This window comes from Ranitomeya imitator, chromosome 8 (genome assembly GCF_032444005.1).
Source record: "Ranitomeya imitator isolate aRanImi1 chromosome 8, aRanImi1.pri, whole genome shotgun sequence".
Lineage (NCBI taxonomy): Eukaryota > Metazoa > Chordata > Amphibia > Anura > Dendrobatidae > Ranitomeya > Ranitomeya imitator.
Genome location: NC_091289.1, coordinates 19,329,921 through 19,402,009, shown reverse-complemented (window position 1 = coordinate 19,402,009; position 72,089 = coordinate 19,329,921).

The following is a 72,089-nucleotide window of genomic DNA, read 5'->3' as shown; positions in this document are numbered from 1 at the left end:
GGGTACCAAATGGACCATCTTAGAGCAGCGATCACAAACCACCCAAATGACCGACATCTTTTGAGAAACAGGGAGATCAGAAATAAAATCCATGGAAATATGCATCCAGGGCCTCTTCGGACCGGCAAGGGCAAAAGCAACCCACTGGCACGAGAACAGCAGGGCTTAGCCCGAGCACAAATCCCACAGGACTGCACAAAAGAACGCACATCCCGTGACAAAGAAGGCCACCAAAAAGATCTAGCCACCAAATCTCTGGTACCAAAGATTCCAGGATGACCAGCCAATACTGAACAATGAATCTCCAAGATAACTCTACCAGTCCATCTATCAGGGACAAACAGTTTCTCCGTAGGACAACGGTCAGGTCTATCAGCCTGAAACTTTTGCAGCACACGCCGCAAATCAGGGGAAATGGCAGACAAAATTACCCCTTCTTTAAGAATACCCGCCGGCTCCGGAACACCCGGAGAGTCAGGCACAAAACTCCTTGACAGGGCATCAGCCTTCACATTCTTAGATCCCGGAAGGTATGAAACCACAAAATCAAAACGGGAGAAAAAGAGCGACCATCGAGCCTGTCTAGGATTCAACCGTTTGGCAGACTCGAGATAAGTCAAATTCTTGTGATCCGTCAAGACCACCACGCGATGTTTAGCTCCTTCAAGCCAATGACGCCACTCCTCGAATGCCCACTTCATGGCCAACAACTCCCGATTGCCCACATCATAATTGCGCTCAGCAGGCGAGAATTTTCTAGAAAAGAAGGCACAGGGTTTCATCACCGAGCCATCAGAACTTTTTTGCGACAAAACAGCCCCTGCTCCAATTTCAGAAGCATCAACCTCCACCTGAAAAGGGAGCGAAACATCTGGCTGGCACAACACAGGGGCAGAAGCAAAACGACGCTTCAACTCCTGAAAAGCCGCTACAGCCGCAGAAGATTAATTGACCACATCAGCACCTTTCTTGGTCAAATCAGTCAACGGTTTAGCAATACTGGAAAAGTTAGCGATGAAGCGACGATAAAAATTAGCAAAGCCCAGGAACTTCTGCAAGCTCTTCACAGATGTCGGCTGAGTCCAATCGTAAATGGCCTGAACTTTAACAGGGTCCATCTCGATAGTAGAAGGGGAAAAAATGAAACCCAAAAATGAAACCTTCTGAACTCCAAAGAGACACTTTGACCCCTTCACAAACAAGGAATTCGCACAAAGGACCTGGAACACCATTCTGACCTGCTTCACATGAGACTCCCAATCATCCGAAAAGACCAAAATGTCATCCAAATATACAATCATAAATCTATCCAGGTACTCTCGGAAGATGTCATGCATAAAGGACTGAAACACAGATGGAGCATTAGAAAGCCCGAATGGCATAACCAGGTACTCAAAATGGCCCTCGGGCATATTAAATGCTGTTTTCCATTCATCACCCTGTTTAATTCGCACAAGATTATACGCCCCTCGAAGATCTATCTTGGTGAACCAACTAGCCCCCTTAATCCGAGCAAATAAATCAGACAGCAGCGGCAAACTATACTGAAATTTGACTGTGATCTTATTAAGAAGGCGGTAATCAATACAAGGTCTCAAAGAACCATCCTTCTTGGCCACAAAAAAGAACCCTGCTCCCAATGGTGACGACGACGGACGAATATGACCCTTCTCCAAGGATTCCTTTATATAACTCCGCATAGCGGCGTGCTCTGGCACAGATAAGTTAAACAGACGGCCCTTAGGAAACTTACTACCAGGAATCAAATTAATAGCACAGTCGCAATCCCTATGAGGAGGTAGGGCACCGGATTTGGGCTCTTCAAATACATCCCGGTAATCTGATAAAAACTCAGGGACTTCAGAAGGAGTGGAAGGCGAAATTGACAGCAATGGAACATCACCATGTACCCCCTGACAACCCCAGCTTGACACAGACATAGATTTCCAATCCAATACTGGATTATGGACCTGTAGCCATGGCAACCCCAAAACGACCACATCATGCAGATTATGCAACACCAAAAAGCGAATATCCTCCTGATGTGCAGTAGCCATGCACATGGTCAATTGAGTCCAGTACTGAGGCTTATTCTTGGCCAAAGGCGTAGCATCAATTCCTCTCAATGGAATAGGATACTGCAAGGGCTCCAAGAAAAAAACACAGCGCCTGGCAAACTCCAAGTCCATCAAATTCAGGGCAGCGCCTGAATCCACAAATGCCATTACAGAATAGGACGACAGAGAGCAAATCAGAGTAACGGACAAAAGAAATTTAGACTGTACCGTACCAATGGTGGCAGACCTAGCGAACCGCTTAGTGCGCTTAGGACAATCGGAGATAGCATGAATGGATTCACCACAGTAAAAACACAGCCCATTCCGACGTCTGTGTTCTTGCCGTTCAGCTCTGGTCAAAGTCCTATCACACTGCATAGGCTCAGGCCTATGCTCAGAGAATACCGCCAGATGGTGCACAGCTTTGCGCTCACGCAAGCGCCGATCGATCTGAATGGCCAAGGACATAGACTCATTCAGACCAGCAGGCATGGGAAATCCCACTATGACATCCTTAAGGGCTTCAGAAAGACCCTTTCTGAAAATTGCCGCCAGGGCACATTCATTCCACTGAGTAAGCACAGACCACTTTCTAAACTTCTGACAGTACACCTCCGCTTCATCTTGATCCTAACACAAAGCCAGCAAGATTTTCTCTGCCTGATCCACTGAATTTGGTTCATCATAAAGCAATCCAAGCGCCAGAAAAAAACGCATCAACATCACGCAATGCCGGATCTCCTGGCGCAAGGGAAAATGCCCAGTCTTGAGGTTCACCACGCAACAAAGAAATTATGATTTTTACCTGTTGAACGGGGTCACCAGTGGAGCGGGGTTTCAAAGCTAGAAACAGTTTACAATTATTTTTGAAATTCAAGAATCTAGATCTATCCCCAGAAAATAAATCAGGAATAGGAATTCTAGGCTCTAACATAGGATTCTGAACCACAAAATCTTGAATGTTTTGTACCCTTGCAGTGAGATGATCCACACAAGAGGATAGACCCTGAATGTCCATCTCTACACCTGTGTCCTGAACCACCCAAAGGTCTAGGGGAAAAGAAAGACAAAACACAGTGCAAAGAAAAAAAAATGGTCTCAGAAGTCCTCTTATCCCTCTATTGAGATGCATTAATACTTTGGGCCAGCTGTACTGTTATGACCTGGTGGTTAGGAGTACCCGGCCTGATAGTTAAACTCATACAGGACGAGCTCTGGGATGTGGGAGCTCTGCTGACCGCAAGCCCTAATCCTATCACACACACTAAAAATAGCCGTGGAGCGCTCCTGACGCTCCCTAGGCGCCTCGTCACAGCCTCAGAGCTAGCTAGCCCTAGAGATAGAAAATAAAGCCTACCTTGCCTCAGAGAAATTCCCCAAAGGAATAGGCAGCCCCCCACATATAATGACTGTGAGAAAAGATGAAAGTCACAAACGCAGAAATGAAATAGGTTTTAGCAAAGAGAGGCCAGACTTACTAAATAGACAGAGGATAGGAAAGGTATCTTTGCGGTCAGCACAAAAACCTACAAAAGACCACGCAGAGTGTGCAAAAAAGACCTCCGCACCGACTCACGGTGTGGGGGGGGGGGGCCACTCTGCATCCCAGAGCTTCCAGCTAGCAAGACAAAATCAGGATAACCAGCTGGACAAAGAAACAATGAGCAAAAATAACAATAAGGAACTTAGCTTCTGCAGAAGACAGGTCACCAGGCAGATCCAAGAGCGAACTGAACCAATGCTAAAACATTGACAGCTGGCATGGAGTAACGATCTGAGTGGAGTTAAATAGAGAAGCCAACCAAAGGATAAACCACGTCACCTGTGTAAGGAACCTCAGAAGCAGCAGCTTCACTCATAGCCACCAGAGGGAGCCCATAGACAGAACTCGCCAAAGTACCATTCACGACCACAGGAGGGAGTTCGACAACAGAATTCACAACAGACCCCTGTGCAAGAACAATATATTGGCCTTTTGCAGCCAAAGTGCTCCAAAAATTACACCTGCTTTGGTGGTATAACTGGCCCCCTTACCTCTTGGGCACCTGTGCGTCCGCACAGGTTGCACCAATGATATGTCTGCCCCGAGTGGGAGTATCTCTTTAACTTCATTGCTGTTCAATTATTTTTGAAAAGTTATGTCCAATTTTAGGTTTAGGTCTCTGTGCTATATTTTTATTTCCACTATGTGTCAAAGCTTTTCAAGTCTCCAACAAGTCAACTTCCATCTTAGGTTCCAGACTAGGAATGTCTTTCAATATTAGCGTGACACCATCTTCTCCTCTTCGCTTACCTCAAAATGAAGTACCAAATAAATGGAGAATCGGGAGAATTGGCTATCCGTGAATGTCCTGAAGAATAGTGACAATGGGATGGCTGAAAAAAAGAACATAGCGACAGTGGTATTGGTAAAAGTGGGGGTGGTTGGTTGGGCACTCATCCTGTACTCTTCTTTCCTCTTTATGGTCCTTGCTTTCGCGCTACAATGTTTTCTCTATTTTTTTTTCACATACAGCAGGAAGGAAAGAGGGCAGTCAAAATATATTTTTCCAGCTGTTCATAATCCCCTTTCTCAAGTGAGCAGTTGACCAACCACCCAAGTTTAGAAACAATGGACCTTCACCCTATCACCTATAGGTCCTCCTTTTTCTATCATTTTTCCTTTTCTACTCTTATACCTACTTGGCTTCTAGTTTGGTTCTGGGGGACTGTATTTGCAAAAAATGGAAAGAAATCCAGCGAGTCTGTCTTTCATAAAATGATAAATCTTTATTGAAATCCATAAAAGTCGCAACAGTGTGCATGGGGTTACAAAAATAAGCAGGGACTGTAAATGTGCTTCCTAGATGTTCAAGTCCATTTATGGAGCACTGAAAAAATTTTAATTTTTTGTCTTTGTGGAGATCTCCAAGTTGGCAAGGATAGATTTACAGGCCAGGCAATGCTCTCCTGGGTAGTTAAATATGCAAATGGAAAAAGCTATAAGCTCGAAGACAGGAACCTTATAATAGGTGATATGGCAATGATCGTTAATGACTCAGTCATTATCGACTTTTAGGATTGCAACCTCTAATAGGTGGCACTAGAGTTCTTTTCCTCTTCCTTTCTGAAGTGGCTATTTTCATATGAAAAAAATATAGTCTAATGGAATCGGTAACCAAAAGTGGTATAGAGCGTAATCAGGTGGAAAATGTAATACTAAAGTGATGCAGAAATGCCTACTTAGAGACAATGGTCTTCCATATTGTTTTGCAATGTTATGATAAATTGATTCGGTTACTCCATTATATTCTGGAATTATCATGTGGGACTAACTAGGACTGTGTGCATGATTCCATGAAATGTTAAATAAACCTTGGGACTGAATAGAAAGCGTAGTTCTATGCTAAAGCCTTCAAAATACACATTAGCACCAGGTCACTTTCTTTGTGTCCTCCAACTGACATTGTGAAGAGACAATGGTCTTGTCAATAAAGGCGCCTGCACTGTTTAGAAGGATGTTGTTCTACCATTCAATGGAATAAAAATATATATTGTTGAGAGTATATTCAGCATTCAGCTGTATCTAGGAAGAAAGGCCCTTGAAATATTGTATGTGTTTGTTGCAAATGCAAACTATATTAAAAGGTCTTTCTATTGACAAAACCTTGGGATAAAGTTTGAACAATGTCTGCATTTATGGGTATCTTTCACTGTTGGTATTATGTCTGATAGAATTGTTTGTTTTAGGTTTTAGGTTTCATTTCTATAAAAAAAAAAAAGAATGAGCTCATTCCTGTATCATAACGTTGGGCGATTGTAGAGTGGCTGAGATAGCATTTGTCGAAGAGGGAGTTGACTCACACCATCCAAGATTATAGACAACTCCATTCCATACGACCTTCATGGGATGAATTGATATCGGGGGATTCTCTTCATTAAATCCTTCCTTTTACTAGCCATAGTGGAGACCCCTCAAAATGAAGAGCAGTTCTCCCACTGGAAGTATGGTTTGTACCTACTTGATATACATGAGCCATTGATTTGGGTGCCATTGAAAGGTGGACATACACATAACGTAATTACTGGTTCTCTTGTCTACAGTATAAACATACAAGCTTGGCTAGGGGATAAATCTTCTGCCAGAAAACTAGACTAACAGCATAACTCCTTTAAGAGCAATAAATATGGAATATTGAAATCCAACATGTCTGATCCTTCTCTCCTCCAACCTCTGATATTAGTGCCAAGTTGCCACACTCCTGTACACATGAGGTCCCATCAGAATCAGTGGGTTAAATTAATTTTTTAATTGTGCACCTTTGTGCTTTCCACATCCTAGTTTACCCTACAGCAGCTACTTACTTTCCATTTCTGTAGTGCACCGCTCCGCTGCTTCCCAGCTTCCTGCTTGCCATGGAACGGTGCGCTCCTGTTTATTAACCTGTTCAGACTAGCAGCACCAAATCCCCGCTGATCCAAACTGTGCACTCTGAATGCTGGAAGCAGAGGCAGCGTTGCCCAAACGGCATTGTAGGAACGCATGGGCAATGAAGTTGGCCAGATCGAGTCACCCAACCAGCTTCAGAGCAGCGCTTACAAGTACTATAGCAAAGAGCTTGCAAGTGCTGCTCTCCTTACTTACGAAAACGGACACTGGCAATGAGCAGTAAGAGACAGAATTAAAAATTCTTCAATTTTTTTAAACTGTGAGGATTTTTTACAAGCACTTAGCAATTTTGCCCACTTGAACGGATGAGACATTTTCCTGGCAAATTGAAAACTGACCTGCATATAAAAGGGGGAGGGACAGGGAAAAAAATGGACAGTACAGGGTCAGGACTTAAACATTCACATTATACTAACAGAAAAGTTGGTTAGAAGAGATGAACAAATCAGTTTGCAACAAATTTTCTGAAAAATTCCAATTTGCCGTAAATCAAATTTTTTTTTTAGGGGGGATTCGATTTGCGTGAAACCAGCAAAATGATGGTGATGGATTTGAGGACGAGGATGAGGTTACAAAATAAATCTCAACTCCTCACCAAATTCTCTTCTTGGATCTAACTTTCAGCACTGACTAGACCGCGAGGTGGTCCCACCACATGAGATCTAGTCATATCCAGACCAAAGACCAATCTGAAGACTAATTCGGAGACCGAAGATGACCAATCCGGGTGTGGATCTGCATCGGCAGGATAGGCAAGAGGAAGGATTCGGAAAGGTGAGCATAATCTTTTTTTTTGTATTATTCTTTCGCCCCTTCCTAGCCATCAATTCATTATGCTTTGGGGTCTGGAGAATATGATTAAAGTTTTTTGGGGCAGAATTGATTTTTACAAAATTTTATGCGCATCACATCAAAACTTGAGTGATTCTGCCCCAAACTAATTTAGGGAAATTCACTCATCTTTATTACTAATTTTGGAATTGGGGTTCCCTCCTGGGTCTGGTTAATACCCCTAAACATCTGTTGTTGACTGCTCTATGTAGCTGATTTCTTGAGTGTAATCCAACAATTAAACGTTTGTCTTCAGTCGTTCTGTGGAATTGGCCAATGCAGATTAAGAAGTAGACTTAAAATAGCACCCAGAGGAGAACACGATTTGCTGTGAGAAGCTGAAAGAAGCTATTTTAGCTGTAGATTTTGTGAGAATTGTTTATTCAGTTTGAGTTTGTTATTTTTTTTTATACAACTGCTGTTTATATAACGGGCACAAAAACGGCATCAGGACAAGTTCAGAAACTTCTGCTGGAGAAAAAACAAACAAAGATTACACAAGTCACAAGTGAATGGACTGGAATTGAAAAAAAAAATGACAAATTTACAAGGGGCCCAGAACACTTGACACAGTAATTTTGAATTAACGGAGTTCTTTGAGGGTATAACATGTGTACAGTATGTTCAGAAAGGTTTTTTTTTTCGAAGCAATGTTGGCAAAGGAGAGGAGCTTGGGTCTTGTAATTTTTGTGCTTATTTGAGCAGTTTTCAAAGGGGTTCCCCAGTTTATCTTTCTTCAAACAAATGTGTTGGGGACTTGATTTTATTTTACTTACTAATGTCCAAGTATTTCAGGTCCTCCTCCTCCTCCTTCCTGTCACATCTCCACCTGGACCTGCCCCGATGATGTGTGCTTCTGTCACTTTTTTTTTTTTAACAGCCTTTGGCTCGATCACAAGCCATGGCGACCTGATGTATGAACACTCTATCACTAGGTACCACTATATTCATTTTCTGGATGGTGCTTCTAAGGCTTCTTTTACACTTGCCGTGTTTTTTGCGGCCCGTTTTTGCGGGCCATATTGCCGCAATTTTCACGGTCTGCCGCAATAACGGACCGCAAAAATCTTGCAGATTGCCATTTTTTTTGGTTTCCAGTACTATGGAAAAAGTATTGGGAAAAAAACAGCTTTTCGCAAAAACGGTATTCACGGTGCACCGAAAAAACAAGCTTCCGTTGTTTTTGCGGCCCCATTGATTTGCAATGGGGGCCGCGTCCGTAAGCCGTGAAAAATTTTGAGCAGGTTCGATATCTTTTCACGGCTGTAAATACGGCCCTCACGGCCACAAGGCATACGGCGCACCGTGGAATTATTGCGGCCCGTTTTTGCGGCCCCAAAACCACGGCAAGTGTAAAAGAAGCCTAATTGAGGAGATGTAAAGACCAGAAGCTTTGGGTGGCGCAGGCTTTCTATGATAGGACCGGTAATGTCACCCAGTCTGGCAGTATAGGTATGTGTGCTGTCCAGTGGGAGTAATAAGCTCACTGCTCTGGCCAATGAGACAGCATCACACCCTACTTCAACTCCTAGTATGGCTCTAGTAGGTGCCAGTTATAGATCATACTTGCTCTGGTTGAATCCATTTTTTCAGATCTTGTTCTGCCTGTTCTATTCCTGATGATTCTCTTCCTGTCTATGAGTAGTAAATTCCTTACTGTGACCAATAGGACAGCACCACACCCTACTTTAACTCATAGCATAGCACTAGTAGGTGCCAGTTATAGTTTATACACCACACCTTGCTTTAACTTCCAGCATAACACTAGTATGGGGCAGTTATAGTTTATACTTACTCTCGTTGAACTCATTTTTTCGCCTGTTTTATTCCTGACAATTATTTTCCTATTTATGACCTCCTGGTATGGATTTTTTTTTAACTAATCTCTGCAGCCCGCTCTACCATAGCTGTTGTTTGGACCCAACCCAGGGGTTCCTGTGTAAGTCAGTATGGATAGGATACCGTGTGGATACCGTGACAGAGAGGAGTAGGAAGATTGCGGTGTCTGGTTACATGAACTCCTGCACTGATTAGAACTGCTTCACCTTCCTATTAACAGTCTCCAGATCTCCTGGAGCTCTCCATCCTGAATAGTCTCAGTTGTTCTGTGCTGGCCACTCCTCTTGGGTATAAATGCTCCCCTCAGGCACTTGGGAGTTACCAGTGATAGTTTTCCTCTTCCTTGTTTGGAGTTAAAAGTGAAAGTTCAGTGCTTGGAGTTGGCGGTTGGAGAGTTCTTCAGGAGATATCCGCGTGGCGTTAGTTTGTGTGTTTGTTTACCCTTACCCTCTCCAGTTTGGTTTCTCCCTCCAATTCCTCCCCTGATTCTCACTATGTTGTTTTGTGAATGTATTTATATGATAATAGTTTTCTGTTATCCCTGTCTGTTTACCCCTGTCTGTCTGGGTAGTCTTTTCCAATACACTTCGGTCCAACACCTCCCTGGGTGGGGGAGGGAACAGAAAGGGTTAATATAGGGTCATAGAAAGTTATTATACCCCAGCATCTCCAAAATCCAGGATAACATGGGGGACAGGGATTGTCTAGAGTACCCCTAGCTCAAGAGATTGGATAGGTGCCCATTGTCCCATGCCACTTTATGACACTATCACTGGCCGTACCATTCTGGATCCAGTATGGATTATGTGGCTGCTCTGGCAGAACAACTACAACAACTCTGCTTGGAGATTGTCAGATTTGTGCTCAGTTGCTCTGCAGCACACACTGACTCCAGGCTTAGGGTCCGTGGCTCCAATGCAACCCCCGGTGCAGCCCAAGATTGCTTTTTCATCAAACCACTGGACACATATGACTAGGAAAGGGATAGACTTTTTCTAAATGGTCCAGTATGGGCAATGAGGCATTTGCTACCTTAAAGAGATGTTTTGCTTCATCGCCAATTCTTACCACAGCCTGATGTTACTCAGCTGTTCATTGTAGAGGTTGACGCATCAGAGGTGTGGGTTGGAGCTGTATTGTTGCAGGGTCTATCTCTAAGTAAATTGCATCCGTTTGCATACTTCTCCAAGAAATTGTCATCCGTTGAGAGGAACTATGACATTGGTAATAGGGAACTCTTAGCAATAAAATGGGCCTTTGAGGAGTGGCATTATTTTCTGGAGGGGGCTGTTCATCTAGTCATGGTAATCACTGATCATAAAAATCTTTTGTATTTGGAGTCTACTAAGCATCTGGCACCTAGACAGGCAAGATGGTCATTGTTTTTTTACCAGATTTAACTTTTTTGTGACTTATAGTTTGAGTGTTTATCCCTATCCTTTCTCTTTTGGTTTCTCCCTCATATTCCTCCCCTTTTTCCCACTCTGTTGTTTTGTGAGTGTATTTGTATGATAGTATTTTTTTTATTGTTCTCTGTTTAGCCAGGAACATAGTAAGGTGCGAGACTCCAGCATCTCTACCATCAGGGGTAATCCGGGGAATAGGAATAGTCTATGGTGCCCATTGCTCAAGGGATTGGGTAGGTGCCCATTGTCCCTTTCCACTTTCTGACAAAATCAAAGGATAAACACCAGTGAACCCTCGAAGATCTGGAAAAAGAAATGCTAGGGTTAAGCAGGTCTGTGGAAAACCTATCAGGAGCTGTTTTTTATTTTAAGAGGGACCACTTGGTACTTTCACACTACCCATGAAAATAAAATGTATCTAAGCTGGTTTGGGTGCCCATTCATTAGTGGTCCCATAGTAGCTTCATAATCTGCCTAAATGGTATGCATACCAATAGAATGAGCATGCCAAGAAATACATAGGGTACTATGAACAGTGTGGTGCCCCTGTGGGTCCAGTCGCCGCAGAGGTACTGCACCTCAGCCAGAGGTATGGTACTCTGCTCTCAGGTAAGAAGGGGGAATTACCCAGGACCCACACACTAGCACCCAACACTAGACCTCTATAGGCCTGGAGGGAACTAGGTAGAGGGTGTGGGTGGAGGAAGTAGAGAGGGGAGGAGTGAGTGACAAGAGGAGTAGACAGTGAGAGGCAGAAGGAGTTGGAGCTGGGGACTCGAGGAGCGAGTCCCAGCACCAGAGGAGAGAGAGAGCAAGGAAGATAGAGAGAAGTTCCAGAGTGTGAGAGAGGAAGAAGGGGTCCTAGGGGCATGGGTAGTGAGGAATCCACCCATGGACCCGAATCCACGCTAGCTCTAGTTGGGTGGAGGGACCAGGTCGCAGTAGGGACCGGCCCTAGACTAGTGGAGAAACTGAGGACTCAGCTAACAAACCGGAGGCTGAAGTAACTGCATGTGCTACAGCCAATTCCATGCAAAATCGCTGAAAAGGCAGCCATGTAGGGTCAAGGGGACCAAGAGGATGTCGTCCGACAGGATCTGAGGCTGCTGGCTCAGGACACTGTGTGTGAAGGCTCAGGGCAGAAGAGGTGGGAGCCAGCGCTGAGAGACGGCCAGGGAAGGAACATAAGGAGGGGGTTCTGGTAAAGTGCACCCCAAACTACCTGAGAGCTGACTGGACCACTGACCGAGAGGACACAGCACCCCGGCTGAGGAATGTCATCTGGAAACAATGAGTAAAGTATGAAAACTGCACCCTGCTGTGTCCTTAGAGTTATTTACTGTGCCATCCACCCTGCGCTACAACCATCACCAACACTGTTAACACTATAATTGCCCTGGGGCCCAGCTCTAGCCATGGAGAGCTGTAGCAACACTGCTGGATCACCATCGGCCCCAGTGGTCCCCTAAAAAAGCGTCGGCCACTCATTGCCGAACACCACGGGTGGCGTCACAAACTAACTCCCTATAGACTTTATTTTCCCTTCATTGAATTACTTTTATTGGATGCCCAGGGCCACAGACTGGGTCACTGCTGCCGTGACCACCCCCTTAAGAACCGTCGGACCCGGCCCGAGTACCCCACTGCCCTATCGGGCACTCGATTTTGGCATCACGAACAGGATTTTGCAGCCCCGTACCACCGGGGACTGTGTGCCAGAGACTTTGTTGAATTGTGATATCACTGCCATTATGGCATAAGACCGCGTGTGGGAGAAGAGAGGCATGTTGTCATGGGCGGAACCTGGAAGAAAGGCGTGAAAACCACGCTCGCCCATTGAAGATACTTCTATGCACTGAGAACATGTCAGTCAGCCACGGAGATCCGCCTCCTAGTCTGGGATGGCGGGAAGTGAAAGAAAAAGATGGACCGCTCACGAAGGAGAGAGTGGGAACAGCACATGGGTGCAACCAAGAACCCGACAAGAAAGATGGAGAGTGGTGGTTACCCGGAGCGTGGGGTGGAAGCGGAGGACTCCCCCAGCCGACAGGATGAGAACTCTGACCAGCTGCCAGCCATGGACCCGAAGTCCCTGGGGCCGAGGTGGAGGTGCTGAGCCGCCAGCTCTTGAAATCGCACATCACCTCGGTGTTAAAATGGAAAGCGGCCCAGTTGGAAAAAGTGTGCGAGCAGTGACTGGCCTGGCAACCAACATCCCCGTCCCCAGCGGAAGGAGACAAGGAATCTGGCATAGGAGATACAGCGGATGCAGGTACAAATACTGCCCCTGTAGGCGAAGAAACCCTGGAAGGCCTATTAGACCCCCACCAGCTCTCCAACCCAGCTGGGAATGCAAAAACCTGGCCTGGGACCGGTCCTCAGAAACCGGGGATAGACTGGTGGTTCCATTACAGCCTGAGCCCATGCCACGGAAGGTGCACAGCGAGAGGGTGGCGTTCCACTGGGAACACCCGGGAACTGATTTAATGGGATTCCCTGGGGAGGCCCAAATGGAGGGGAACCATGTGGAGGTCATCAGCTGGGAAGAATATCGCCAGCAGCAGGTGCTCAAGTGGGAGCAGGAGCAGAAAGAGCTCGACGCCTGACGGAGGGCCATGGAGGAGCAGAACATGAAAGCCAAGGCCCAGGCTTGCAAGACAAGACACGCTGACTGGGGTCCGCTAAGGCAGGGCACGGTGGTTGCCTTCAGACTGGAGCTCATCAAGGAGCCCAGGATTCTCTCTGAAATTTTTGTCACCCGGCAGAAGGCAGAGTCACACCTTCTAGAGGGACATCCAGATCGCGACCTCTACAAGGGAGACCAAGTGACTTACACCCGGCATATGGGTGAAAAAGGGTGGTACGCCCTGAATATAAGAAAATGCTAGTGGAGGCCCATGGCTGCCACTTCCAGATGCTGTACCAATCCCTGCAGCTCTGGTAAGACCAGCAGTATGCACACAAGCCACCCAGACTCCGATGGTAGGACTTGACCAGTTTGTGTTACCAGGAGTGGCACAGCAACAAGAACTTTACCGGCCAGGAGGTTATGGGTTCTTACCCTGGAAACAGAAGCAAAAGTAAGCAAACAGCAGTATGTGACTGTAAATAGTTGAAAGGTTAAATTAACTTTGTTAGGTTTTGCTAAAGACAATGTGGTCATGGACAGTGTGTGACCAGAACTTCCTTGTACATAGTTAGCACATCTTAATGTGCTCCCTATTGGATTTACAGTTAAAGTTGTGAGTCTTCTATTTGCACTAGACTGACCAAAGAAGAAAAACTGTGTGGCATGGCCGAAAAGTGGTCCAACGGGTTGACCAGCTATGCCATGTAGCCTCGCCCAGGGCCAACGTTGGGGGTTTGAGATGGGTCCCTCATATTGCACGAAGGACATGAGAAGAACACCCCAGTTGGGGATCGCACTGAAACCTGTTGAGCTTGATAGGACAAGTTTTTATTAATAATAATAATTAATAATAATATTTATTTATATAGCACCAACATATTCCGCAGCACTTTACAATTAAGCGGGGACATGTACAGACAATAAATTCAGTACAAGTTACGACAATTTAAACAGTGACATTAGGGGTGAGGTCCCTGCTCGCAAGCTTACAATCTACAAGGAAATGGGGGGACACAATAGGTGAAAAGTGCCTGTTATTTCAGGTCTGGCAATTATAATAAATAGGGATTTTCATATAAAGCTGCATGATCCGGTCATCAGCCCGTGTGTTTAAATGCAATAGTCAAGTATCAAGTACAGTTATCGTGTGCATGGAGTGTGTGGAGACAGATGAATAGTAGGGTGCAGATTCACATGCAGATAATATTTGGAAGGAGGGAACAGGACAAAGTTAGTTTACTGAGTAGTTGATGTGGAAGGCTTGTTTGAAGAGATGGGTTTTTAACCCCTTCCCGACCTTTGACGCCACGTAGGCGTCATGAAAGTTGGTGCCAATCCGACCCATGACGCCTATGCGGCGTCATGGAAAGATCGCGTCCCTGCAGACCGGGTGAAAGGGTTAACTCCCATTTCACCCGATCTGCAGGGACAGGGGGAGTGGTAGTTTAGCCCAGGGGGGGTGGCTTCACCCCCTCGTGGCTACGATCGCTCTGATTGGCTGTTGAAAGTGAAACTGCCAATCAGAGCGATTTGTAATATTTCACCCATTATAACGGGTGAAATATTACAATCCAGCCATGGCCGATGCTGAAATATCATCGGCCATGGCTGGAAATACTAGTGTGCCCCCACCCCACCCCTCCGATCGCCCCCCCACCCCCCTGATCTGGCCGGTACACTGCTCCGGCTCCCCTCCATCCAGTGCTCCGCTCCCCCCCGTGCTCGTGTCCGCTCCCCCCGTGCTCCAATCACCCCCCGTGCTCCAATCACCCCCCCTGCACTCCGATCCACCCCCCGTGCTCCGTTCCACCCCCCCGTGCTCCATTCCAGCCCCCCCGTGCTCCGTTCCACGCCCCCCGCGCTCCGTTCCACCCCTCCCGCGCTCCGATTCCCCCCCCCGTGCTCCGATCCCCCCCCCATGGTCCCCCCCCACCCTATCATACTTACCGATCCAGCCGTGGTCCCGTCCGTCTTCTCCCGGGCGCCGCCATCTTCCAAAATGGCGGGCGCATGCGCAGTGCGCCCGCCGAATCTGCCGGCCGGCAGATTCGTTCCAAAGTGCATTTTGATCACTGAGATATAATCTATCTCAGTGATCAAAATAAAAAAAATAATAAATGACCCCCCCCCCCCTTTGTCACCCCCATAGGTAGGGACAATAAAAAAATAAAGAAATTTTTTTTTTTCCACTAATGTTAGAATAGGGTTAGGGTTAGGGGTAGGGTTAGGGTTAGGGGTAGGGTTAGGGGTAGGGTTAGGGGTAGGGTTAGGGCTAGGGTTAGGGTTAGGGGTAGGGTTAGGGTTAGGGCTAGGGTTAGGGCTAGGGTTAGGGCTAGGGTTAGGGTTAGGAATGTGCACACGTATTCTGGTCCTCTGCGGATTTTTCCGCTGCGGATTTGATAAATCCGCAGTGCTAAACCGCTGCGGATTTATGGCGGATTTACCGCGTTTTTTTCTGCGCATTTCACTGCGGTTTTACAATTGCGATTTTCTATTGGAGCAGTTGTAAAACCGCTGCGGAATCCGCACAAAGAAGTGACATGCTGCGGAATGTAAACCGCTGCGTTTCCGTGCAGTTTTTCCGCAGCATGTGTACAGCGATTTTTGTTTCCCATAGGTTTACATTGAACTGTACACTCATGGGAAACTGCTGCGGATCCGCAGCGTTTTCCGCAGCGTGTGCACATACCTTTAGAATTAGGCTATGTGCACACGGTGCTGATTTGGCTGCGGATTCGCAGCAGTGTTCCATCAGGTTTACAGTACCATGTAAACATATGAAAAACCAAATCCGCTGTGCCCATGGTGCGGAAAATACCGCGCGGGAACGCTGCGTTGTATTTTCCGCAGCATGTCAATTCTTTGTGCGGATTCCGCAGCGTTTTACACCTGTTCCTCAATAGGAATCCGCAGGTGAAATCCGCACAAAAAACACTGGAAATCCGCGGAAAATCCGCAGGTAAAACACAGTGCCTTTTACCCGCAGATTTTTCAAAAATGGTGCGGAAATATCTCACACGAATCCGCAACGTGGGCACATAGCCTTAGGGTTAGGGTTGGAATTAGGGTTGTGGTTAGGGTTAGGGGTGTGTTGGGGTTAGTGTTGTGGTTAGGGGTGTGTTGGGGTTAGGGTTGTGATTAGGATTATGGCTACAGTTGGGATTAGGGTTAGGGGTGTGTTGGGGTTAGTGTTGGAGTTAGAATTGAGGGGTTACCACTGTTTAGGCACATCAGGGGTCTCCAAACGCAACATGGCGCCACCATTGATTCCAGCCAATCTCGTATTCAAAAAGTCAAATGGTGCTCCCTCACTTCCGAGCCCTGACGTGTGCCCAAACAGTGGTTTACCCCCACATATGGGGTACCAGCATACTCAGGACAAACTGCGCAACAATTACTGGGGTCCAATTTCTCCTGTTACCCTTGTGAATCTAAAAAAATGCTTGCTAAAACATAATTTTTGAGGAAAGAAAAATGATTTTTTATTTTCACGGCTCTGCGTTGTAAACGTCTGTGAAGCACTTGGGGGTTCAAAGTGCTCACCACATATCTAGATAAGTTCCTTGGGGGGTCTAGTTTCTAAAATGGGGTCACTTGTGGGGGGTTTCTACTGTTTAGGCACACCAGGGGCTCTGCAAACGCAACGTGACACCCGCAGACCATTCCATCAAAGTCTGCATTTCAAAAGTCACTACTTCCCTTCTGAGCCCCGACGTGTGCCCAAACAGTGGTTTACCCCCACATATGGGGTATCAGCGTACTCAGGAGAAACTGGACAACAACTTTTGGGGTCCAATTTCTCCTGTAACCCTTGGGAAAATAAAAAATTCTGGGCTAAATAATTATTTTTGAGGAAAGAAAACGTATTTATTATTTTCACGGCTCTGCATTATAAACTTCTATGAAGCACTTGGGGGTTCAAAGTGCTCACCACACATCTAGATAAGTTCCTTTCAGGGTCTAGTTTCCAAAATGGGGTCACTTGTGGGGGGTTTCTACTGTTTAGGCACATCAGGGGCTCTGCAAACGCAACGTGACGCCCGCAGAGCATTCCATCAAAGTCTGCATTTCAAAACGTCACTACTTCAATTCCAAGCCCCGGCATGTGCCCAAACAGTAGTTTACCCCCACATATGGGGTATCACCGTACTCAGGAGAAACTGGACAACAAATATTGGGGTCAAATTTCTCCTGTTACCCTTGGGAAAATTAAAAAATTCTGGGCTAAATAATTATTTTTGAGGAAAGAAAACGTATTTATTATTTTCACGGCTCTGCATTATAAACTTCTATGAAGCACTTGGGGGTTCAAAGTGCTCACCACACATCTAGATAAGTTCCTTTGGGGGTCTAGTTTCCAAAATGGGGTCACTTGTGGGGGGTTTCTACTGTTAAGCCACATCAGGGGCTCTGCAAACGCAACGTGACGCCCACAGAGCATTCCATCAAAGTCTGCATTTCAAAACGTCACTACTTCACTTCCGAGCCCCGGCATGTGCCCAAACAGTGATTTACCCCCACATATGGGGTATCAGCGTACTCAGGAGAAACTGGACAACAACTTTTGGGGTCAAATTTCTCCTGTTACCCTTGGGAAAATAAAAAATTGCAGGCTAAAAGATCATTTTTGAGAAAATAATTTTTTTTTTTATTTTCATGGCTCTGCGTTATAAACTTCTGTGAAGCACTTGGGGGTTCAAAGTCCTCACCACACATCTAGATTAGTTCCTTTGGGGGTCTAGTTTCTAAAATGGTGTCATTTCTGGGGGATCTCCAATGTTTAGGCACACAGGGGCTCTCCAAACGTGACATGGTGTCCGCTAATGATTGGAGCTAATTTTCCATTTAAAAAGCCAAATGGCGTGCCATCCCTTCCGAGCCCTGCCGTGCGCCCAAACAGTGGTTTACCCCCACATATGGGGTATCAGCGTACTCAGGACAAACTGGACAACAATATTTGGGGTCCAATTTCTCCTATTATCCTTGGCAAAATAGGAAATTCCAGGCTAAAAAATCATTTTTGAGGAAAGAAAAATTATTTTTTATTTTCATGGCTCTGCGTTATAAACTTCTGTGAAGCACCTGGGGGTTTAAAGTGCTCAATATGCATCTAGATAAGTTCCTTGGGGGGTCTAGTTTCCAAAATGGGGTCACTTGTGCGGGAGCTCCAATGTTTAGGCACACAGGGGCTCTCCAAACGCGACATGGTGTCCGCTAACAATTGGAGCTAATTTTCCATTCAAAAAGTCAAATGGCGCGCCTTCTCTTCCGAGCCCTGCCGAGTGCCCAAACAGTGGTTTACCCCCACATATGAGGTATCGGCGTACTCGGGAGAAATTGCCCAACAAATTTTATGATCCATTTTATCCTACTGCCCATGTGAAAATGAAAAAATTGAGGCGAAAAGAATTTTTTTGTGAAAAAAAATTACTTTTTCATTTTTACAGATCAATTTGTGAAGCACCTGAGGGTTTAAAGTGCTCACTAGGCATCTAAATTAGTTCCTTGGGGGGTCTAGTTTCCAAAATGTGGTCACTTGTGGGGGAGCGCCAATGTTTAGGCACACAGGAGCTATCCAAACGCGACATGGTGTCCGCTAACGATGGAAATAATTTTTCATTCAAAAAGTCAAATGGCGCTCCTTCCCTTCCGAGCCTTACCATGTGCCCAAACAGTGGTTTACCTCCACATGTGAGGTATTGGTGTACTCAGGAGAAATTGCCCAACACATTTTAGGATCCATTTTATCCTGTTGCCCATGTGAAAATGAAAAAATTGAGGCTAAAAGAATTTTTTTGTGAAAAAAAAGTACTTTTTCATTTTTACGGATCAATTTGTGAAGCACCTGGGGGTTCAAAGTGCTCACTATGCATCTAGATAAGTTCCTTGGGGCGTCTAGTTTCCAAAATGGGGTCACTTGTGGGGGAGCTCCAATTTTTAGGCACACGGGGGCTCTCCAAACGTGACATGGTGTCCGCTAAAGAGTGGAGCCAATTTTTGATTCAAAAAGTCAAATGGCGCTCCTTCCCTTCCAAGCCCTGCCGTGCGCCAAAACAGTGGTTTACCCCCACATATGAGGTATCAGCGTACTCAGGACAAATTGGACAACAACTTTCCTGGTTCAGTTTCTCCTTTTACCATTGGGAAAATAAAAAAATTGTTGCTAAAAGATAATTTTTGTGACTAAAAAGTTAAATGTTCATTTTTTCCTTCCATGTTGCTTCTGCTGCTGTGAAGCACCTGAAGGGTTAATAAACTTCTTGAATGTGGTTTTGAGTACCTTGAGGGGTGCAGTTTTTAGAATGGTGTCACTTTTGGGTATTTTCAGCCATATAGACCCCTCAAACTGACTTCAAATGTGAGGTGGTCCCTAAAATAAATGGTTTTGTAAATTTCGTTGTAAAAATGACAAATCGCTGGTCGAATTTTAACCCTTATAACTTCCTAACAAAAAAAAATTTTGTTTCCAAAATTGTGCTGATGTAAAGTAAACATGTGGGAAATGTTATTTATTAACTATTTTGTGTCACATATCTCTCTGGTTTAACAGAATAAAAATTCAAAATGTGAAAATTGCGAAATTTTCAAAATTTTCGCCAAATTTCCGTGTTTATCACAAATAAATGCAGAATTTATTGACCTAAATTTACCACTAACATGAAGCCCAATATGTCACGAAAAAACAATCTCAGAACCGCTAGGATCCGTTGAAGCGTTCCTGAGTTATTACCTCATAAAGGGACACTGGTCAGAATTGCAAAAAACGGCAAGGTCTTTAAGGTCAAAATAGGCTGGGTCTTGAAGGGGTTAAAGCACGCTTGAATAGGTCGGGGCTAGGTATCAGTCTGATCAGTCTTTATTTATAGTAAAGCTATATGTTATAATTCTAGATAGATGTTATTTATAGAAATGCTACATTTTATGTAGTATTTATATGCAACGTTCAAGAAAAAGTACCTCCTATAAAGGGAAGAAGTATTACTGGTTTAACAGTTGTACTTGTAGGAATGCATTTCAGAAAAGTGCTGTGTTTAACGGGGGAATGTGGCACCCCTGCGGGTCCAGTCGCCACAGAGGTACTACACCTCAGCCAGAGGTGTGGTACTATGCTCTCGGGTAAGTAGGGGGCACTACCCAGGACCCACACACTAGAACCCAACACTAGACCTCTATAGGTCTGGAGGGAACTAGGGAGAGGGTGTGAGGGGAGGAGTGAGTGACAATTGGAGTGGACAGTGAGAGGCAGAAGGAGTTGGAGCTGGGGACTCGAGGAGTGAGGAGCTTGTCCCAGCATCAGAGGACAGAGAGAGAAAACAAGGAGGATAGAGAGACGTTTCAGAGAGTGAGAGAGGAAAAAGGGGCCCTAGGGGCATGGGTAGTTGAGGAATCCACCTGTGGAGCCTGAATCCATTCCGACCGTAGTTGAGTGGAGGGACCAGGTCACAGTAGGGGACCGGCCCTAGACTAGTGGAGAAACTGACGACTCAGCTAGCAAACCGGAGGCTGAAGTAACTCCATGTGCTACAGCCAATTCCACGCATAATCGGCAGCCATAGAGGGTCAAGGAGACCAAGAGGACGTCGCCCGACAGGATCTGAGGCTGATGGCTCAGGACACTATGTGTGAAGGCGCAGGGCAGGAAAGGTGGGAGCCAGCGCTGAGACCGCCAGAGAAGGAACATAAGGAGGGGGTTCTGGTAAAGTGCACCCTAAACTACCTGAGAGCTGGCTGGACCACTGACCCAGAGGACACAGCACCCCGGCTGGGGAATGTCATCTAGAAACAGTGAGTATAGTGTGAAAACTGCACCCTGCTGTGTCCTCAGAGTTATTTACTGCACCATCCACCTTGCGCTACAACCATCACCAACAGCGTTAACACTATAATTGCCCTGGGGCCCAGCTCTAGACATGGAGAGCCGTAACAACTCTGCTGCATCACCATCAGCCCCAGCGGTCCCCTTAAGCAGTGTCGGCCACTCATTGCGAACACCATGGGTGGCATCACAAACTCCCTATAGACTTTATTTTCCCCTCATTTCATTACTTTTATTGGAAGCCCAGGGCCACAGACCGGGTCACTGCTTCCGTGACCACCCCCTTAAGAACTGTCTGACCCGGCCCGAGTACCCCACGGCCCTAGCGGGCGCTCCTACAGCATTCCAGAATTTATTTTTTGCACTTGATTGTGAATATGCAACTCACCAAAAACCAGTTGGACGTGTGAACTTGGCACTGATTTAGTAAGGCTTCCTACAGTACGTTTATATGTAACAGCGACTTGCAAAAAAAATAGACAAATCCTGAATTTTTTTCCATGCATCCCCCATACAGTAGGAATCTAATGTTGTGCAAACATACAACCATTTTGCCTTACATCAATATTGATATAAGCAGCGCAGAGACCCATGTACATATGGAGAGAAGCGGGCGATAGTATTAGAAAAATACAAACATGCACGACCCAATACGAGATGTCTATAAAGCTGTCCCTTATTTAGAGAAGGAAGGAAATATCTAATGCCTAGAAGCCCGGGCCACAATGACGACCCTTTAAGGGGGTGTTTATTTTGCTTCATATGCTCAGATGGACTGATGCTTTAAGTAAGATATCCAGGGATTTTCTATGTGAAATTATTTCCATGCTTCTTATAAAAGTAAACATAGCCGGGACGAGAAAAAAAAAGGAAAAAAAAAGCCACAACATTGCTGCACAAACAACCTTGGAACTTTACCTAAATTAGAGCCGAGGAACTTGGGAATGTTTATACTGCCGTCTTCAAGCCTCCTTGTGTTTATTTAAAAGCTGAACATAGCTGGTTGAGGCTCCAGTGGAAAAATGGAAATATCCATAGATTGAATGTTAACGCATCCGCAATTTACATATGAATTTTAACGACTGGTAAATCTGCAGAACCGAGCCCATAGAAGAGTTTTGTTATTTGACTTTCAAAACTTGTAAAAGTTATTTTCGCCTATGGGATGAGATGCAGAGAGTTCTCTGATTTCAGGAGGGAAGACAAGCTGTAGATTAGCATGGAAAAGTAATAAAAGAAGCATAAAGTTTAAAAACGAGATAGGTCCTTATGTAAATGGGACCTTATCCTGTACTGGTTCACCTCTATCTAGGAAGACATCCTAGCCAAGTGTTTCAGTGTAGCTGAAACTTGTCGCGCCATTCAAGGATATGTTGTTTCTGAAGAGCAGCTAGTCGGTAGGTGTAATTAAAGGGGTTTTTTTTGTCATGAACCTAAAAACTAACAGGCAGGTAGTTGCTAACAAAGGCTAACAGAGGTCTCCAGTATCTCTGCTACCGGTCTGCCTGCGGCTTCCAGTACCTCATCTACAGTACCTGTCTGCCTGCAGCTTCCAGTACCTAAGTTACCTGTCTGCCTGTGGCTTCCTACACCTCATCTACATATCTGTTTCAGTGCCTCCGCTGCCCGTTTCTGGCAAGCTACGCCTGCCTGCAGCCCTGGCGCCCGTGGCTCGTGTGGCCTTGGACAATCTATGTCACCAGGAGAACCTAATAGCTATCTTCTGATTCTGAGTGCCAAAGACTTGCAATAGAGAAGTGGGATGCAAGAGCAAAAATTTGCTCCTTTTAATTTCTACTGACCGCGGTCTTGCAGTCATCAAGAACCAGGGAAGTACAGGGGACACGATTGGTGGAATAGGTGTAGTTTACATAGATCTAGATACCACTGTAAAGCCAGAACTGCGTTAATTTAGATCTATAACAAAAGATCATAAAATAGCAGTCTATATTTTGCTTTTCCGGTGATGGGATCAAGGTTTACTTTGTAAAAGTAAAGAGGATTTACGTGCGCTTTCTTATATAATGACTTTCCTTATGGAACAGTAGAGGCAAATGATAACAAATTTTTCCATTGTGCCGCTTTCGGAGAGTTCAGTTACCCAGATGAGGGTCACAAGCGGTAAGTTTCACTGATTGGGGATTGTAAGATAATGTAACATTGATTTGGTTCCATGGATAGATTAGTTTGGACAACACAACCACCGAGATGAATGACTGGAACTTGGTATCAAATTACTGTAAAAGTCTGTAGAGTGTAAGTGCTAAAAATTGTGTAACAACAATACCAGCGAATGTCGGGGAGTAAAATGGGATGGATACAACAATATAGAAAGACACATGGGGATCCTAGTTAATGATAAACTTACCTGGAGCAGCCAGTGCCAGGCAGCAGCTGCCAAGGCAAACAGGATCATGGGGTGCATTAAAAGAGGTCTGGATACACATGATGAGAGCATTATACTGCCTCTGTACAAATCCCTAGTTAGACCGCACATGGAGTACTGTGTCCAGTTTTGGGCACCGGTGCTCAGGAAGGATATAATGGAACTAGAGAGAGTACAAAGGAGGGCAACAAAATTAATAAAGGGGATGGGAGAACTACAATACCCAGATAGATTAGCGAAATTAGGATTATTTAGTCTAGAAAAAAGACGACTGAGGGGCGATCTAATAACCATGTATAGGTATATAAGGGGACAATACAAATATCTCGCTGAGGATCTGTTTATACCAAGGAAGGTGACGGGCACAAGGGGGCATTCTTTGCGTCTGGAGGAGAGAAGGTTTTTCCACCAACATAGAAGAGGATTCTTTACTGTTAGGGCAGTGAGAATCTGGAATTGCTTGCCTGAGGAGGTGGTGTTGGCGAACTCAGTCGAGGGGTTCAAGAGAGGCCTGGATGTCTTCCTGGAGCAGAACAATATTGTATCATACAATTATTAGGTTCTGTAGAAGGACGTAGATCTGGGTATTTATTATGATGGAATATAGGCTGAATTGGATGGACAAATGTCTTTTTTCGGCCTTACTAACTATGTTACTATGTTACTATGTTACAATGGAGAGGATGGCTGTCTGCATTAACTGCAAAGAAAGTATTGATGGTCGGTCTGATGTTTTGAGTAGTTAAATTACCAAAAAAAGGTTTTGACCAGAGGAGTTTGTGCCAACTCCATTCCATTGCTGGACCCTCTGCCGTATAGGAAGTAAAGGCAAACCTGGAGAAGAAACATCAGCTACAGATAACAGACTGCAGCTCTCTTTACAGACAGCAGGGGGAGACATTGAGCACTGCTGGAAGCTCCTCCCAGGGAGAGAGGATATGAAATGTGCCTTCCACTCTGAGACATGGTAGGAATAGCATAAGAAATACTAAAACAACAAAACTTTTTTTAATTTTTTTTATTTAATTTTTTGACCATAGAAATTATAGATTTTTTAGCTGAAACATTTATGGTATAATTAATTTTTAATGGAACTGTTCCTTTAAGGGAGACTGTCAGCAGTTTTGACCTAGCGGTATTAAAAAGGAGACCTGCAGTGGTGTTTAAATGTACCGTTCTGCACTTTCAGCAGTAGTATTAAAGGTGTATTGTATGTATTCCAGTTGTGAAGCAGGATTTCACGGGCTTTCTCTATGTGGCCGAGGCAAGTCGGACTCACAGGCTTTCTCTATGTAAGCAGTGCAAGCAGGACTCACAGGCTTTCTCTATGTAGCCAGTGCAGTCAGGAATCACAGACTTTATGTAGGTGAGGAAGCAGGACTCACAATCTTTCTCTATGTGAGTGGAGCAAGCTGGACTCGCTTCCTTTATGTAAGCAGTGCAAGCAGGACTAACAGGCTTTTCCTATGTGGGTGGGGCAAGCAGGACTCACAGGCTTTCTCTATGTAAGCAGTGCAAGCAGGACTCACAGGCTTTCTCTATGAGGGTGGGGCAAGCAGGATCACAGGCTTTCTCTGTGTAAGCAGTGCAAGCAGGACTCACAGGCTTTCTCTATGTGGGTGGGGCAAGCAGGAATCACAGGCTTTCTCTATGTAAGCAGTGCAAGCAGGACTCACAGGCTTTCCCTATGTGGGCGGGGCAAGCAGGACTCACAGGCTTTCTCTATGTGGGCGGGGCAAGCAGAAATCACAGGCTTTCTCTATATAAGCAGTGCAAGCAGGACTCACAGGCTTTCTCTATGTGGGCGGGGCAAGCAGGAATCACAGGCTTTCTCTATGTAAGCAGTGCAAGCAGGACTCACAGGCTCTCTCTATGTGGGCGGGATAAGCAGGACTCACAGGCTTTCTCTATGTAAGCAGTGTAAGCAGGACTCACAGGCTTTCTCTATGTGGGCAGGGCAAGCAGGAATCACAGGCTTTCTCTATGTAAGCAGTTCAAGCAGGACTCACAGGCTTTCCCTATGTGGGCGGGGCAAGCAAGACTCACATGCTTTATCTATGTGGTCGGGGCAAGCAGGAGTCACAGGCTTTCTCTATATAAGCAGTGCAAGCAGGACTCACAGGCTTTCTCTATGTTGGCGGGGCAAGCAGGAATCACAGGCTTTCTCTATGTAAGCAGTGCAAGCAGGACTCACAGGCTTTCTCTATGTGGGCGGGGCAAGCAGGAATCACAGGCTTTCTCTATGTAAGCAGTGCAGGCAGGACTCACAGGCTTTCCCTATGTGGGCGGGGCAAGCAGGACCCATAAGCTTTCTTTATGAGTCCTGGCAGCATTTAAAGAGCTTTATAAATGAAAACACTAAATTAAAAAATTGAAAACTAGATGGCTCCACTGAGTTCAGCATCTCCCTTTCCATAATAGTTTGGTCTCAGAAATGGACCCGATTGATCGCCTTTAATCTGGTTTTAGCTTTGAACAACTGCTGGTAAATTGAAGAGATTTTTTTTTCTTGGACTATTTCTAAGTTTACTGTGAATTTATATAAAAAAAAAAAATCTCGGAGAAGACAAGTATCAAAGAAAAAAAAAAGATCCCTGGCATCATTGTTTGGCTTACATCGTCTGAACACTGCTTCTGGGAAAAGAATTGCCTTTTGTAGTTGAGCAGGCAGCATGAATAATACAACTCATTAACGACATGCAAAATAAAAACCATCAAGTGTTTTGTTGTTTTTTTTTTTTTTTTTTAGTTTTTCTTATATTTGCTTTACATTCCATATGATCTAAATGTCAACGTGATAGAACATTCCAGAAAACAGAAAGCAATTTGTTGTAAGATGTTTACTCAAGTAACTCTGTTTTTCATGCCTTTGATGATATCTCCAATTAAATACGAGACGCAAAAAAAACAACATAAAAAAAAACAAGTCCTTTTAAAGAAGTGAGATTTTTGAAGCCAATACCCTTTTTCTAGCCAAAATAATATCTCGGAAAATCCTTATACAACAAGAGCTTAATGTTGACATTTAACTTCAGATTGAAGGTTTATGAAATGAAAGGAATGAAGGGACGCAGCTATGTGTTCTTGATTAATGTACAAAGTGGACCCTCTTCTAAACAACATGGATATGTCTAGAACAAAGCGCACAGATTGCACTTGGAAATGTTGCAAGTAAACCACTGTTTTGCCAACCTTTTGCTATCTCGAATTTCAAGGAAATATGCTAAGGAGAAGACGCAGAGACATCAAGAGGAGATAATAAAGTCTCGTAAGGAAGGCATTTGTCCAGCTATTACTTATCCTTTCTTTCTACGATTCCACCACATACTGCAGTGCGGTATGTTAAATGCACTTACATTGGCCTAAAAACGACCAAGGCATGAATGTACATGACGGTTTATTACATGCAAAAAGTTGCCGTTCAGCACTTATGGAAGTCTATGACGCCCAACCGTACTTGGCAACTTTTTGAAGTCGATTTGGGAGGTTTCTGAAAATGTTCTGTTTTGTAGGTCAAATGTTTTGCACTTTCCCAGTTTACGAGCCCCACTGGAAGGCCCCAGTGCCATGCATAGGATACCTGCTGCCTCCCAAGAGGGATTTTGTGGTTTCCAGGAGTTTTGCCAACTCTTCTTATTTCCATGGAAGTCTCCTTTTTGTAGACGTCTGCAGAGAGCTGGCAAATACGTGCCTAACTGTGCCTCTTTTTGCTTCATATTCAAAGTTGGGTTGCGACTAGAGATGAGCGAACCATTCAAGATCACGTTGTAATCCGTAATTAAAACCAGCCTTGCTGAAGCTGACAGCTGAGGGTTGCCGCCCACAGATGTCAGTTTTGCCTGGCTGGTTATCAAAAATACAGAGGAATTCTACATCACTTATTTGTGAAGGCGACGGCTGATGAAAACTCCCATCAGCTGCCGCCTGCTCTTGCTGTTACCAGTTGAATACAACTCTCAACATTGTCCCCGGCTAGCACTGATCGCAGTGCAAGAGAGGACCATGATGTGAACTGTCTTCACTTCAACACCCAGTGTCGGGGAACAGCACGAACAGTACCGCTGATTACCAGGTACCGGTACGTGTCACACTGATGACAAACAGATGTCATACGTATGTAAACAATGTGCACGTGTGCGGGATGTTTTGCGGCCCGTGCTGCTACCGGAAACCCTGACATCTGAAAGAGCCCTTTGTGAACTCGATCATTTACCGAACTTTGCCCAACTGTTGCCGATTTTTAGGAAAAAAGCTTGAGAATCCAAACACTAATCCAAATATGCAGAATTTTAGATTTCTGAACTTTTTTCAGCAAGTTCTCTCATCTCTAGTTATGACATATGTCGTCAGGTGTATTTTATGAAGGTGTTCACTCCTGGAAGCATTACTTCTAGGGTAGAACCTCTAGGTAGTACAGCAGGCTGTCTCTCACCTGTCCAGGCTCAAGGGCCTGATTCTGATCCTTTATCCCTTCTTATTGATGTGCTCCATGTCAGGTTTTACAAGTTTCCTTTGTAGACTCCAGTGGCATTATCACCCAAGGCCTTTTTAAGGCTAACTTTTACACCCATGTGTCTGCGTATCACATAAGCTTTATGTTATGTAACAGTGTCCTTTGTAGTTTGTCTTCCCCGTTCTCTTGGCTGGCAATAATATCAGCAACTTCCTGTTTGTTTCTATATCTGCATCTACTTCTTGGCTCAGACATGCTGCTAACCCTTCATCTATTGTAAACATATCAAAATCTTCTCTGGGATTGTTCACATTACAAATTCTGCTGCAACAGACTATATCTTCTGATATAGTTTGACCATATTTATAGTTAAAAGGTTTGATAAACATACCATAAAATTTGAATCTCAAAGCTGGCAAACTGAGTCCTTTAGCTTTGGTTCTTGTCGTTCATGCATGACATCATCACTGCTTGTCCCTTATCATGGGATGGGACAGCTTCAGATGCAGTCTCAAGATATAAGTACTTAGGGTTTTCTGGCCCTAGAGGCCAGGGTAAACTTTAAAAGTCTGTGACCTATTCAGTGTCTCTACTTAAAGGAGTGTAACTGACTCTAATGGCCTTGGCTCTTTGATCTTACAATCCAGTCCCACTAGTTAGCAAACCTTTAGGCAATCTTATTAAGGCACTTGATGGTGTGATTATTGTATTGCTATATTATATGGTGAGCTATGATGAGGAGTCAGAAGTCTATAGGGCAACATTCAAGTTCTAGAGGGTATATGTGATTGGCAATCCGTGGCTTGTTTTCTGTGGGGCATCTCAGGTTTCGGCATTGTTTGAGGATGTCTAAAGGCACATTAGACGAAAATGGTCTGACAAACCATCGTTTCATCATTTGTCAGTGGATAAAAACATCTCAGACTGCATTACCCATGTTAGATTTTTTGACTGATCCAGCCCGTGAAAATCAATATCTGAAACAAATCCAACATGCTGACCTGTTTTAAAAACAATAGAGAATATTCATTATTGGGCATTGGTCAAAATGAACAATTATTTGATTCAACGAAACGGCCAATGATTAATCGTTATGGTTGAAATTTGTAATTTTGGCTAATTTTTATCTAATGTGTTCGGGGCCCATCGTAGAATTGGTACAAATCGATTTGCTGGACTCCATTCATTGACCACATCAGTAATCTGTTTCCACTGGATGGGAGCTCTGAGAAATGACTCCTATCTCCCACCATGCCCCATTCTTCTATTGATAGCCAATGACTTTGTGCCAGACTAGCTAGTCAAAAGAAAAGCTGCGGATCCCAGGAGGTTAGGGTTCTCAGAATTTACATCTAGGGACCACAGATTACCAACATGTCCTGCAAATTGAATGACACTAACTCTAGTCCATAAGGCATGAACACTGATGTTTTTGGATCTAAAATACTGTAGGGGCAACAAAACTAAAATTGACTTTAGATAGTTAGGTGACCCAATGTTCACATGACTGACAGATATCACTTTAAACCTCACATACACACACACGCTCAGTTGTGCCAAAAAAAGAGTGGAGTAAGCCATTGACAGCGTCTTATCTCCCACAAGACCAAAAGGGTCAGGCATACCGAAACCCAACCTACCTGATCCTTCTTTCCGCCAACATCCACCTTTGAGAAAGTCAGGACACCGCCTTACACATCTGATGAAAAAACTTGCTCTGTTTAGGCCAAGCTGGGACATTTATGAAATGAAATAGTTGCTCTGGACTAACCAATGTGTTAGAACAGCTGCCTCTTCAAATAACATTTTCCGATCTGTCCTAGAAAGGGTGCAGTTTTTTTGCAGCTTTCTCGACTCAAAATAGATCAATAGACACAAGCAAACACCATAATTAAGAAAAAAATTGCCCCGAAACGCATTAATACTAATGATCTCCTTTGTGACTACGGTTGGATTTCTGTAAACAATGCGTGACATATCACCAAGAGACACTTTCTGTTAAAATTGCTTAGAAAATGCTGACAAAACAAGTCCCAGCCTCGGGTCTTTTCTCTCCGAGCTTTTGTCTTTGTCTTTTTTTTTTTTCTCGTCTTGTCTTTTAACCAAATTCCATAAATGGAGATCAAACATAATTGTGCAGCCGTTGAATCTCATGCCTCGTCCTCAGTAATGACAGTAATAATACACTGAATTTGCCCTTAAGTAATCATCTCAAATGAAAGTTTAAATTTCAGCAGGGAAATTACTTAAACAGAAATTAGCTGAAGGTAGACTATGTACTTTTTTGGGGAAGCGGAGGAGCGGCCGCGTGGGATAAAGCTCTGTTTGTACATACATGTATGTTTTACAGTAATGCATGACATGTCCTTGCTTTCAACCAAAGGTGCGGATTATGAATTAGCTCCGCTTTCCAGAATAAATAAGTCTAATGCATCATAGTCAGGCTGAAATAAATCTCCAGGGCCGTTCTCTAACGAGAACCCATGACAATTAATCCGCCGAGTCGGATGTGGCAGTCTTCTGGGATCACATTTGGGAAGGAGACACCACTGTGCAGCTGGACAACTGCCAATAGAACTATGGAGAAAGGAAATGCCAAAGAAAAAAATGTCCATCTGCTCTTTTTTTGAGTGATCTACCAAAAAAAATCCAATTAAGGAGTTGGTCTTGTGGTTGTGCAAGGTGATCCGCTACCCTTGCTGAAAAGGGTCCTACAGAAAGTCTGGCCTACAAAGTTTGGGACCACAACAAACTTTAATAATTAATTTAATATTATTTATTTTTGTCATGGATTTATGGGATTGTTATCAGTTTGCTGTGAGTCTGAAGCTTTTATTTAGACATGATATTTTATCCTTGGCAATATACTTTTTCCAAAATGTGATCTCGTTTGTAGTAAGAGCCACTAAACTAAGTAAAAAGAAAGGACAGTCCATCATTAATTTTAAACATGAAAGTCAATAAATCCAGAAAATTGCTAGAACCTTGAAGGTATCCTCAAAAGTAGTTATGAAACCATCTATCACTACAATGAAACTGGCTTTCAAGAGGATATCCCAAAGAAAGGAAGACAAAGAATTACAACTGCTGCAGAGGATAAGTTCATCAGTTGCCAGTCTCAAATATCGCCAATTGGCAGCATCTCAGACAACTACCCTTAAAAATGATGGACATACATTAAGTAGCAGACATATTTCAACATCAGCTGTCCATAGGAGACAGCGTGAACTGGCCCTTATGGTCGAATTGCTTAAAACAAAAACACTACTGAGGACTGGGGAAAAAAGAGAGCTGTTCAGCCAAGCAACACAATGAATGGACATTGTTAAATCAATGGAAATCTGAACTGTGGTCTGATGAGTCAAAATGGCATTCTTACAATATAAGAAGCAAACTTATTGACAATATTTGTCAATAAGTTTACTTCTTATATTGGAAGCATGCCATGGTAATTTTATTGACAGGTCTCTTCAACTAATTAGGTTGTTTGATAGACACTGCAACATAATTTTGGCTGAGAGATATCACTGGTACATATTCTAACAGTTCTGAATGAGAAGGTTTCTACACTGGATTTGACTTTGAGGTCAGAGACTACTGAGTCAATAGTTTTGAATAATTTTGATATAGTAATACAGTGATCACCAGTGACAATATACACAGGACCTCTGTATATAGTGTCAGTGTACAGATAATACAGTGATCAACAGTGACATTATGCACAAGGAGCTCTGTATACAGTGTATAGTGTTCAGGTAATACAGTGGTCACCAGTGACATACACAGGAGCTCTGTATATAGTGTATAGTGTACAAGTATGGTAATACAGTGATCACCAGAGATATTATACACAGGAGCTCTGTATATAGTGTACAAGTAATACAATGATTACCACTGACATTATACACAGGAGCTCTGTATATAGTGTCAGTGTACAGGTGTCAGTGTACAGGTAATACAGTGATCACTAGTGACATTATACACAGGAGCTCTGTATATAGTATACAGTATATAGTGTCAGTGTACAGGTAACACACTGACTCACTGGTGACATCTCTAGTTGAAGTCCTTCATTTTTTTCTTTTCTTCATCCAGCACAGGCCACCATCACTTCTTCCAGCCAGGACTCGTCTCTACAGAAAATAACACACAGTTATTCAGAGCATATTCCCCACTTTTTCACCACCTTCCACACTATATCAGATGAAGAAAAAAGTGACATAGTGCCGCACTGCACAGTAACAGGACCCCCCTCAATTTATCATTTGCTCTTCCCAACCCTCAAGTCATCACCATTTCCTGCTCCCAATCCCCCATTTTCAATTTGTAATCTTTTGCTGCGCCCCATCTCCCAGTCTCAATTCACAATTATTGGATGTCCTCCACCCCCATTTTAAATTCATAACATTTGCTGTCCCCACCCCCATTTCAATTCATAATCATTTGCTGTTCACTGTTCCCCACCCTCAATTCATGATTATTTCCTCTCCCCAACACCCATTTAATTCATTTTATTAAAAAAAAATTTTTTTCATGCTTACCTCTCATACGATCCCCTGCAGCTTCGCTTCCGTGGTCCAGTGCACATACGTGCCTGCTCATTGATGTCATAGGATAAGGTGCAGTCACAGAAGAGATGCAGGGAGGTCCAAGCTGTGTGTGCTGCCATTCTGTTGATAGCTGTGGAGTTCCATGAAAGCTCCCTTAGCCGACGATGCAACCCACCCCTGCCTCTGGGGCCCGGTGAACAAAAGCAAGGGGCCAAAACTGGATCCGGGCCCCATACACCAGTAAGTGTTGTAATATCCTGATGGGGCGGCCCTGCCCACACCTGTTACTGAAACAAAGTTGTTTACCCACAATTTTAGAAAGGCGCCAAAAATTTTGTCCGGCATGTTTTTGGGGTTTTGTGTGAAATGAAGTCCAATTTGCCATTTTTTCTCAGTTTTTTTTGTGTTGTTCCAATACACACAAAAGAATGAACATGAGTATAAGGAAACATGTATAATAGCAATAATTTTCTGGGAGAAACACTTCATTTTCTGGAACAATTGCATGGGGAACAACACCTTTGGCCATGACATATATAAAAAAAATTATGATCTTAAAGAAAAAAAACTATCTAACTGGTGCAACTTTCAATTTTCAAATGCAAAATGTAAAAACATTTTTTCTTTTGAATAATTTTTTAAAACTCTCCCTTACCTGTCAACTACAATAGGTTTATCAAAACTAGTGCAAGGAAAAAGCGAAACGAAGTCATTTTCAAAAAGACTTCTAAAAATGAGAGGTGGAATCCATGGTTTTTCTTTTGCTGGTTAACCATAGGACTTATGGAGGCCATGCACATAAAACTAACACGGTCTTCACACACAGCGGTCATGCTGCAACTTTTAGCCATATCAGGTCTTTATCGTTCCTCTATTTCCCTTCACAATGACTTAGTCTTGCACGGAAACAGCAGATTAACTTGCAAAACCGCATAGCCATTTTGATTGGTTGCTCCATCTTGCATGTGAAACAGAGATTTCCTTGCAAAATAAAAAAAAAAATGTGCAGGAAAGAGTAGAAAGACTGTACCAGCATAGCGCTGCTACGGTTAAAAGTCGTAATATGACAGTTGTGTGTGAACGGAGCCTTAGGTTGGCCAATTTCAGAAAGATTGGCCATCCATCTAGTTCAGATGTCTTTTGTTCAGAACATAGAGAACATGAGATGTCTGATTCTTTTCTCTCTTTCTTTCTTGCTTTTCTCTTTCCATTGAGAACACATGTAAGCTCGGCATGTTTATGGGGAGGTTTGGTGGAAGAGCTGTTGGCCAACAACTATTTAACCCTGCTGTTGTCTTCGGTCAAAAATGACCGACCTTGAACTTCAATATTCTTTAAAATATTCAAGATGCGGCTCTGAAACCCGTGGCCGACCGACCCATCCTCATTTAAGTCAATCAACCACAAGTTTCAGAACCGCATCTTGATCACCCCAAAAAATACCAAAGTTCAAAATCGGTCTCTCCAGACCGAAGACAACAGCAGGGTTAAGGTTTATGGCCACTTCAAGCATCAAAATGGTGTGGCAGAGTATTTCTTTACCTTCCAGAGGACTCTCTGAACAGAGATGAGCGAATGTCCCGAAATTCATTTTAGGCAATTTCTCTCAAATTGGGCCACCAGACTCGATTGCCATGAAAAGACATTTATTATGCTCTTACGTCTCTTCAGACCCCATAGTGTAATAAAAAGAGATGAATTTATTTTTTAACAGTCTTTGGGTCCATCTCGGGCCATGGCGACATGATGGATGAATGATCTGTATGAAGATAGATCTTGTGCAAGCCTAGATAGGTCTACCAGGGTCTTAAACAAAGATGGCAGGGGTTAAAAAAAACTTTCACTTCTTATGCTGCCCTCAAGGTGTTCCAAACTGGTCCTTTTGGTTCTTCTGGCACTGAGGCCCATGTGTTAATGTTAGAGGTGATACACTTCATTCAGAGGGCTGAGGAGCCAGTATAATGAGAGGTGAGGCTCTAGGACAGGTGAGTGTAATGTGGTTTGGATATTATTATTTAAGGTCTTCTTGACCTTCGAAAGAATCCAGCAAAATGGATTTTGCTTAATTCTTGCACAAACTGAATTCTGAAAAATTGGATTTGCCAGATTCCAAAATGTTAGGAAAATTTGTAATGAATTCAAGTAATTACAAAATAATTCATTTATCTCTACGACTAACATAATAAAATTCTCTAAAGGTCATCCAGAGCCAACGCCTTTTGGACATAACTTTGGAGATGATTTCTACCACTAGGGTCTATTTTGTATGAGATGGTTGAGATTAGATCTTACTGGTGTGATATGTCCGTTGTGAACAATGCAAACAAAATCCAAAGATTGCAAACTAAAAGTGAATATGCACGAGATTTGAAGGAGTGTAGGCACCAAAATCATTTCCTCTGGTGGGTCCAAAAAGCTATAATCACATACCGAAAGAAGCACAACAAACAAGCAATTATTACAAAGCACAAAAGACCAGTTCACTGACCATTTCTGCTTTGTTACACCTAGAATATTTTTCCAATAAATAGCAGAATTTATGCTTGCTCCTCAGTAAAGTCAAGAAAGACATTTTCATTACTTGTCTTTCTCTGCCCTGGCTCAAAAAAAAATAAAGCTGATGTATGCAGGCTCCAGCCCCATCACCCTCCTAATCAGGAATTATAAAATCTGCAGACGTGTATAATTTGACATAGTTAACGTTTATGGAAATGCGAAAAGATAAGGAAAAAAAATGTGGTCATCGGCAGCCATCAGCACATGACATTTTTATTTTAAAAAAAGTATTTCCCAAAGTGTTTTTTTTTTTTATCTTCAGTACTCTAAAAAATGAATTGTACATTTAATTATCTCACCATGTCAGCACAATTATACCTATTGATTTTACTCCCATCAGCTCATTGGCATCGTGTCTATTGATATTACGCGGATAGAAAGGGATAAATCACATTAAAACTCGCACAGATGGAAAAATAGAACTTTAGATTCAATTACGGCATTTAGCAGTTTTGTTAACGTGTAGAAAATGGGACTGAGAAATTAACGTAAGGCTATATGCCAGCCGAACTTACAAATGCCACATCGGAACGTCTAACTGGCAACTCGCTCTACTTAATTTATGGTGGACCCCGGACCTTAGACTCCCAATCTTATTTCATTGTCAAAAATATTAAACCCTCTCAGACTCACGACTAGACCTTAAAGGGGACAAAGATTCAGTTTACCACCCTAGTCCCTTATCTAGTTAAATCCAACAATGTAGAGTGTCCCACCCTGGCACCCAACACCAAAGTCAAATGCCATGCCAGATGCTCATCAGGTGGACACCATGTTCCTAGACTTTATTTTACAGGAAACCAATTAATCTATCACTATATTTTTGGAGTATGGAGAAGAAACCCAATTGTCCAAAAGAAATCCCTGGGTGAACTTCACGACATTCGGGCTGCAACTAAAGTCAAGGCTTTGGCATTGAAAGGCAGTAGTGCCAAATTAAACACTTAACGATAGAAAAAGCAACCAATTATTGACCCAGTAGAGACTTCTGCAAGGGAACCGTCACATTATAGGTGTAATAAGGCTCTGTCAGTAGTCGCCTAGCAGTTCTAAAATGGCTACCATGGACAGGCTTAGTGCAAACGATTCCACTTACTAGATCCCAGTGGTTACATTGGCCTTCACCCTTTAATCTCTTTAGCGGAATCAGGTCTTAAACAGGGGCCCCTGTGCTGGGTTCAGGTCCTGGTGGAGATGTGACAATATGGATACTCTTCAAATGAATGGATGACTGGAGAAATGGAAATTGAATTCTCATTGAATTTTACATAAAAATTGAGTTCACCCATATCTACATTTTTTGTGCTTCACTTTGGATATATAAAGTTAAATGTCGGCCGGCTTGCCACCAGTTTACTGGATACCAAAGGGCTGGGAAAAGTGTTTATGCACTTCACTGCTCACCTGTCCCTTCAATGTAGCTCCCCTCCAGGTCATTCTCTGGCACCATCCAGCTCCAGTCTCTTCTGGTCTTCCTGTACTCGGCACCGATGTTTCCTGCACTGAGTAGACCTTAGTTGAAGCACATCATGATGTCGTGATATTACATTAGGCATGTCACGATGTGCATTGCCTAAAGCTTAATAGATGAAGGCAGAATTGGCACAGAGTGAAGGAAGAGCAGAAGAACCTGTATGGGAGAGATCTCCAAAATAAGGCACTTTCAACACATTATGAATTTCCTGCCAAATTTAGAGAACTTCGAACTTTGAATTTCTGTAAATTTGCTCATTCCGATGCTCGAACTGAGCTCCAGTTGCTCTCCATTCTGGCATGTTGATGGTCTAAGTAAGGAAACTTTTCCAAAGATGTCCATGTTTCATGTTGGCTTGGAAAACAACTGTACTTGGGTGGCAGAACATCATGGAGTCTCAACTGCTTCTGCCCTTCTGTTGGTAGGAAAAATGTTGAAAGTTTTCTCCTAAAAAAGTTAGTTTGGAGGGTAATTTGGGCCCACAGGGTGCCATTGGGTCCATGATACAGGTCTGTACAGGGTCTGCACAAGCCAATTCTGGATGATGAGATTCATTCGCTCTTTATCTTACCTAAAACTGTCAGAATAGAAAAACAGTCTTATATTATGAGATTCTGTGAAATATTAGGAATTATCATTGAGAAAAAAAAAAGCAAAGGAATAATTTTTCTTGGCAACGGAAAGGTTAAGATGTTATTTTTTCTTTTTTATCTCTTAATATTTTTCCCATTATTTTGCAAATTCTACCCTCTGGCAGGAATTACATTGGATGACAAAACTTCAACGGCACCACACACAGTCAAAATGAAAAGCACATGTTGTGAAAATATTTGCTGTAAAGATGGTCTCGGTGTTGACCTAAATATTGGATTTATTAGTAAGGAATACGTCTGCTTTCTTCTGTCAGTCGTGGCTGCCCAGTGATTACCGGCTACTCACCAGCAGGAATTAGGATTTAAGATGGAACAGCAAAAAAATGTCCTGGTAAAAGACTCCAACAGTTAGTTTTATGAATATTTGACACAGAAATTGGAAATTATATTTATTGTTGTAACATATGATTGATTGATGCATGGATGATGGATGGATGGATGGATGGATAGCTAAATGGATGGAAGGATGGATGGATAAAGGATGGATGAATGGGTGATGGATGGATGGATGATGGATAGAGATATGGATGATGGATGGATGATGGATGGGTGAGTGGATAGATGGATAAATGGATGGATGATGGATGGATTGATAGATGGATAGATGATGGATGGATGGATGGTGAGTAGATGGATGGATAGATGTGTGGATGGATAGATGGATGGATGATGGATGGATAGATGATGGGTAGATGGATGGATAGATGGATGGATAGATGAGTGGATGGATGGATAGATGAGTGGATGGATGGATAGATGGATGGCTAGATGAGTGGATGGATGAATGGATAGATGGATGGATAGATTAGTGGATGGATGGATAGATGAGTGGATGGATGGATAGATGGATGGATAGATGAGTGGATGCATGGATAGATGAGTGGATGGATGGATAGATGGATGGATAGATGAGTGGATGGATGGATAGATGGATGGATAGATGATGGACGGATAAATGATGGGTAGATGGATGGATAGATGAGTGGATGGATGGATAGATGAGTGGATGGATGGATAGATGGATGGATGGATAGATGAGTGGATGGATGGTTAGATGGATGGATAGATGAGTGGATGGATGGATAGATGGATGGATAGATGATGGACGGATAGATGATGGGTAGATGGATGGATAGATGAGTGGATGGATGGATAGATGGATGGATAGATGATGGACGGATAGATGATGGGTAGATGGATGGATAGATGAGTGGATGGATGGATAGATGGATGGATAGATGATGGACGGATAGATGATGGGTAGATGGATGGATAGATGATGAACGGATAGATGGATGGATGATGGATGGATAGGTGAGTGGATGGATAGATGGATGGATAGATTAGTGGATGGATGGATAGATGGATGGATAGATTAGTGGATGGATGGATGGATAGATGGATGGATAGATTAGTGGATGGATGGATAGATGAGTGGATGGATGGATAGATGGATGGATAGATGAGTGGATGGATGGATAGATGGATGGATAGATGAGTGGATGGATGAATAGATGGATGGATAGATGATGGACGGATAGATGATGGGTAGATGGATGGATAGATGAGTGGATGGATGGATAGATGAGGGAATGGTTGGATAGATGGATGGATAGATGAGTGGATGGATGGATAGATGAGGGGATGGTTGGATAGATGGATGGATAGATGAGTGGATGGATGGATAGATGAGGGGATGGTTGGATAGATGGATGGATAGATGAGTGGATGGATGGATAGATGGATGGATAGATGAGTGGATGGGTAACTCATTCTGCAGCCCGTAATTGGCAGCGCAGCACAGCAGCTACAAAAGTCAAACTGTACAAAATTTTTAATGAGATGCAATTGCGAAAATTATTTTTAACATATGGATGAACATCGAAATGTCCCTTAGACATTAAATCTTGGGATAAATGTTACTGTTCAGTAGCTTCTCATAGTGCACAATTAAGACATTTCAGAAATTAGCGAAATGATGTCCGTCACTATTCCTCGAGGAAAAACATAGTCCAGATTTCTAGTATTCATAGAAGCCTTAATTAATTAATTGCATGCTAATTGGGGAAAGCCTTTAAAATCTCTGCCAGGTCAGTGGCTCTGGAGAACAAAGTTAGCCAAAATAACAGATATGAAACATTAAATGAAATCTTATGAAAGAAACAGAAATAACCGAGAGTCTCGGGAAAACATGAGCTGCCCCTACTAAAGATGACTGATAAAATGTGTGTAATGGAGGATTAATTATGATGTAATGATTCAAGCATGAAAACTCTTTTTAAAGAATACGAGTGACTTTTGGGTTGCTGAAATGTATCTAACAAGGATGCAACTTTGAATTCTGTTTAAAAAATATCTCACTGTTTTGTGTGTACAGCTTCAGTGCTGACTTATGTGTCTCCATGGTTACAGACTACAAACAAACACTGCGTAGTCTGATCCTATGCTGGCAGACTGCACATGAAAGTTATACTGTGTCATACCTAAATCTCTACGAACTGAGCAAAACAAATAGAAAAACTCACATTTTTATTATTATCTTTTGGTCTCAGGAGATACAATATATAAAAAGCAAATAATATTGATATACAGCCCCATAAAATTAAGTTTATTTTTGGTCCTTATAACAATTAGTTTCACATTTATATTGATGTACTCCAAACAAAAACTACTGGTTTATAGTTTAGGTTTTGTGGTAATTCATAAAAGCCCTATGGGAGAACTCTTGGAAATGTACTTTTCTGTTTCCTAAGCAATGATTACTCACTAAAAGCAGATTTATTCCAATTTATGACAAATAAAAAGATTCGACCATGCCAGAGAAAACAATCTAAAAACTTGTTGACGCACACCAACAAACACAACAATAATTCCCATTTAGACTGACATAACCCAAAAAAGTTTAAAAAAAAAAATCAGTCTGGTCACGAAGTCCCATAAATCCGGAGGTTGCAAAAAAAAGCACTTAAATAATAAAACCAAAAAACCCACAAGTATGTATTATGAGACTATTAACAATACAAGATTTTTTTTTATTTGTTCCTTTTCTGCTTTCATATATTTGACTTCAATATTTTTAGTTTATTATGTATATATAAAAATGTCTTTCTTTTTTATTTCTAAGTTATTTTTCGTCTTATTTTTTTTCCCATTTATCCTTATCATTTGGTATAAATGTTTTTTCATTTTTTTTCTTTTTTCTTTTCTTAAGTTTTATTTTTTTTACTAGTTCAATTTTTTTTTTCTAATTTCTATGCAGCTTAATTGTGGGAGCTTCAGTCTCATTTTCGGTTGGCTTGTGAACTTAGTATAGTCCGGTCTAACAAAGCTTTTGTCAGGACAATATAATGGTTTTGGTCACAACACCAGTCCACCAAGACCAGATGGGTCCATAATGGGCCCCAGTCACAAGAGAACCCAAAAAGTTGTGATTGAAGGGGTCATGCAACTTTTCTGAACAGCTTCATAGTGGACCCTTAGTGTCATCTCCTCTGGTGGTCTCATGTCTAACCCTTCCTTAAAGTAAACCTGTCAGTCAGACTTACTCCTAAAAACTTCTGCCTCTAACGTTTGTGACCTAAAAAGATTTTTCTAAAGTTATATGATCGCTTAGTCAATTGTAACACTTGTAAACTGAACATATCAGCTATCATGTGCCTGAAAACATGCGGGCTCACCACTGGAGCCAGCATCAAACAAGGAGAGGCGACCTATGACCTACCTATACGTCATAGGTCGTGAAGAGGTTAATGGAAACCTGTCAGTTGGATTTACTCCAATAAACCTCTGCCACTACAGTTTTTGACCTGAAAAGATATGTCTAAAGTTACATGATCGATTAGTTAATTGTTTTGCCATAAACTTTAGAAAAAGTGAAACGTGGACGAGGGACGGCCACAGGACGAGGGATACAGCAACAATCAGCAGGCAGGCACAAAGATTAGATAATATAATATGAATATTTACAAACCATTTTATAAAATAAAGGAAAGGATGGTAACTAAACAGTGTATAAGTAACAAGTGCAATGACAGCAGTTACTCTCAATAACACCAAGAATATAGGCAGGTAAGGTGCACTTAAACAGAATTAACAGTTATATGCAAGCAAAATACAATGCTATTAAACCTTTCTATGCATAAATCCATAAAACAGTGTTTTGCCAGTACTTTAGTAATCACCTACTCGGAACAGTTTTTAAAGTGTCTCTTACAAAAGAGGCCTTTTCTCCTAAGTAACTGGACTTCTAGAAGGCTATTTATATATGTGCATATATATTCAGATCTAAGATGGTACTGGTACGTCCTGAAACTGAAGTAGAAGGGTCCTTGCTGGGTTAAGTCCCGAATAATTAGAAATGCCATTTTGAAGCTCTTAGGGAATACCAATCTCTCCAACGCAGCTATTCCCTAAGTCCTTAGCAATAGAAATGCCATCTTAAAGCTCTTAAGGAATGATGATCTCTCCAACACAGGGCTTCCTTAAGTCCTTAGAGATAAGAACTCATATTGCCTAGCCAAAGATGCTGTCTACTTGCTTGTCCTCACTGATTTTAATCATGTCAAGACGAACAACGCATCCCGGAGCCACCAACAACAGATCTATAGTGGCATCACCCTATCCAGACTTTCTCCAAGGATCTGCAACTTCACTTCCACCCAAAACCCCCGCGCTCCAATTCCAGCCTCTCACCGCTGCCCTCTACTTGCCAAATCATATATTACATCACAAATCTCCAACATTACAGTAAACTGTGATTAACCCTTACAAAAGCATTTTTAAATGCAAATGAATGCTCAAGTGTCCATTAGTTGTGGTCCAGTTTCCTGGTCAATCTTCATGAATCCCTCCCTTAGCACAAAGATTAACATAAGTTTTGAAGTATATGTCCATGTGTGGCATCACGAAAGTTTCTAGTGTTATTGAAGGGGTCATGCAACTTTTCTGTGAAGATTCACAGTGGACCCTTAGTATAGTCTCCTCTAGTGGGCTCAAGTCTAACCTTACCCTAAAGGAAACCTGTCAGTGGGACTTATTCCTATAAACTTCTGTCATTACCGTTTGGGACCTGAGATGATTATATGATTGATTACTCAATTGTATCATTTGAAAACTTTGCAAAAAGTATTTTGAAAAATGAAGGCGTCCCATGCAAATCAATGCTCAAGCCGTTGGGTGTATCCATGTCCTAGTCAATCTTTGTTAATCCTACCCTTAGCACAAATTGACATAAGGCTGAAAGTATATGTGTAAAGTATAAGTGTGGGCGCAGTAACCAAAATTGGTCCAAAACTTACTTCAGATGCAGTTGAAAGCTAAGGCTGGGTTCATACTGCGTTATTGCAGTCCATTAGACGGACTGCGTTACACCGTGGCGTAACGTGGTGGAATGCAGTCCGTTAATGCTGCCATTAACCTGTATTTCGGGCGCATCACTAACACATGCCATAATGGGCATGCGCTAGCGATGTGCCGTAATTCTGTGACGGACCCTCGGACGCGGGCTGCAGCATTTCCGAGTCCGTCAACGCTAGCACAGATAGAGCATCTGCTAGCTCTATCTGCGCTTGCGCGATCGCATTTTGGCACTTGCGTTAACGCAGTCCGTTTAACGCATGCACAGTATGAACCCAGCCTAATTGTTCACACAAGGGCAAACATTCTGTGCACGTAAGAATTTTTCCATTTTTCTTTTTTATTTCTATTTTGCTTATTTTTATTCTACTTTTTTGTTTTAATTTTTTATTTTATATATTTCTTTGTTTTTTTAGAAACACCCACAGCTTCTAGAAAATAACGTTTATCTTAAAAGTGAGGAAGTTTCCCAAGGAGTCCAAATAACTGGCGGTTACGTAACTGCAATCCCAATCGGTCATTTATTGTGTGTTTTCCAATGTATACAGGCCACGGTGCTCAATATTAAATTAAATAGACTCCTAGCTCGCTGTTTATAAATTGTGTATTTTTAATTAAAAGACGTTTTCTAAGTAAACATACCGTGAATGTAATATTCTGTTGCTATACAACATATGCATGCAAATAGGACAATGTTTGCCGTATGTGAATCCCGTCAGCTTAGCCGACTTAAATGCATATCTGGTCAATGTAAACACGTCATAAAACTTTTAAATTAAAAGCAGCGTTTTTACAGTGTTTATTGAGCGTATTGTATATACAGAAACCCAAGCGCTCATTAAACTACTCCCCCGACGTGGATGCAAACCACATAATGTCCATTATCTAGTATCAGGCACCTTGTACAATCCGTGATATATGAACCTGAACCATTTGTAATTATGGGGAAAAGCTTTGACGTGGATCTATAAATTAATTTGTCCTTTGCTTTCACCGATCATGCCTGCAATAATTTTATGTTGTTGTTTTTGATATCTGAACTGTCATAATATTGTCAGGCTTGAGCAAAAGGTTCACGATGTAAAGTAGAAACACGACGTTGTTTGACATTTTAATATATTGAGAGGAAACCAGGAGAAACGTTTGTATTTTTTTGTCTTTGATCCCACATTTCAAAAACTCATAATCCGGTATTTTGGCATTTCCTGTTTCGGTTCTCTTAACATTTACAAATGAGGATATATATTTAGTAGTGGATTCAAGGTGAGATCTACAAATGAACGTCCATAGAATGAGCAGGATATAAATTCTTAATCTGGCCATCCATACATTCCAAAAATCCAAAAATTGTTAAATGAGTTGTACAAAGAGTAAGTTCAACACCTTAGTCTTGTATCCAAACATCATGATGAAGACTGAGTGGCTTGCTGCCATCCAATGTCTTAGGAACCCTCCACACCAGCACCCATCTGATACCTTTTATGAACTCTACTATATACCCCACCCCATACATATGAAGACCCAGATCAGGCCCATGTGTTTTGATTAGCGAGAATGGTGTGAGACACACTTAGTGGCACCTTATCGTCCACAAAGGAAAAAAAAGTCAGATGGTTCCATTGACTTTGCCAAGCTCGGACAACTTTGTCCTAATACACATGGGCATTAGATCAAAGATGGTTGCCTATATAACATGCCAGGTGATATAAGAATCGGGTTGTTGGAATTCAATCCAATCTTTTTATTTGACGGGGAGTTAAGCTATTAAAAGAGAAATAGGTAAAACCGGAGAACACAGAAGCTCATAGAGAATGTAGGACCTCTACTTCTGTCCATACTGGGAGCTCAGGAATCAATTAATGCTATCCTTAGCGTGGCTCCTTTAATCCTGCTATCCACTGCTAGTTATAGTTACACTATGGTTACCTCCAGTGTTTCTTTCCTTTTTCCTGCATGACAATTTTGTTTCTATCAGTATATCTGTTTCTGAACCGGCTACTAGACCATTCTTCCTGCCAGCCTGCAGCACCGGTCAGCAGCTACTTTGAGAACTTAGCCCAGGATCTCCACATCTCTGTAATCAGGTTAAAAAGTGAAGGGTCGTGATAGTTGGAGTAGCCAGTGCTATCCTGTCTTTGGTTGATTGCTCCTTTAAAAGCTGAGAAGGGACCATTAACAAAGCCCCCATAACAGTGGTGAACTCATCTTTCTGGGAAGATTTGGAAGGCCCCTATGTACATGACATAGTGAACCGGACCTACCGAAATTGACCGATTTTGCTCTAATGTGTTAGGCCAACTTTGGTTATCTGATTAGTGTTTATAGTGAGCTCTTGCCTGTACCACTATTGAAACGCGTGTTGCCTTCTAACAATGAACTGTGTTATCGAGGATGCATGTAATTATTTTTTGGTACAATTAACCCCCAAACATCCCTAGAATCTTGTCTTTGGGCATTTATATTTATTTTCTTCAGAACATTATGGTCTTGCTCTCTTGACCAGTAACACTGCCCCTTTAGATGACTCGATGCCAATATCAAAAACATTGTATTCTCAAGATCCCATAGGACAAGTCTCTATCTGCTATTCCCAAGCTAACCCGAGAGTTGATCACTCCTTCCTTTTTCCCCATATTATCAAATTAAACCTTGAGAACACCATTCAATCTTTTTATCCAAGATGTAAATAGGTCTGCCTGCTCCTAAATGAAATCGATAACCATTCTTCACCCACTACAATCCTTGAAGGCCTTGCTTCAACCTCTTCCAAGTAGAGTATTCCACCATTCTTCGTAACCTAATGTAGAATTGCCTGACACGTGGGAAACTAAGGGAGGGATAGAGATAAGTCTAGTCTTGGGTAGTGCAAAGCTGTGTACATAAAAAAAGCAAAAATAAGACTTCACTAGTGAGCGGTCCCTTATTTTTTCATGTCGGAATGCAATAGTCTAATTGTCTATCTTCTGGTCCAGACCGACTATTAGCTCTAAAAAAGCAAAACGTTCTCAATTAGCTTGAAAAAAAAAATGATGTACTTATTGGAGTCCTGACACGGACACCACACCACGTATCGGCCTAAATTGAGACTTCTCTCATCTCTCTTATTTTTAGTTTATACACCCACCATTCTCTTTTCTAGAAAGATCCATGTCCGTGTCCTTATTTATTTTACCCATTCAAAGTACTTTTTGTAACCAGATGTGGCAGTGCCTAAAAGAAAGAGATGAAGTCTAAAGAAAAGCCATCAGGAAATGTCAATCAATTTAAGCAGGGGTGGGGCCAAATAGCTATGGTAAATATAACAACTTCATCATAGAGTTCCTAAAGTTCCCTCCACTCTTTTATTTTAAAGTCAAATAGAGTCAAAACCTAGTTTGTAATTTGCTACAAGTTTTAGAAAACTTTTGAGGAAGAAAAACTGAAAATAGATGTGCTTAACTTGAGCGGGGGCGGTGCCTGATGACGCTTTTGCACCTACACAAGCTGTCTTAGTAGTAAATACACCTTTGTGACCTTATAAGAATATCATAGATGAAAAATAATGTTAAAAAAATGTATTATTACAACTTTCTTTTTTTTATAGTTTTAATTTCTTTTCTGCTGTAACCTGAGCATCTGTTATCTGGGACACCAATGCAAAAAAAAAAAAATCTCTGTGCGTTCTGGTCAGACAAGATAGGTTGATAATGATTGGGACTGAATAAAATTGATGAAGGCTGTCAAGAAAATAGTTTAGCATTAAACAGTGGATAGTTCTCTTATTTAGGAGGCAGCGATGTGACGCGAAGAGCGGAGATTACAAGCAACTCTTGAAAACCCGCACAAGATAGGAGCGAGTTAGCGGTTTAAATATTGTTCTCTGCAGCGAATACATTGACTCCGCATCATTTCAGCCTTTTCTAGCATGACTAGTCTAATAAACTTTTAAGTGCTTTCTGTGTAGAAAAGGCTGGAATCCGGAGATATATTAGCGTTATAGTCTCTACTTTTGAAGGTTTTTCTGCCTTTGCCAACTGCTATGATTATACAAATGTATTACAAAATGCAAAGTGTAACCACGTGGGGGAGGGGAACGACCGGATTTTAAATATCTCTTTAGAGATTGAGACTTGGAACCATTAAAAAACATTATATCACCCTCTGACAATATTTAAATGCGTCTTTTTTACTTGGCGTATGAATAATTTTTACCTTTATGGAAGAGAAAAGCTTTTGTGTTCTTTTTTATGTTTCCATTTTGGGTTTTTGACTAGGTGGAGGGTGGGTAATTGTAGAAGTTTACAGTCAAGAGGTCGCCTGTTAAAGCGGTATTCCCACTTTACAGTGGTACTACTGGTGCAATGATATGTCAAAATATTTTTAGCGACCTCTGGGACTGGGACCCACCCGCTAATCCCAAGATGGAAAAAAACGAATGGTCAGTTTTGGCTTTGAAGCACCCATTGTGCCATTCAAGAAAATGTTGAGTGAGTGTTTTAAACAATTCTCGGGCTAAAGTTCCTTTATTCCTAAGATCAGGGGGTCCAAGTAGTGATGAGCGAGCGTGCTCGGACAGCATGTTATCCGAGCATGCTCGTGCCCTAATTGAGTAATTTCGCCATGCTAGAAAAAAAATGCTCCAGTCGGCGCGGCTGTATATCCCGCCGCTGTTCGACAGCCGCAACACATGCCTGTTTGTTAGGCAATAAAATAAAAAGTTTTTAAGGATTTATTTGTGATAGTTGTAGTGTTGCCTCTATTGAATCATCTATGTACGGTAAGCTTTTTTTCATTACACCGATAACGCATATATAGATAAATGGGCATATTGTAATACTTAATTTCCCCTGTGATGGTGCTGTAAGAAAACTAATCACTGTTTCTACATCTGATTGCGGGGGATCCAAGCAGAAGAAATGCTTTTGTACTCAGCTAATTGTCAATGAACTCTTCTAACAAGTAGGGATTAAAATTGAAATTATAAGTAATCTAAAGTAGGGATCGTCCAAAGACGAAAGCCCTTTCCATGTATTGTATCTTTATAGCAATGAGTAGATCTCCCCATCTCCACTCACACTGAGGTCAATTATTTCAGGAAGCCTATCAGTATGGGAGACTTTTTTTTAAAATTAGAAATGAGTAAATTGTTTGGGGGGGGGGGAATAAAATTGAGTAAAACTTAACAACAAATGTGAAATTACCCGAATCCAATTTTTGATGATTCGTTGGTTGCCATTTGCAGTATTATAGAGAGCTTTACAGGGGATAAAAAAATAACAAAAATTATTATACTCCACCAGCCATCACCTTTCTTGGTGCATGTGCAGCGCCCCAAAATCCTGGTCGTTGCAGTAATGTTGTTCTTCCACCAGGGGGAGTGATGTTACATCTGAAGGTAATGAAGGAGATCTTCTGTCCAGGTATCACAACCACAAAACACACTTCACACTCCAGGCCGCCAGGGGAGCCATGCTTCTATTTACTAGGGCACTCCTCACACTTGGGTAAAACTGGTGGGTTGGTTAGGAAGTTAGTCAGTCAGCCCCGACCGAGTTTGGCAGAGGCTGGTTGGAGTGGGTTCCAGCCAGCTCCAGACTGCGGCCTGCGGAAGGCGAGGGTACACGGAGCTGCGCCTGCATCCCATGCGGCAGCATCCCAAGAAAGAGATATTGAAAGGAATTGTGCTGCAATGAGTGAGAAACGAAGTCATAGCAAAAGGAGAGGAATATCAGACGGAGACCAGCTGGAAGCAGGCTGCCTCCTTCTGAAGCGCAGTACCGATAGCCAGAACACCGAGGGAGTAAGGATCTCTATGCCGTTACTTCAGAGACTGGCAGGACAGTTGATTCCACGTTGGCTGCCCGACCATATACCCAGAAGGCACGGTGGCATCTTGTGGGGTCTGGGGCATCTCTAGGGTCCCTATAAAAAGCCTCAGGCCACCAGTCATACGGGTTTGTCCTATCCATCAGGGGGACAGAGAGGAAGAGATTTAACACCTACAATAGTTGTGAGGACCTCACCGAGTTGCTCAGTAGGGAGGAACTACAACACTCAGGTGCTAGAGGAAGGCTATTGAATTCCACCTGGATAAGGGGACTCTGGATTTGCCTTCAGACCGGCCGGACTCTGCCTGCCCCGTGATCTGGTGCTCTGGACTGTGGACGCTGAAGCCTTCAGTAAAGGTAAAGAGACTGCAACCTTGTGTCCTCATTATTCCCCGCGCCTTACAACCTCTACCATTCTCCATCTACACTGTGGGAAGCCCTGGGGATACACTTCACCTGTGGGAAGGAATACCATCTAGCTGCCATAACATCACCCCAGCAGACCCCTAAGCAGCATCGGTCACCCTGACCGAATAACACAGGTGGCGTCACGAACATTACCCCTTTAAAGACCTTTCCCTCATTTTCAACGGACGTCCCCTAGGGCCACGGACCGGGTCAGCCACCGTGACATCCCCACTGAGAACCGAAGGACCTGGTACCGAGTACCCCATTGCCCTACATGGGGGGGGCGCTCCACATAGCCCTGCCCAGGTTTGATGATCTTCTTCGGTACTTTGCTGACAATTCTGTCTGGTGTACTTCCTCCTAGTGTTTGAATTATTGGCACTAACTATGGCCCCTGCCATCATATTGGTGCAAGAGGTTGCTGTGGGGCAGGTGAAGGAGGGTTCAATATAATTTTTTTATTTTGCTTTACCTATCTTTTTTAAGATCTTGACTTTGGAGATATTCTGAGCAAAATTGTGCACCTTCAATTGACATCAAATTCCATGCTAATCATATTTCTCAACCCAATTCCAATTTTAATTTCGGCAGATTCACTCATACGTATTCCTTTACCCATCATCGGGCTTGTGCTGCCCGCTAGAAGAAGTTATGGGGCAGGTCCATCTTTACAATCATCTCCAATTGGGTTGAGAGGTCTCGTGATCCTCCCTAAATTTTGGAGTCCCTATTTCATCAGAACTTTGGCTTCCCAAGGGATCATCCATTAGGCTATATGTACATAGTTTTATTTTTTTTATCAGAAACTGTGAGGAAACTCTCTATATCATCCTCAAAAAAAGCTAAAAACACATACAACATTTGGAGGTTCTGTTTCTGCAAAAAAGATTCTGTCTGCACATACCATTACCCAATTTTGTGAACTTGGAAAGAAACCAAAGAACCAATAGTGAACCCATCAGACAAACTCAACGCAGATGTTGCCCCTGGTAGGATTCGAACTCAGGACCCTGGAGGAGCAGCGGTAACCACCATCAGTACACGGATTGATGACAAGTTTCCACCCCTGATAGGACGTAGGAAACGCAACCTCGTCTTCTCCCTCGTGATCTTCATCTGTTAAGTGCATATGGAATCCTTCTGCATTCCTGGCTCAGCTCAACAAGGTGGACATTGTGTTTGTTACAGATGTGAACTTGCTGAGTTTTTTAGTGAAACCCGGCCCGCGAGAACTCCATAAACAAATGACAGTGTTTGGAAAAAAGAAGGGAGTTCATTTCCTTTGATAAAATGCAGGGAATTTAAACAGCGTGTGTTTATAATTACTGTCTGGTTCAGCTGCAGCGAAGGAATCTACTTGTTACTCATTTCTAAATAAACAAAATAGATTGCCCCCCCCCCTTTAGTCGACAGCGGACGGGATGAAGTTTATTTTCATTTTTTATTTCAATACAGACAAAGCACTTACTGTACGTTTAGACCATGTTCCCTTCCAGAAATGTAACCAACCTCCTAAACTTTTAGTTATTTAGAAACAAATTAAGAAAAATTCTAAAAATTCTAATTTCTCGTAAATTCTGTTCAAAAGCTGATTTTTTTTTTACATTTTCTTTTTAATCTGTTGTTCAGACTTCCAGACTTGGTATGTAACCAGAAATGTGATTTGTTTGGCAGTCTTTTTAGACAAAAGTTCGCTACCGCTAAGCTAATTGTAAACTACAATCAAATTAGCAATCCTGGCGGGAGTTGGCTGCCATACGTAGATCGTTTACAAGCGCGTAGGACAAGACGCTTTAAGACCGCAGAACTTTATACAAGTCAGTAAGGATGAGGGTAATCATTTTCACACATTGCCATCTGACAAGATCAACATTTAGCCAAGTTCTACGAAGTAGATGGGATTGGGAGCAAATTGGAGTTTGTCATCGTCCCTGGAGCTGAAGACATCACACTTCATTTTTATAATTGGAACCCATAGGTGTAACGTTCAACTCCTGGGGTCCATGCAAAATCTCTAACATGTGCTAACTGCAATACTGGGGTCTTATGTGGTACCCCCTCAGGCACCAGGACGAAGCTGCAACTGCCATACACAAGAAGTAACTGTCAACTGAACAATTTTTCATCTGATAGCTTCAGGATACGGTCAATGTTCTCCATCTTCTGTACCTCTACAGAAATTTTTCCAACCTCCCATTCCACATCCAAAGACATTAATATGGAGTTTGCCCCTTTGCAGGTATAACAGCTCCAGCTCTTTTGGTAAGACCCTTCTACAAGATTTTGGAGCTGTCTGTGGGAATTTTTGCCCCTTCATCCTGAAGAGCATTTGTGAGGTCAGACCCTGATGTTGCAGAATTTCCATTCTAATTCATCACAAAGGTGTTGGATGGGGTTGATTTCCGGGGTCTGTGCAGCTGGTCATGTTCTTCCAAAAAACTCCCCCAGCCATTTCTGAATGGAGCTTGTGTTCTGCGCACAGTGATGGAGAACAGAAAAAGGGCCTTCCTCCAGATTGTTCCCACAAAGTTGAAATCTACTGTTAGGGGTCGAGTTCCCGCCTCTGCACAGGGGAATCTCGAACCATCTCCGCTGTGGTTTCCCATTCTTCTCCAGCCACAGTGGAGCCTGCTCAGTGGAGACGTCGGTCCCAGTGTCTGGCTCAGCCTGATACAGTGTGGATGGTTACTGCTGCCTTTCCAGGCTCAGCCATTGTAGCCAGTACTGGTCATCGGCGAGCGTGCTCACATGATCAGGTACTACAGCAGCTCCCATTGGTCCTCTAGGAAGGTCCTGAAGTGGCTCAGGTACTGTAGCAGCTCCCATTTGTCCTCTAGGAAGGTCCTGTAGTTGCTGCAGCTATAAAAGGTTTGCATGGCCACACGGCCATGTGCTAGTATCAACAAAGTTATGTGTTCTGCGCCAGTGTGGTCATATGTATGTGGTTTCAGGGTTTGGCTGCAATAAGCCCCTAGAATACCGGCACCTCCGGTGAGGAGTTGTGTGAGTGGATTCAGGGCCCGGCTGAAATAAGTCCCTAGAATACCGGCACCTCCGGTGAGGAGTTGTGTGAGTGGATTCAGGGCCCGGCTGAAATAAGTCCCTAGAATACCGACACCTCCGGTGAGGAGTTGTGTGAGTGGATTCAGGGCCCGGCTGAAATAAGTCCCTAGAATACCGGCACATCACTAGTGATAACGCTACCAGTATGGCTTCCATTACAACTTCTATAAGAATTGTCAACTAGAATTTTCAGACTTCAGAATAGTAGTCATTCCAATTTTACAGTAGAGATACATCCTCTCTAGAAATGTTTGGCTACCCCTTATGTTGTAACTGTGATGATAACTATATTGTTTGCCACCCAGAATTCTGGAAGGGCAAAAATCAAAACAGAAGTAGAACAATTACTAGTGGCCAAAATTCAAGAAGTGAAAGGAGTTGTCTTATGAAGACCACACCTGCCAATTGACCATAAAAAGAAGAGTTCCCCAATCTTTCACGCCAGAAAGGAATTGAAGCTATCCTGGTATTCATCTGTTTCTGATCTTCCTCTAATGGGAAAACCTAGTTTTGAACTTTTCTTTAATTTTTTTTCCTATTTTACGGTCAAATGCCTCTCTAAGCACCAATAGCTAAAGAAGTAACTATAACACTAATATGTGATTTGTAAAAAAAAAAAAAAACAGCCATTATGCCTATGTTCTGACAGTGAACCATAAGTTATATGTTTTTAATTGAATCAAAGTTTTTTTTTTCCCCTCAATAAGACATACTGTATATCTGCCAAATTCTTTTCAGCGTCTGTTTCTAGTTAATTGGAGAAGGTATGTTTATGTGAACTTTCTCTGCACAACAAAGGGAGAAGATATTTCTTATGAAATTAAATTTTATTGCTGGTTGATAAGTGAAATTTTGTGCAGAACCTGCTCAGTCGCTGACGAGGTCCCCACATAGAGGGTCCCACAGGCACTCAGGGAGTCATAGAACAGGCATCACAAGGAATCACTGCCACATATTCCGACAATATTCAGCAGTATCTACACTGGGGAGGTGCAGGAAGCATCGAATAGAAGCCTGGAAATAAAGCCAAGTCAAGGGGAAGCGGTAGTCGTGTATTTTTGACACATTTTTTAAATGCACTTTTAATGCGTTTTTTCATGTTTTATTTGCAGTGTGTAAATGTTGCAAAAACACTGAAAGAATTTAAAGATTTGGAAAAAAAACTCTTAGATGACTCAAAATCTGCAAGAAAAAAAGCTGCATTTGCAAAACATTTGAAAATTTTCATTCACTTTGCTCATGCTGTAAAGTATAGAGTTTTTACCCTTTGTATCAATGCTACTCACTTGGAGCGGGATGAGGTATCACAGGAATTGTTTCTATTTAAAAGTCCGGCCAGTTTATTTTATTCCTCATAAACCACATCACAGGAAAACTTCTTAGTCCTTTAGCAAATGCACACAAACCTGGAGGTCACAGTCCACACCCAGTGGTGGACATATGATGAGCACCTGTCCTCCCCTAACTTTTTAGTTGCTCACAAGAAACCTGGCCCTGTCATGGCCGATTAACACCTTTTAGTATTATTTGTACTAGAGCATTACTCCAGGTTTATACCACAGAGGACAACCACCTCTGTGATTATTATTGTTTATTTATATAGCACCATTGATTCCATGGTGCTTTACTTGAGAAGGGGTTACATAAAAATTACAGATGTCACTTACAGTAAGCAAACTAACAATGATGGACTGATACAGAGGGGCGAGGACCCTGCCCTTGCGGGCTTACATTCTACAGGATGGTGGGGAAGGAGACAATAGGTTGGGTGGTTGCGGCAGCTCCTGTGTTTGTGAGGCGGTAGCTCCGGTAGTGGTGAGGAGGCAGCGGGGTCAGTGCAGGCTGTAGGCTTTCCTGAAGAGATGGGATGTCAGGTTCCGTCTGAAGGATCCGAATGTGGTTGATAGTCGGACGTGTTGGGGCAAAGAATTCTGGAGGATGAGGGATATTCGGGAGAAGTCTTGGAGGCGATTAGGTGAGGAGCAAATAAGTGTGGAGGAGAGAAGGTCTTGGGACCAGAGATCACGTGAAGGAAGATATCGGGAGATTAGACCAGAGATATATGGAGGAGACAGGTTATGGAAGGCTTTGTAGGTCAGTATTAGTAATTTGAACTGTATACGCTGAGGGAATGGGAGCCAGTGAAGAGATTTGCAGAGGGGGAAGTGGAGGAGTAGCGAGGAGAGAGATGAATTAGTCAGGCAGGAGAGTTAAGGATGGACTGGAGGGGTGCGAGAGTGTTAGAGTGATACATATTGTCCACTAAGTGTCCCACTAAGTGTCTGGCAGCCACTTCAAACCTTGAAAAATGCACTGAAAAAAAGTGGCCAAAAATTCAAATTGTGAATAAGCCCTAAAATGAAAAGTTTAGAATGTGTGAAATGTATCTGGAGCGCCCCCAGATACAGGGCCACTGGTACTCGATCCGGGGTTGTCATGGTGGCTAGACCCGGTCCGTGATCCTGCTAAGGGGCGTCCAATGAAAGGTGATGGTGCGTGGTGCAAGGTGCGAGGAATAAAGAGGACACAGGGTTGTAGTCTCTTTACCTTTTTACTGAAGGCTTCGGGGTCCGCAGTCCAGAGCACTGCTAACGGGGCTGGCTGAGACCAGCCGGTCCGAGGGCACATCCAGAGTTCCCTTTGCAGGTGGGAATCAGTGTCTACCTTCTAGCGCCTGTGTGTTGTAGTCCTTCCCTGGTGAGCACCAAGGGATAATCCTCACAACTGTCGTATCTGTTCCTTCTCTCTCTCCGTCCCCCAGATTATATGGCTAGGACGCACCTTTATGACAGGTAGGCCTGGAGTTATTCTGGGACCCTAGAGCCGCCCCTCTCCCACGATTGCCTCCTATGTCTTCTTAGGTGATATATGGTAGACAGCCAACCTGTAATTAACTATCCTGCCGCTGTTTGAAGTAGTGCGTGGAGTCTGTTACTTCCTCTGTGTTCCGGCCACCGGCTACGCGCCTCAGAAAGATGTTGCCAATCTCGGGGCACGACTCCTTCTTGTTCTCTCTCCTTCGTACTATGATCCCACTTCTTACTTCTCCACAATATCCTTCTCTTTGTGTCCTTCCTTGAGATACCACCGCAAGGTAGTGCAGGCGCGGTCTCGTAACAATCTGTCCTTTCTGCTAGGTACCTGCCAGATTCCCAGTTCTGACAGGTCCTCCCTGGAGCTCTCCCAGGCTGCGTTCTGACCTAACTTCCTATCCAACCCCCAGTTTACCAGTGTGAGGAGTGGCCTAGTAGATAGTGCCTTTTGCTCCCCCTGGTGGCCGGAGTGTGAAGTGTAGTGTGTGACTGTGATACCTGGTCAAGTGAACTCCTTTAGTGCAATCAGACATAACATCGCTCCCCTTAGTGGCAGAGCGACATTACTGCAAGGACCAGGACTCTGCTGCATATCTTTTAAATAAATCAACAAGGAAAACAACAAGGTTTATAAATTATGTCTAGTTTAGCATTTTGAAATACCCTGAAAGGAGTGATGAGGACATGTGATAAAATAATTAAAAAAAACTATAGCTAACTGTTTTATTTCCCATAGCGCCAGTGCAGGATGGTCTGATGATCTCTCCCAAGACAGAAAGTCACAGGTATATACAGTCCAGTGACCAAGAAACAGAACATCACTTCCTGTGCAGTCGAGACCACAAGTGTGATCTTTACTGGAGCGAAGGGGGCTACACATGGTTTATTTAATCATTTCATCACGTGACCTTTTTTTTTCCCAAAAATCTGGTGGAATTTTGATAGAATTAGAATGATATATTTTGGGGGGATAGTTTTTTCTTTACACTGGAGGACCCAACATGTTCAGAAAGGAATGAGAATTATGCAATGCTTTATTCCCCCTGTGGTGGCACTGCAAAAGAAATGAACACTTACTGATCTGATTGCTGAGGGTCCCAGTAGCAGGACACTTTATGATCAGCTCTTTTTTTGGAAATTGGTTTTAAAAAAGGTACTGTCCAAATGCCTTCTTCTTTAGGCATCTTAATATATTAAGCGATTGCATAATAAGCAGTTTTGTATACATATTGTATGTATGTCTATATATGAATATATATATATGCACCACATCCCACCATCTTTGATTAAGGAGGACCAGAGAATATTCTTCTTCGTCATCTTTGTTCTTCTCGTAGGAAAAAAAGAGTAAAATTGGGGGCCATATAGATTACATGAAAGTTGGATGAAGCTGTGGAATTTGGCACACCTGATAAACAATCTACTTTGTTTCAGGATAATAAAAAGGATCATGCATTCTGAATTTTAACTTGCCTGATCCTTTTGTTCTTAAATTAAAGGGTCTGTGCCAAGTTTTTAGGTGAAACCATATTCATAGAATAATGTATAACTTACTCATCACTGGGAGCTCTATCGTATAGCAGTGTAGGGTGGTCATGTATACCTCCATCCATTCATGCTCTAAGGAACATAGAGATAATTAAGTTCACCATTGGAATGGAGTTTCGTCTACCACATTACTAAGAACTAAATGTTTTAACACAGAGCCTCTAAGTAGAAGCAAAATGCTTGGGGATTCAACAGACACTGGGACACTTGCCCATTGAGCCATTAGGATGTGGAGCCATGCCTACTGGATCCCCACAAAGTGTATCCTTCTGGGCTACTAAGGAAGTGTCCATGACACTGAGTCACTTCTCATGGACAAGCCGTGAGTTGGGGTAGTCAAGGAGTCCGAGGTCAAAAGCCAGGAGGGTACGCCATAAACAGAGGAAGAGACAAAGGAGTAGTCAGGTAACAGGCAGACGTGAGAATACCAGGGGTATAATGGATCTGAGCCAAGGGGCTAGGCAAAACGGATGGTCAGAACGAGGTCCAAGGTCAGGCCGCAATAAGATTCACAAGCAAAGAATAAGGCATGGAGAGGCAAATCACATAGAGCTGAATCTATGTCTGGCAAAGATCTGGGACTGACAATACAGCTAACTAGCTGGGCAAACACGTGGGACAGGAAACACCTGAAGGCAGCCCAGCACCTCCCAGTCTCAGATTGGACAGCCGAACGAGATATCAATCAAAACACTGATAGCTTCAGCACGCCCCTGCACCAGATTGGATGGCTAGTGATCATTAAAACAATGGTGTAAACACGCTCAACTGAGGTCTGTTCTCTTCCAAAATTGCAGATGGGTTCAATACACAATCTACGTGGTCCATCTTTGGCGTCGGAAAGCATTTTCTTTTACTGATCACTGCTAACCCTTATTTCTGACAATCAAAACTTTTTGACAAGTCTCTACGACAAATCAAAAGTTTTTTCAAAAGTACGTCAAACTTTACCTTTCGTCCCACCTCGACTCGCCGTCATCCTAAACGCAACTTAAACTTTTTCAGCCATGTAAACCTAAAAGATACAAAAATTCAATTCATCATAGATTATAATCTTCGCTAACCTATAATAAGCTACCGCTTAGATTTACGAATGGGAGCGCCAGGCAAAATAATATTTTTATTTAGACCTTTATTTGGAATTTAAACCTTTCATACACAGACCACATCATATTTTTTCCGTCCCACTCAATCTTTTTTTTTTTCGGTCTGCTTACTTTTCCTACATTTTTTTCTTTTTTTTTTTTTGCTACTTAAGTCTTAGACCTAAATTGCTGAGGTGATAAAATTGGCATCCCATAATGCTCCACGCATCCCGCCCCTCAATGAAGCAATTGTAGACTTAAACAAATAGTGAGGGCGGGAAATGGGGCAAAAGAATCTCGCTGAATATTTGATTAAATGTATGCGGTAATTTTTTACTAAATTAATAAATCAGTTCAGCATTGGAAAAGTGTAAAGAGGCAAGGCATTTCCAGATGTGGATTTTAGTAAAGAAAACTTTTCTGTTCCAGGAGAGAAAACGTGTTGACGTTTCTTTGAAGTGTAATCTCATTTGTTTATTTGGCTTCTAATAGCTTCCAGAAGTTTGGCTGCATATTTTATACGTGATGTCGCTTGTGTATTATATACATATTGTGGAGAGCTTAGTGTACCATGAACTCAGACTCGGAAGAAAAAAAAAAAATCCATTACGTGCAAGGTATTTTGGCTGAAATGTCGAAATTAGAAGACTTGAAAATGTATTTAGGGTTTATTTTTCCTTTAGTCGGACAGTAAAATATATAGATGCAGTTTGGTTCTCGGGAGGAATCTGGCTAGGATTGATATTTGCCAACTTTTGCTTAATACTGACAGGTTTATCTAGGCAATTTCAGAATTTTATGTCCACCTATGTTGTTTTTAAGGTCCAACATTCGGTGCTGATTAAGTTCACAATGCATCTTTATGTTACAGCAGTCAGAGCTCCAGATGTTGTAAAGGTAAATTATAGTATTGTAGCTCCCTGCAGCCACCAATAGAGGGAGCTCAAGAGCTTACTGTGTACCGTGAATACATCCAGCTTCATAATAGAACCCTATGCAAAAAGCTCAAGAGCTCCCCCTAGTGGTGGCAGCAGGTCGGTCATTTTATTCTATGAATAAAGCAGTGACTTTGGAGCTGTGTATCAGAAAAATGGTGGGCTCTCCACTTTGAATGTCAATTACAAAAATAATCAGAACAGAATGTAGGACCTAAAAATGTTATGTTTCATTGTCTTTGACAACAGGATCATGAGCATTTGTCATAGAATACAATACAATATAGGAACAGCAATGCATAAGGTAGTTTGTATTTTGGAAGTAGATTGCTCACAGGGTCTGTTATACTATGATTTTCCTATTATGTTTAAAATTTTTGGTAATTTTTTAAAATTCATTTTCATATCACATTGGCCAATGAGACTCATAATAGATTGACGCTGATCACTTTTCAGCAGACATATCATTATTATTGCAGGCAGGATTACAATGACTGATAACACACAATCCACCATTCAAGATAGATGATATCCCAGCTCACTTCCTCCTCCTTTATAATGACTGATAACAACTCTAGATAACACAGGATCCACCATTCACAATAGGCAGTGTCACAGCTCACCTCCTTCTCCTGTACAATGACTGATAACACCTCTATATACAGCAGTTTACACAGGATCCACCATTCACAATAGGTGATGTCACAGCTCACCTCCTCCTCCTGTACAATGACTGATAACACCTCTATATACAGCAGTTTACACAGGATCCACCATTCACAATAGGTGATGTCACAGCTCACCTCCTCCTCCTATACAATGACTGATAACACCTCTATATACAGTAGTTTACACAGGATCCACCATTCACAATAGGTGATGTCACAGCTCACCTCCTCCTGTACAATGACTGATAACACCTCTATATACAGGAGATAGCACAGGATCCACCATTCCTAATAGGTGATGTCACAGCTCACCTCCTCCTCCTGTACAATGACTGATAACACCTCTATATACAGTAGATAACACAGGATCCACCATTCACAATAGATGATGTCACAGCTCACCTCCTCCTGTTCAATGACTGATAACACCTTTATACAGTGGCAGGTAAAAGTTTGGACACCCCTGGTCAAAATTACTGTTATTGTAAGCAGGTAAACAGTTAAAGATGACACATTTCCTTTGTATTTTAGTAAAAAAAATCTATTTTCATTGTTTACATTTTAAAAATTACAAAAAGGAAAATGGGCCGATGCAAATGTTTCGGCCCCTGTTGTGAATTCTGTGGCTGAATTCACTCCTGTGGTCACAAGTGGTACTGCAGCTTCTGAGCTTCCTCCCTCAGGTGTTCTGGTGAGCTCGTTAACTGCTTCATTACTTAACTCCGCCTGATGCTGCTATCCTTGCTCCTTGTCAATGTTTCAGTGTTGGATCTGAGCTTCTCCTGATTGTTCCTGTGACCTGCTGCTCTGTATAGCTAAGTGCTTTTGCTTTTTTGTTGCTTTTTTTCTGTCCAGCTTGTCTTTTGTTTTGCTGGAAGCTCTGAGACGCAAAGGGTGTACCGCCGTGCCGTTAGTTTGGCACGGTGGGTTTTTTTTGCCCCCTTTGCGTGGTTTTGCTTTAGGGTTTTTTGTAGACTGCAAAGTTCGCTTTACTGTCCTCGCTCTGTCCTAGAATATCGGGCCCCACTTTGCTGAATCTATTTCATCCCTACGTTTTGTCTTTTCATCTTACTCACAGTCATTATATGTGGGGGGCTGCCTTTTCCTTTGGGGAATTTCTCTGGGGCAAGTCAGGCCTATTTTTCTATCTTCAGGCTAGCTAGTTTCTTAGGCTGTGCCGAGTTGCCTAGGTAGTTGTTAGGCGCAATCCACAGCCGCTTTTAGTTGTGTTTAGGATAGGATCAGGTGTGCAGTCTACAGAGTTTCCACGTCTCAGAGCTCGTTCTTGTATTTTTGGGTATTTGTCAGATCACTGTGTGCGCTCTGATCGCTAAGCACACTGTGTTTCTGGATTGCCTTCATAACACCTGTCATTAGCAAACATAACAGTACAAGGAGCCAAACTAATGATTCTCAATAGAGGGAAAGGAAAAGTTCTGACATCATTTTTTTTTTTTTTTCTGCTCTGTGTTCATTTTTTTTTTTTTTTTTTTTTTTTTCCCTAGACATTTGGGTGATTTTGGACACAGGTGTTGACATGGATATTCAGGGTCTGTGCTCTTCAATGGATAATCTCGTTATAAATGTACAAAAAATTCAAGATACTATTGATCAGAAATCTATGTTAGAACCAAGAATTCCTATTCCTGATTTGTTTTTTGGAGGTAGAACTAAGTTTCTAAGTTTCAAAAATAATTGTAAGCTATTTCTGGCCTTGAAACCTCATTCTTCTGGTAATCCTATTCAACAGGTTTTGATTATTATTTCTTTTTTGCGCGGCGACTCTCAAGACTGGGCATTTTCTCTTGCGCCAGGAGACCCTGCATTGAGTAGTGTCGATGCGTTTTTCCTGGCGCTCGGATTGCTGTACGATGAGCCTAATTCAGTGGATCAGGCTGAGAAAAATTTGCTGGCTTTGTGCCAGGGTCAGGATGATATAGAAGTATATTGTCAGAAATTTAGGAAATGGTCAGTACTCACTCAGTGGAATGAATCTGCGCTGGCAGCTTTGTTCAGAAAGGGTCTCTCTGAGGCTCTTAAGGATGTCATGGTGGGATTTCCTATGCCTGCTGGTTTGAATGAGTCTTTGTCTTTGGCCATTCAGATCGGTCGACGCTTGCGCGAGCGTAAATCTGTGCACCATTTGGCGGTACTGCCTGAGGTTAAACCTGAGCCTATGCAGTGCGATAGGACTATGACTAGAGTTGAACGGCAGGAATACAGACGTCTGAATGGTCTGTGTTTCTACTGTGGTGATTCCACTCATGCTATTTCTGATTGTCCTAAGCGCACTAAGCGGTCCGCTAGGTCTGCCGTCATTGGTACTGTACAGTCCAAATTCCTTCTGTCCATTACCTTGATATGCTCTTTGTCGTTGTTTTCTGTCATGGCGTTTGTGGATTCGGGCGCTGCCCTGAATCTGATGGATCTGGATTATGCTAAACGTTGTGGGTTTTTCTTGGAGCCTTTGCGGTGTCCTATTCCATTGAGAGGAATTGATGCTACACCTTTGGCCAAGAATAAACCTCAATACTGGGCCCAGCTGACCATGTGCATGGCTCCTGCACATCAGGAAGTTATTCGCTTTCTGGTGTTGCATAATCTGCATGATGTGGTCGTGTTGGGGTTGCCATGGCTACAAACCCATAATCCAGTATTGGATTGGAATTCCATGTCGGTATCCAGCTGGGGTTGTCAGGGGGTACATGGTGATGTTCCATTTTTGTCGATTTCGTCATCCACCCCTTCTGAGGTCCCAGAGTTCTTGTCTGATTATCAGGATGTATTTGAAGAGCCCAAGTCCGATGCTCTACCTCCACATAGGGATTGTGATTGTGCTATCAATTTGATTCCTGGTAGTAAATTCCCGAAAGGTCGATTATTTAATTTATCCGTGCCCGAGCACGCCGCTATGCGCAGTTATGTGAAGGAATCCCTGGAGAAGGGACATATTCGCCCATCGTCATCACCACTGGGAGCAGGGTTCTTCTTTGTAGCCAAGAAGGATGGTTCGCTGAGACCGTGTATTGATTACCGCCTTCTTAATAAGATCACTGTTAAATTTCAGTATCCCTTGCCATTGTTATCTGACTTGTTTGCTCGGATTAAGGGGGCTAGTTGGTTCACTAAGATAGATCTTCGTGGTGCGTATAATCTGGTGAGAATCAGGCAAGGAGATGAATGGAAAACTGCATTCAATACGCCCGAGGGTCATTTTGAGTATCTAGTGATGCCGTTCGGACTTGCCAATGCTCCATCTGTGTTTCAGTCTTTTATGCATGACATCTTCCGTGAGTATCTGGATAAATTCCTGATTGTTTACTTGGATGACATTTTGATCTTCTCAGATGATTGGGAGTCTCATGTGAAGCAGGTCAGAATGGTTTTTCAGGTCCTGCGTGCTAACTCTTTGTTTGTGAAGGGATCAAATTGTCTCTTCGGTGTGCAGAAAGTTTCATTTTTGGGGTTCATCTTTACCCCTTCTACTATCGAGATGGATCCAGTTAAGGTCCAAGCCATCCAGGATTGGATTCAGCCGACATCTCTGAAAAGTCTGCAAAAGGTCCTGGGCTTTGCTAATTTTTATCGTCGCTTCATCTGTAATTTTTCTAGCATTGCCAAACCATTGACCGATTTGACCAAGAAGGGTGCTGATTTGGTTAATTGGTCTTCTGCTGCTGTGGAAGCTTTTCAGGAGTTGAAGCGTCGTTTTTGTTCTGCCCCTGTGTTGTGTCAGCCAGATGTTTCTCTTCCGTTCCAGGTCGAGGTTGATGCTTCTGAGATTGGAGCAGGGGCGGTTTTGTCACAGAGAGGTTCTGATTGCTCAGTGATGAAACCATGTGCTTTCTTTTCCAGGAAGTTTTCGCCCGCTGAGCGTAATTATGATGTGGGCAATCGAGAGTTGCTGGCCATGAAGTGGGCATTCGAGGAGTGGCGTCATTGGCTTGAAGGAGCTAAGCATCGCGTGGTGGTATTGACTGATCATAAGAACTTGACTTATCTCGAGTCTGCCAAGCGCTTGAATCCTAGACAGGCCCGTTGGTCATTATTTTTTGCCCGCTTCGACTTTGTGATTTCGTACCTTCCGGGCTCTAAAAATGTGAAGGCGGATGCTCTGTCTAGGAGTTTTGTGCCCGACTCTCCGGGTTTATCTGAGCCAGCGGGTATCCTCAAGGAAGGAGTCATTGTGTCTGCCATCTCCCCTGATTTGCGGCGGGTGCTGCAAAAATTTCAGGGGAATAAACCTGATTGTTGTCCAGCAGAGAAACTGTTCGTCCCTGATAGGTGGACTAATAAACTTATCTCTGAACTTCATTGTTTGGTGTTGGCTGGTCATCCTGGAATCTTTGGTACCAGAGAGTTAGTGGCTAGATCCTTCTGGTGGCCATTTCTGTCACGGGATGTACGTACTTTTGTGCAGTCCTGTGGGATTTGTGCTAGGGCTAAGCCCTGCTGTTCTCGTGCCAGTGGGTTGCTTTTGCCCTTGCCGGTCCCAAAGAGGCCTTGGACACATATTTCGATGGATTTCATTTCTGACCTTCCCGTTTCTCAAAAGATGTCAGTCATTTGGGTGGTCTGTGATCGCTTTTCTAAAATGGTCCATCTGGTGCCCTTGGCTAAATTGCCTTCCTCCTCTGATTTGGTACCTTTGTTCTTTCAGCATGTGGTTCGGTTGCATGGCATTCCTGAGAATATTGTTTCTGACAGAGGTTCCCAGTTTGTTTCAAGGTTTTGGCGAGCCTTTTGTGGTAGGATGGGCATTGACCTATCCTTTTCCTCGGCTTTCCATCCTCAGACTAATGGCCAGACCGAACGAACCAATCAGACCTTGGAAACATATCTGAGATGTTTTGCTTCTGCAGACCAGGATGATTGGGTGTCCTTTTTGCCGTTGGCTGAGTTCGCCCTTAATAATCGGGCCAGCTCGGCTACCTTGGTTTCTCCATTTTTTTGCAATTCTGGGTTCCATCCTCGTTTCTCTTCAGGACAGGTTGAGTCTTCGGACTGTCCTGGTGTGGATTCTGTGGTGGATAGGTTGCAGCAGATCTGGACTCAGGTAGTGGACAATTTGATCTTGTCCCAGGAGAAAGCTCAACTTTTCGCTAATCGCAGACGCCGTGTGGGTCCCCGACTTCGTGTTGGGGATCTGGTTTGGTTATCTTCTCGTCATATTCCTATGAAGGTTTCCTCTCCTAAATTTAAACCTTGTTTTATTGGTCCGTATAGGATTTCTGAGGTTCTCAATCCTGTGTCTTTTCGTTTGACCCTCCCAGACTCCTTTTCCATACATAATGTATTCCATAGGTCGTTGTTGCGGAGATACGTGGCACCTATGGTTCCATCTGTTGAGCCTCCTGCCCCGGTTTTGGTGGAGGGGGAATTGGAGTATATTGTGGAGAAGATTTTGGATTCTCGTGTTTCTAGACGGAAACTCCAGTATCTGGTTAAATGGAAGGGTTATGCTCAGGAAGATAATTCCTGGGTTTTTGCCTCTGATGTTCATGCTTCCGATCTTGTTCGTGCCTTTCATGCGGCTCATCCTGGTCGGCCTGGGGGCTCTGGTGAGGGTTCGGTGACCCCTCCTCAAGGGGGGGGTACTGTTGTGAATTCTGTGGCTGAATTCACTCCTGTGGTCACAAGTGGTACTGCAGCTTCTGAGCTTCCTCCCTCAGGTGTTCTGGTGAGCTCGTTAACTGCTTCATTACTTAACTCCGCCTGATGCTGCTATCCTTGCTCCTTGTCAATGTTTCAGTGTTGGATCTGAGCTTCTCCTGATTGTTCCTGTGACCTGCTGCTCTGTATAGCTAAGTGCTTTTGCTTTTTTGTTGCTTTTTTTCTGTCCAGCTTGTCTTTTGTTTTGCTGGAAGCTCTGAGACGCAAAGGGTGTACCGCCGTGCCGTTAGTTCGGCACGGTGGGGTTTTTTTGCCCCCTTTGCGTGGTTTTGCTTTAGGGTTTTTTGTAGACTGCAAAGTTCGCTTTACTGTCCTCGCTCTGTCCTAGAATATCGGGCCCCACTTTGCTGAATCTATTTCATCCCTACGTTTTGTCTTTTCATCTTACTCACAGTCATTATATGTGGGGGGCTGCCTTTTCCTTTGGGGAATTTCTCTGGGGCAAGTCAGGCCTATTTTTCTATCTTCAGGCTAGCTAGTTTCTTAGGCTGTGCCGAGTTGCCTAGGTAGTTGTTAGGCGCAATCCACAGCCGCTTTTAGTTGTGTTTAGGATAGGATCAGGTGTGCAGTCTACAGAGTTTCCACGTCTCAGAGCTCGTTCTTGTATTTTTGGGTATTTGTCAGATCACTGTGTGCGCTCTGATCGCTAAGCACACTGTGTTTCTGGATTGCCTTCATAACACCTGTCATTAGCAAACATAACAGGCCCCCTACGAGATTTATGTGCTCAGAAAAATTTGACCAAGGTTTCAGACCTTAATTAGCCTGTTAGGGTTATGACTAGTGATGAGCGAGTGTACTCGTTGCTCCGGTTTTCCCTAGCACGCTTGGGTGACCTCTGAGTATTTGTCAGTGTTCGGAGATTAAGTTTTCATCACAGCAGCTGAATGATTTACAGCTATTAGCCAGTTTGATTACATGTGGGGATTCCCTAGCAACCAGGTAACCCCCACATGTACTCAGCCTGGCTAATAGCTGTAAATCATTCAGCTGAGGTGATGAAAACTTAATCTCCGAACACTAACAAATACTCGGAGACCACCCGAGCATGCTCGGAAAAACCCGAGCAACGAGTATATTTGTTCATCACTAGTTATGACTTGTTCACTATCATCGTTAGGAAAGGCCAGGTGATGCAAATTTCCCAGCTTTATAAAATCCAGCCTAGCACTCTGAAAATGAAAATGGTGGATGCCCACAAGGCAGGAGAAGGTTTAAGAAAATAGAAAAGCGTTTTCAAGTTGTCCTTTCCTCAGTTTGAAATGCAATTAAGAAATGGCAATTAACAGGAGCATTGGAGGTCAAGATAAGGTCTGGAAGACAAAGCAAAATTTCAATAAGAGTTGATCGTAAGATTGTTAGGAAAATCAGAACCCCCGCTTAACTGTAAAAGAAAGATTTTGCTGACTCTGGAGTTGCGGTATGTTGTTCTACTGTTCAAAGACACCTCTGCACAAATATGGCCTTCATGGAAGAGTCATCAGATGAAAAACTCTCCTGCGTCCTCACCATAAAATACAGCTCCATAAGTATGCAAAAGAACATCTAAACAAGCCTGATGCATTTTTTAAAACAAGTCCTGTGGACCAATGAGGATAAAATTGAACTCTTTGACTACAAAGATCAAAGGTATGTGTGGACAAAAAAGGGCTCAGAATTTCAGGAAAAGAACATCTCAACAACAATTAAGCATGGGGGTGGAGCAATCATGCTTTGGGGTTGTGTTGCAGCCGAAGATATGGGGAACATTTCACAGGTAGAGGGAAGAATGGAGTCAATGAAATTCAACAAATTCTTGATTCAAACATAACATCATCTGTAAAAAAGCTGAAGATGAGAAGAGGATGGCTTCTACAAATGGAGAATAATCCTAAATACGTCAAAATCCACAATAGACAACCTCAAAAGGCGCAAGCTGAAGGTTTTACAATAGTTCTCACAGTCCCCTGATCTGAACATCATTGAAAATCTGTGGCTAGACCTCAAAATAGAGGATGCAAGACGACCCAGGGATATCAGAAAGGTAAGAATTTTTCAAGGAAGAATGGATGAAAATTCCTTAAGCAAGAAATAAAAGACTCTTGTCTGGCTACAAAAAGTGTTTATAAGTTGTAATGAGCGAGTATACTCATTGCTCCGGTTTTCCCAAGCACGCTCGGGTGATCTCCGAGTATTTGTTAGTGCTCGGAGATTTAGTTTTGCCGCAGCTGCATGATTTACGGCTGCCAGACAGGCTGAATACATGTGAGGAATGCCTGTTTGTTAGGGAATTCCCACATGTCCAGCAGCCGTAAATCATGCAGCTGAGGTGAGGAAAACTAAATCTCCGAGCACTAACAAATACTCGGAGATCACCCGAGCGTGCTCGGGAAAACCCGAGCAAAGAGTATACTCGCTCATCACTATTTATAAGCTGTGGTACTTTCAAAAGGGAGTGCTACTTGGTATTAACCATGCTGATAACATCTCTATATACAGTACATAACACAGCCAATTCTTCTTCCTTCCTTCTTTACTTTTGCCCCCAAGAAACCTACTCAGACGATAAGATGGACTCAGTGGGACCTGCAACATTCGATGATTCTTCCAGGCGTTCAGAAGGTCTTCCCTTTTTCTGTAAGCCTTCCAAACATTCCTCAATGTTGTGAGTCACTGTCGAAAATATTGAGTGGCAGCCATTCTTCTCTACACCAATTCTTTTACCTTACCTCCTCCATTCCTTACTTTCTTCCCCATACTTTAAAGATGCACAAAAATTTATTGGCAGATTTGGTGGCTTCAGTTGGGTTTGGGAGATTTGCCAACTCTTCACCGGTTGGTGTCCCCTTTTTCTGTGAGTTTCCCAGATGTTCCGAAAGGCTCAAATGTACAAATTAAACTCTACTAGATATAGCATTCCTGGAAATAGACAATGGTGGCTAGTGAAAACCAAAGCACAATTAAACTAACGCTATGAAATTACCATCACCACCTTAAAAACCTTTTGCACATTTGCTATAAAATGATTTGAAATGATGCTACTTGAAGATCTGACTGCGAGTACACATTGCAATTTGCTTGGTGCTTCATGTGTTTTCTATTAAGGAAGTCTGTGGTTGCCTTCCTGAATCTGCTGAACTGGAAAAACACAGCTAATATGGTGTGATCTGGACTAAGCTTTGATGGGGGGGGGGGAGCTTTACAAATAAATCTCCAGATGTCATGTGTTTTACATTCGTATCTCAATGTCTTTTCTATAAATGTCTTCTGAATATTCCATTGAAGCAACACATATGAAAGTAGCATTGGGAATGAAGGGAAAAAAAATTCGGGCCATGTTTTGCTGGAGCTCCTCGGGAGAATTTTAGTATTTTCTTCGGCCGCTTGGCTAGAAATCTTACGGTCATGAGAATCACCTGTGATGTGGGACGAAGAAATAACACGTTACACAATGGAATTCTTTAAGTGTCGTTTCAGTCGGGAAAATGGATAGAAGGTTATAGCACGAAGGGTTTAGGAACAAAAGCGTCCCTGACAGAGATGATAGAAGCTGCCAAAATTGCTCAAAATCACGAGGGAACTTCCCGACTGCTATTTAAAAAATCCATTTGTTAAGCTCCGAGGTCTCTTGACCATAAACCGATGTCCCAGAAAGGGGTTAAAAAACAATATAAAAAAATTATACTCAGCTCGCCCTTTACCTGTCGACGCTCTAGCAGAACCACACCGGTCCTCCGCTGACTTCCTAAATCCACGATCTCTCTTCTCCTCACTCTTCACTGACACTTTTGGTCCCGGTTATCCCTCAGTGTACATTCTGACGTCACAAAGTGTACACGAGGGGGTGACATTACCCCACAGGGGTCGAACTTTCTGATGTCAGCACCAAAAGGGTCAGCAAAGAGCAAGGAGAAGACTGGTGCTCTAGCCGGGACCGCAGTCAGTGGAGGTTGGCAGGGAGCTCCGGTGACAAGGATAGATGAAGGGCTAGGTATGATCATTTATTATTTTTTAACTCCTTCCCCGCCCATATTAATTCATCTGGATGGCCGGCAATTTTTTGGATTCACTTTAATTGAATTCCCAAAAATTTGGATTTGCCAGAGGAAAATTCAACATGAATTCGATTAGTTTAGAATCAATTTGCTCATCCTTTTCCTCCAAACTTATGATTTGTGTCAAAGTACTTATTTTAAGTTCAAGTACAGCTAAGAAAAATCAATGTCCCCGCCTTCAAACATATACAAGTAATCAAGTAGAGGCGAGCTACTAGCTGCAGCCCTGCCTAACAACCTCGCGTGAACCTTGGGAACGCGAGTGTTGACACCGTTGGAAAGGCGCCGGCAAGGGAGGTGAGTATAAATGCTTTTATTTTAACATGGACTATCATTCAGATTGAGAAGTGGTTGTCCTAGTAGTGCACAACCGCTTTATTAATAGAAAAGTATATAGTGAGCTCCCTCTAGTGGTGGGGGTAGATAAAAGGCAAATTATTATTTAAAGGGTTATTCCCAAAATAATCTTATAATGATGCACATAAATATTTATTCCGTTGTACCAAGATAATTGCCCCCTATAGGACTGGTTGGGTAGACAATTTTTCAATTCTAATTTTTTTTTTTTTAATCTTTTTTTTTTATTCTGTATATTGTGAAAATCCATCTTTAAAACAAAATAAAATAAAACAGTAAAAATAATAATAATAATTCTGACCACTTAATATGAGTGATTCCGTTGCTTAGCTATATTCCATTCTTACATTTGGGATGCTCATCACAATAAAGAGAAAAAAAAAGTTAAAAAAAAAGAAACAGTCAGTGGAAATAACGGGAGAAGAAAAAAGAAAATATTAAAATAAGATCCATTCATGTATATTTAACAGCCTACTCAATGTACATCACATTCCAGGTTTTATGGCTCTTTCCAGACTGAAGCATTCAGTCGGTATTAAAGGTAGCCACCACCACCCCCTCCTCCATTTTTTCCATTGATTTACTGTAACTTGATTTAAGAAGTGAAATAAGAAATACTATGATATATATTTCAAAATATAAATATAGCAGGGGTTGACTTTTTCAGATGTAGCAGCGCATAGTGATTTTGGCACAGTGTTTTACATAGGACTGCAGAGGCTCAGGCATTAAGTTCCTGAGAGAGTGGCCCCCCATCAATGACATTTATGTGCCCTAGTAGGTTCTATCCCTATTGGACTAGTCCTTTTTATGGCCCAAACCTAACACGGGTGCTGGGAGTATAGGTTATGCTCTAGCAGTCGGGATAGGAAGAACCTCTGATCCTGGTCGTTTACCCCTTAGATGCTACAGTTAATAGCCTCCATGGCACCTAAGTGGGTAACAAACAATAGGCACCCTTTATGAGCCAATTGGCACCCTCATAGCACTAGCCAGAGACCTGAGGAAGGCATCTAAGTCTGCCATCTTTGTACTCCTATTAGGATCTTCAAGAACTAGTTTTACACTGACATCTATATAATACACTGTACTACAGAGGTATTGCAGTGTGTCATGTGAGCAATGCTGATGAGTCCCTCTGAAACTAATCAATAAAGTAAAAAATAAAAAATTAAGACAAATATTTTTTAATTAGATCTATTTATTAGAGATTAGATCTTTAGATCTAAAAAATAAATAGAATTGGCATCGACACATCATTAATGACCCAAACTGTAAATTTATTGCGTTACTTATCCTGCACAATAAACTGCATAAAAGAAAAATTCCAGAATTGCTCTTTTTTTTTTGCTTTTTTTTTTTTGTTCCTTGTGCCCTCTAAAAAGTGATGAAAAAAATTAAATCGACCCAAAAATGAGGAAGAAAAAAAGTTATTTTATTCCCTAATAGCCACACTTTCAGTACAATGGCCGGGCACCTCCATAACACTATTAACTTTCCGATTAACATTTCATCTGCAGGTTAATAGTGTTACTAGACCTGATAGGTTCCCTTTAAGGAGGATGAATAAAACTTTATTTTGGCATTAGATTTACTTTAAACATTTTGAGCTGTGCAGTCAGCAGAGATGAAAAGCCAGCAGGTCTCGAAATGCGTAAGCGGGATTTAATGCCGGCATGAATTTAAAGAGGTTAAATCATGCTTTATGTGTGCACTAGATTCCTCTTACGCGTTTCAAGTCATAATAAGTCCCGTATTTGCGTGAATTGCCTCCGGGTTCTCTGGTTTCCTCTCACATTCCAAAGATATATGTTATGGAATTTATAATGTGAGCCCCATTGGGGACACAGATGATGATGTCTGTAAAGCGCTGTGGAATATGATAGCGCTACATAAGCAAATCATAGTAAATAATAATAAGTAAACATTGAGAAAAAAAGGTACTGTCATGATCCAGTTCTGAGTTTGTGTCCAGCTGTCTTATCTCTGGACTGGTCATGTGGGTGTTAATCCCTTCTGCCTCTCTTTGAAGCTGGCTGAGCTATTTAAGTCCGCTGCAGCCTGTGGGCCAGTGAAAGCTATAGTTCATGCTGCACGGTTTGAGCACCTGACCTGGATACTTGTACTAGTGTTTCTTTTGCCTCTGTCTGCCTGCGCCCGTTTATGACTTGTTCTGACCTCTGGCTTGCACCCCGACTCCGTCTTACGTCTCACATTTTGGTTACCACGTTCCTGGTAGGCTCTGACTTCTTGCTTGTCCCCAACTATTCTCTGCTTGCCCCTTCTGTACCGCGCTCCTATCTCCGTGCATGACATTGGCTTGTCTGACGTCTCTTTTATTACCTGTGACACCTGTGTTGTTGTTCAGTGCTGCTGCGCTGTGTGTACAACCTCTTTTCCTTAACCAGCACCCCCTGGTGGAGGCTGCTCTATACTGCACTGCAGTAGCACATTACAGGTACGTCTTGATTACTCATCAGGATGAATTAATGCGAATGAGATTTTCCAGAGGACGAATAAAGCTTTAAGTTACTAACACATTTCAAGCCATGCTATGCGCAAGCATTGAGGAGGAGTCAGAACATCTTGAAACGCATAAGTAGGATTTAATGCCGAGATGAATTTTAATGGGACTAATAAAGCTTTAAGTTGACATCAGATTACACTTACGCATTTCAAGCCATTTTAAGGATAAGTATATCAGAAGAAAAAATATGGCACTCACCCCTAGAAATGCTGTGATGAAGTCCTTTATTTGCTACAAACAGCAATCAGGTACACATGGAGAGGCGGCAGGACGTGAACAGGAGAGGGTGCGGGGAACCGGTTCCCCGCACCCTCTCCTGTTCACGTCCTGCCGCCTCTCCATGTGTACCTGATTGCTGTTTGTAGCAAATAAAGGGCTTCATCACAGCATTTCTAGGGGTGAGTGCCATATTTTTTCTTCTGATATACCGTCAGTGAAGCCTTTGGTCCTCTGTGGATTGTTCTGTGAGCACCACCCTGAGCTGTTTTCTCTGGATAGTGTTGCAGCCGACGCTGCCGACGCTCATCCACACACCTGTGAAAAGTTGTGGTTCTAGTGCCGCACGGCTACCATTCTTTGGTTTGGTTCATTTTAAGGATAAGCACTGAGGAGGAACCAGCACATCTCGAAAAGTATAAGTGGGATTTAACACCGACAAGAATTTAAAGAGGATGGATAAAGCTTTAAGTTGGTATTAGATTCTACTCACGCCTTTTCATCCATGCTGTAAAAATAGA